The 72,089-nt window shown below is 37.7% G+C and overlaps 1 long non-coding RNA gene across 1 annotated transcript; it reads left to right on the top strand.

The window, feature by feature from the left end:
• The first annotated feature begins 37,666 nt into the window (after positions 1-37,666).
• LOC133663579 (uncharacterized) lies at positions 37,667-55,259 on the top strand. The gene is made up of 3 exons (XR_009828380.1): positions 37,667-37,856; positions 53,228-53,284; positions 54,479-55,259. It is a non-coding gene; the product is annotated as an uncharacterized LOC133663579 (long non-coding RNA).
• Positions 55,260-72,089: the final 16,830 nt, after the last annotated feature.

Here is a 72,089-nt window from a genome sequence, read left to right as displayed (position 1 = left end):
GCCATCAAAACGAATGTCTTCAACAAGAAGCGATATTTGGATTTTCAACTCATTGTCTTCAAAAAAAAATGCTATGGACGGTTGTACTTCCGGTTTGAGGGACAAAACAGGACATATATTTTCAACCAGCAGCGCCAGCAGGGAGCGAACTCGTCCAAAAGATGGCGCCATAGTACAAACAATAACACACCTTTTGTTGAATGCCGAACATTATGGCCGCTGGCGGGAAAAAAAATGAGTTAAATTAGCGGCACTGTTTTATAAGCCGCAGGTTTAAAGTGTTGGAAAAAAGCAGATAAATACATTATGCGCTCATTAAAATGATTGATAGCTGCAGCCATGGTTGCAGGACTTCTTGTATCAAGCTTATATTGGACTTTTTAGAGGCATACCTATATCATCCGATATTCGTTTTTTTATTTTTCTTCACTGATAACGCACCAATATCCGATATCAATATAGATCAGGACACCCGTAACATTTTGACAGAAACTGATTATTTAACTCTGATATGTAACTTTTTTGTCTTTCAAAAAAAACCGCTATGGACGGTTGTACTTCCAGTTTGAGGGACAAAACAGGAAATATATTTTCAACCAGCAGCGCCAGCAGGGAGCGAACTCGTCCAAAAGATAGTGCCATAGTACAAACAATAACACACCTTTTGTTGAATACAAAACATGATGGCCATTGGGGGGAAAAAAATGAGTTAAATTAGCGGCACTGTTTTATAAGCCGCAGGGTTTAAAGTGTAGGAAAAAAGCAGATAAATACAGAATGCGATCACTAAAATGATTGATAGCTGCAGCCATGGTTGCAGGACTTCTTGTATCAGAGCTTATATTGGACTTTTTAGAGGCATACCTATATCATCCGATACTCATTTTTTTACTTTTCTTTGCTAATATTCGATATCAATATAGATCAGGACACCCGGGAAATTTTGACAGAAACTGATTATTTAACTCTGATATGTAACACTTTCGTGTGATACATGTCATAGCTTGATTTGCCATCAAAACAAATGTCTTCAACAAGAAGCGATATATTTCAACTCATTGTCTTAAAAAAAAAACCGCTATGGACGGTTGTACTTGCAGTTTGCGGGATAAAACAGGAAATATATTTTCAACCAGCAGCGCCAGCAGGGAGTGAACTCGTCCAAAAGATAGTGCCAAAGTACAAACAATAACACACCTTTTGTTGAATACAAATCATGATGGCCATCGGGGGAAAAAAATGAGTTAAATTAGCGGCACTGTTTTATAAGCCGCAGGGTTTAAAGTGTAGGAAAAAAGCAGATAAATACAGACTGTGATCACTAAAATGATTGATAGCTGCAGCCATGGTTGCAGGACTTCTTGTATCAGAGCTTACATTATATTGGACTTTTTAGAGGCATACCTATATCATCCAATAATCGTTTTTGGGTTTTTTTATTCGCTGATAATGCACCAATATTCGATATCAATATAGATCAGGACACCTGTGACATTTTGACAAAAACTGATGATATGTAACACTTTTGTGTGATACCTTGCTTTGCCATCAAAACAAATGTCTTCAACAAGAAGCGATAATTAGATTTTCAACTCATTGTCTTCAAAAAAAAAAAATAAATAAATAAAAATGTCCCCACCGAGAGTCACATGGTAAATAACCCGTGTGGCAAACTACTGGGGAACAATTTATATTGTTGCAATTTGCTGGACCTGTCTGTGTTCTCAACAGTAAGAGAGAGTGGGGAGATTTATGTCCCCACAACCTGAGATATACCTGCTACACACACACAAACACACACACAAACACACACACACACACACACACTTCAAAGTCCCACTGCTTGATTGGGCCACCAGAGGTTTTGGGGTAAAGACGAGACAAAGTTGCTCCTCGGAGGGAAAGGTTCACTTGTCTGCGTCTTCACAACCATCCTGCATAACAGGGCTTTTCTGACAAATAAATCACAATTAAACTAAATAATGCATTTTGTAGTTGTCGGCGTAAATATTAACGTTATCCAAGCGCACTCGATGGGTTTTTTGGGGGGGTGGTTTCAGCAGTTTATAACAGTTTCAACATTAAAACCTTTTAATTAATGAACCTATGCGGCTAACTTGACCTTGTACAGATTGAATGTATAATTTTAATTGAAGTTTTAGCGGGGGAAAAACCGCTGTCGAAGAATCGGTATTGCAATTCATCTCTCGTAATTTGTGTTGGACCTCATTAAAACCAAAATGACTTTGGCAGAGTCGTTCTTGCCATTATCCCGACTAAATTAACATGGCTTTGAATGTGTGCACATTACGGTTGCGAGCGTATACACACACACACACAAACACACACACACACCGCTTATCTTTTCATGTTGTTCAGCTAACTTTGAAACACTCCTCTGTAACTTTGGAGGAAAATGTTTGAGCTCCGAGATAGTGTGACGCAGTCTTTCTTAACCATAGGGCCATGGGTCGCAACAGTACGCAGTTGTAATACACTGTTGCGCCACTTGTGGCAGTAATGACAATCTCAACAATGATGGGATGGTTTAAGCGCAAAAATGACGATTAAAGTGGTGAACCTCTATTTTCCTTTAATTTTCAATTCATATTGACACATCAGTTAAGAAACATATGTTATTGTTTGTTACAAATTTATTTAGAATTATTATTCATCAATTTTTAGGAGCAGTATTTATTTTTGCCTTGATAATCTTAGTGATTGACACGTGGTTTCATACCAATTGACAAGGTTTATCCTAATATATATATATATATATATATATATATATATATATATATATATATATATATATATATATATATATATATATATATATATATATATATATATATATAAAAATATATACATAAATATATATATATATATACATAAATAAATATATATATATATATATATATATATATATATATATATATATATATATATATATATACATACATAAATATATATATATATACATATACATGAATATATATATATATATATATATATATATATATATATATATATATATATATATATATATATATATATATATATATATATATATATATATATATATATATATATATATATATATATATATACAGGTAAAAGCCAGTAAATTAGAATATTTTGAAAAACTTGATTTATTTCAGTAATTGCATTCAAAAGGTGTAACTTGTACATTATATTTATTCATTGCACACAGACTGATGCATTCAAATGTTTATTTCATTTAATTTTGATGATTTGAAGTGGCAACAAATGAAAATCCAAAATTCCGTGTGTCACAAAGTTAGAATATTACTTAAGGCTAATACAAAAAAGGGATTTTTAGAAATGTTGGCCAACTGAAAAGTATGAAAATGAAAAATATGAGCATGTACAATACTCAATACTTGGTTGGAGCTCCTTTTGCCTCAATTACTGCGTTAATGCGGCGTGGCATGGAGTCGATGAGTTTCTGGCACTGCTCAGGTGTTATGAGAGCCCAGGTTGCTCTGATAGTGGCCTTCAACTCTTCTGCGTTTTTGGGTCTGGCATTCTGCATCTTCCTTTTCACAATACCCCACAAATTTTCTATGGGGCTAAGGTCAGGGGAGTTGGCCGGCCAATTTAGAACAGAAATACCATGGTCCGTAAACCAGGCACGGGTAGATTTTGCGCTGTGTGCAGGCGCCAAGTCCTGTTGGAACTTGAAATCTCCATCTCCATAGAGCAGGTCAGCAGCAGGAAGCATGAAGTGCTCTAAAACTTGCTGGTAGACGGCTGCGTTGACCCTGGATCTCAGGAAACAGAGTGGACTGACACCAGCAGATGACATGGCACCCCAAACCATCACTGATGGTGGAAACTTTACACTAGACTTCAGGCAACGTGGATCCTGTGCCTCTCCTGTCTTCCTCCAGACTCTGGGACCTCGATTTCCAAAGGAAATGCAAAATTTGCTTTCGTCAGAAAACATGACTTTGGACCACTCAGCAGCAGTCCAGCTCTTTTTTCCAGGGTCAACGCAGCCGTCTACCAGCAAGTTTTAGAGCACTTCATGCTTCCTGCTGCTGACCTGCTCTATGGAGATGGAGATTTCAAGTTCCAACAGGACTTGGCGCCTGCACACAGCGCAAAATCTACCCGTGCCTGGTTTACGGACCATGGTATTTCTGTTCTAAATTGGCCCGCCAACTCCCCTGACCTTAGCCCCATAGAAAATCTGTGGGGTATTGTGAAAAGGAAGATGCAGAATGCCAGACCCAAAAACGCAGAAGAGTTGAAGGCCACTATCAGAGCAACCTGGGCTCTCATAACACCTGAGCAGTGCCAGAAACTCATCGACTCCATGCCACGCCGCATTAACGCAGTAATTGAGGCAAAAGGAGCTCCAACCAAGTATTGAGTATTGTACATGCTCATATTTTTCATTTTCATACTTTTCAGTTGGCCAACATTTCTAAAAATCCCTTTTTTGTATTAGCCTTAAGTAATATTCTAATTTTGTGACACACGGAATTTTGGATTTTCATTTGTTGCCACTTCAAATCATCAAAATTAAATGAAATAAACATTTGGATCCATCAGTCTGTGTGCAATGAATAAATATAATGTACAAGTTACACCTTTTGAATGAAATTACTGAAATAAATCAAGTTTTTCAAAATATTCTAATTTACTGGCTTTTACCTGTATATATATATATAATCAGTGATGTGCGGTGAACTATACACCAGGTGAGGCATAGATACTTTTGGAGTATTTTTTTCTTCTTTATTTTACTTAAATTCAAATGTGCAGCTCCAATCTTTGTTGGTTTAGGTTGCACATTAGGTAACAGGAAAAAGCAGGGAGTTATTCGCTTTCATAAAAACGTTATCATAATGATATTATGATATGATAAATGGGTCTTAAAAGTATTTGATAAAGTTGTTATTAAATACCTTTTGGTCCCATTTGCTTTTAACAAAATAAATCAAGTATTGTGAGTGTATCTTATCTTTCTTTATTTGTATCTGAAGCAGCAATAGCTATCGTCCATGAAAACCTACTTTGTATTATCACATTCATTTTGTTTTAAAGTCCAGTATTTAATCTTGGAAACTGTATATAATCCTCCATATTGGCAGACACATTCATTTAATTCAATTTAACTTCAAGCAATAAAACAATATTTTTGCATCTGACAAAAAACACCCACAAACGCTGGCTTACTCTAATAAAATGCCATGATTGTTATAAATACAGTTTTAAAAAAAGAAAGGAAAAAAAAGGCTGGCTTCCACTGGAGAGACATGTGTCCGCACACGCTCAATACACTTTGTGTGTAGCCATGGAGGCACCACCTGTGTCTGCCTCACTTCTCGTCTGCCTTGTTATTTTGGTCAGGAAACATGGAATTTCTGCGATTTTGACCTTTAAAATTTTGAAAATATACAGGAACCACACACAAATCACATAGAAAGCATAGACCAAAAGAGAAATATAAAAAAATATTTTATTTTATTACTTTGTTTTTTAATTAATCTCATGGTTAAGCCTTTTACCTCCCTGGTGGCAAGGTGAGGCACTGCCTCACTTTCCTCCCCTGACAGCACGTCACTGATATCTTTATTTATATATATATATATATATATATATATATATATATATATATATATATATATATATATATATATATATATATATATATATATATATATATATATATATATATATATATATATATATATATATATATATATATATATATATATATATATATATATCAGTGTTTCCCACACATTCATTTATTTGTGGCGGCCCGCCACGAAAGAATTACGTCCCCCACAAATTAAAAAAAAAAAAATTGTTATTTTTATTTTTTTTATTTTTTTGTCCTGTCCAGCTTCTCAGGCAAATCATATAGTTGATGTAGATGCCCATATAGGCTGTTCAGATTTACTTTACAAAAGAGAAGTGTAGGATACTTCTCTTGTTGCCTTATTTGTATTTGACCACTACTGTTTTCTGTTTATTTGTTACTGACTGTGGCAGGACACCTCTGCCTCTGTTTCACTTTATGTTGCTGGTAAATAATATGGTGGTAGTAGTAGGCTAAAGTTAAATTATTTAGTATGCACTAATTAAAGGGGGAGAGCTTTAAGAGACATTTTAGCTTTTATATTTTATAAGATATATTTCTTTTAAGAACCATATTAATAAATATATTTCAGTGAATAACTTATTGTTCAAATTTGTATATAAATATGTACACAAAGTGTTGTAATTATATTGTAAAATGGATGGATGGATGGATGGACGGATGGATGTTTAAAACAAAACTGTTATTATCAAATCAAATCAAATCAAATCAACTTTACTTATAAAGCACATTTAAAATTTACCACAGGGGTAGCCAAAGTGCTGTACAATGGGCAGGTTAAAAACAATACGAGAACCGAGCAAACACAACACAACACAAACAGAACACGATAAAAAAAAAATAATAATAATAATAAAATATAAAAACATAAAAACAGGTTCACAGCAGGTGTATTATGGGGCGCCATTGCAGGATGGGTATCACTCAGTGTTAAAAGCCATGGAATAAAAGTATGTTTTTAAGAGAGATTTAAAAACAGGAAGAGAGGAGGCTTGTCTAACACTCAGAGGTAGGTCGTTCCAGAGCTTGGGAGCAGCAGCGGCGAAAGCTCTGTCACCTCTATGCTTCAGACTTGTGTCCGGGACCGTCAGTAGCAGCTGATCGGCTGATCTTAGGGATCGGGTGGGGCAGTAAGGCTGAAGGAGGTCAGAGAGATATGTTGGCGCGAGGTTGTTTATCAATTAGTAAGTATACATTTTTTGAGCCTTTTTAGTGAAAATCATATCATTGTAGTAAATTATGCAAATTACTCGATGATGTCATGGTGACCACACCCATAGCCACGTCCATAGCCACGCCCCCACCACCACAGGTATGTTGGCAGTTAGTGGGAAGCACTGTATGTATGTATATATATATATATATATATATATATATATATATATATATATATATATATATATATATATATATATATATATATATATTTATATATATATATATATATATATATATATATATATATATATATATATGTATATATATATATATATATATATATATATATATATATATATATATATATATGGTTGATCCGGTACTCTCCGTTGTCCTTCGGGTCTTCAGTGGAGTTTATCTACTTGTTATGGCTACTCTTAGAGTGTCCGCCCTGAGATCGGTAGGTTGGAGTTCAAATCCCAGCCGAGTCATACCAAAGACTATAAAAATGGGACCCAAAAAAAGATCGCAGAGTAGTCCTCTGAGGAGGAGGTCTTTGACTCACCAAATACCTTAATAAGCACTCGCGGAGATATTTCTAGATTCAAAATTATCATAATTTTATTTTCACAAACAAAAATATTCTCCACGGTTGACTTCAGTTGAATCAAAATAAGACTTATTTAGCGGGAGATAAACTGTCTCACTCCTCACTCCTTCAACATGATAGACAGACAAAAGGAGCACCCAGCTGTCATCTCTCCTTAATCATCATCACCAGGAGGAGGACCGTGAGCAGCTGAAAACAATCAGTCAATCATAATTCATATAAAACATTCAATAACTAATCAACATCATCATTGGCATTATTTGATTTACCATTGTCAAATTTTTTTATAAATAAATAATATAGGCTCCAACAACCCCTTTAATAGCTCAAACTGAAATGTTCCTGGCCGTAGTATTTAAGTAATTGCAATGAAGTAAAAATGTCACTTCCTGGTACCTTAAGAGCTGTGCTGCACAATGAGTTTACAGCCTGTACGAGGTAACGGCTATAACCATGTGTCAAATCGGCATCAAGGACGGAGATACGTTATGGAACGACATTAAAGTCACATGCTCCGTGCTTTTATTAATCCTTACACAAGTCTTGGTAATAAACTAACCTTTTGCACTTTGGCTCTGTTCTAAAAAATAAATTAAAAAAGCCTCATAGCATTCTGTATTGATTGCTTCATTCCCCAAATCTAATTGAAACAGAGAAATATGTGCGCTGTACGCAATGGAAGCCGTTGTAATGCGGTTTTATTGTACAGCTGTATCGATCGCACGGCCGTAGGTCACGGCGTCCGTGAAGGGGATTCAATGAACATTATTAAAGCAAATGGAGCAGGTTTATCTGTCGGCTCCTCCCACTTCATTTGGAATTCAATGTGTTGACATTTGGAATAAAACAGTACGCGATTATGTCAATTAAAAAAACCCTGCACACTTGCACTGGACAAGAGCAAGAAGATCAAACAGGAAATTAGTGAAAACCTACTGTACTGGAGAGGATAGTCGAACCTCGGATTCAGGAGGAACAGTGTGGTTTTCGTCCCGGTCGTGGAACTGTGGACCAGCTCTATACTCTCGGCAGGGTCTTTGAGGGTGCATGGGAGTCTACATGTGCTTTGTGGACTAGTAGAAGGCATTCGACCGTGTCCCAAGGGAAGTCAATCAATCAATCAATCAATGTTTATTTATATAGCCCTAAATCACAAAAGTCTCAAAGGGCTGCACAAGCCACAACGACATCCTCGGCACAGAGCCCACACAAGGGACGTCGATGTGAATGACTATGAGAAACCTTGGAGAGGACCGCATATGTGGGTAACCTCCCTCTAAGTACAGTCCCTAGTGGATCCACATAACAGTGAGAGTCCAGTACATAGTGGGGCCAGCAGGAGACCATCCCGAGCGGAGACAGGTCAGTAGCGCAGAGACGTCCCCAACCGATGCACAGGCGAGCGGTCCACCCCGGGTCCCAACTCTGGACAGCCAGCACCTCATCCATGGTCACCGGAACCGGAATAACCCGGCGAGGGGGCAAAGGAGAAAAGAAAACGGCAGATCAACTGGTCTAAAAAAGGGGGGTCTATTTAAAGGCTAGAGTATACAAATGAGTTTTAAGATGGGACTTAAATGCTTCTACTGAGGTAGCATCTCTAACTTGTACCGGGAGGGCATTCCATAGTACTGGAGCCCGAACAGAAAACGCTCTATAGCCCGCAGACTTTTTTTGGGCTCTGGGAATCACTAATAAGCCGGAGTTCTTTGAACACAGATTTCTTGTCGGGACATATGGTACAATACAGTCAGCAAGATAGGATGGAGCTAGACCGTGTAATATTTTATACGTAAGTAGTAAAACCTTAAAGTCGCATCTTAAGTGCACAGGAAGCCAGTGCAGGTGAGCCAGTATAGGCGTAATATGATCAAACGTTCTTGTTCTTGGAAGAGCTCAGAGAGTATGGGGTATCGGACTGTCTGATTGTGGCGGTCCGCTCCCTGTACGATCAGTGTCAGAGCTTGGTCCACATTGCCGGCAGTAAGTCGGACACGTTTCCAGTGAGGGTTGGACTCTGCCAAGGCTGCCAATTGTCACCGATTCTGTTCATAACTTTTAAGGACAGAATTTCTAGGCACAGTCAAGGCGTTGAGGGGATCCGGTTTGGTGGCTGCAGGATTAGGTCTCTGCTCCCTGTACGATCAGTGTCAGAGCTTGGTCCGCATTGCCGGCAGTAAGTCGGACACGTTTCCAGTGAGGGTTGGACTCTGCCAAGACTGCCCTTTTTCACCGATTCTGTTCATAACTTTTAAGGACAGAATTTCTAGGCGCAGTCAAGGCGTTGAGGGGATCCGGTTTGGTGGCTGCAGGATTAGGTCTCGGCTTTCTGCAGATGATGTGGTCCTGATGGCTTCATCTGGCCAGGATCTTCAGCTCTCACTGGATCGGTTCACAGCCGAGTGTGAAGCGACTGGGATGAGAATCAGCACCTCCAAGTCCGAGTCCATGGTTCTCGCCCGGAAAAGGGTGGAGTGCCTGTGACAGACTCTGGCCGTCGTCCGGGTTCGCAGGACCACCAAGGAATGACATTGCTGTGAGCAGGTTTGACTTCTTTATTATTTCAATAAGAAAGTCTCTTGCAGCAATCCGTTCCCTGCTCGCTCTTCCGCCCCGCTTTTCAGCCGTGTGCGTCGTCGTCTTCCTCGCGCTCTCTTTCACTCTCGCTCTGCATCCGTCTCTCTCCGTCTCTTTTTGCATGGGTTGCTGGCTCTCCACCTCCTTCTCCCCCGTCGTTCTCTGATGCTCCCCTTTTATTTAGTGAGAGGAGATTATTCAATTGTGCCCAGCCGGGCGATCCACACACCTGACGTTCATTACGGCGCCGGTCCCGGCGCCCCCCGCCTCGCTGCTCGCTCGCCGTCCCCGCCTTCCCACAGTGCCATCTCCGGGTTGGGGAGGAGACCCTTCCCCAAGTGGAGGAGTTCAAGTACCTCGGAGTCTTGTTCACGAGTTGGGGAAGAGTGGATCGTGAGATCGACAGGCCGGTCGGTGCGGCGTCTTCAGTAAGGCGGACGCTGTATCGATCCGTTGTGGTGAAGAAGGAGCTGAGCCGGAAGGCAAAGCTCTCAATTTACCGGTTGAGCTACGTTCCCATCCTCACCTATGGTCATGAGCTTTGGGTTATGACTGAAAGGACAAGATCACGGGTACAAGCGGCCGAAATGAGTTTCCTCCGCCGGGTGGCGGGGCTCTCCCTTAGAGATAGGGTGAGAAGCTCTGCCATCCGGGTGGAGCTCAAAGTAAAGCCGCTGCTCCTCTACATCGAGAGGAGCCAGATGAGGGGGTTCGGGCATCTGGTCAGGATGCCACCCGAACGCCTCCCTAGGGAGGAGTTTAGGGCACGTCCGACCGGTAAGAGGCCACGGGGAAGACCCAGGACACGTTGGGAAGACTATGTCTCCCGGCTGGCCTGGGAACGCCTCGGGATCCCCCGGGAGGAGCTGGACGAAGTGGCTGGGGAGAGGGAAGTCTGGGCTTCCCTGCTTATGCTGCTGCCCCCGCAACCCGACCTCGGATAAGCGGAAGAAGATGGATGGATGGATGGATGGATGGATGGATGGATGGATGGATGGATGGATGGATGGATGGATGGATGGATGGATGAAATTAGTGAAAACATGGAGGCTGTACCGTACAAAAATCTAATTGCATTGTTGATGGACCAAAACAAAGTTGGTACTCAGTATGAACCCACTGGAAAAAAAAAAACATTATTATGACTCCAACTGATAATAGTATTTTCCTTTGTTGGACATAAATCAAAGCAGCTCTCTTCAACCGCAGCCTGTCTCGTTAAGGAAGGATGACGAGGACAAAGTATTTCTTGATTACTTCTACTTGGAGTTGTGTAGGCGATGTACTCGTGTTACGTGTGCGGGTTACCCCGGGAACACTTTTTGTGATTAAATGTCCACTTTACAGCCTTGCAATGTCGCTGATCCACTTTAGCTGTAAACTACTTTACACACTTGAACCCCAGAGAATGAGCCCGCGTGACCTGTGGAATCACGAGCAACATAAGTCAGCCGCCACGTGTTCTTTTATGCTGTTATTTTCTACCGCTTATTAAAGTTGTGGTACAGTATTCTTTTTTTTTTTCTTGCTCCAAGGCCCCCTCTGCCTTTAATAATATCGATACCGCCGATACCAGATCTCTGTGCTCTAATATCGAAATATCGATACTTTTGATACTTTAGCACAGTGGCGTCCAAATCTTTTCCACCAAGTGCCACATGCTGAAAAGTCAAAGTATGCGGGGGCCATGTCAAAAATACTAATAACAGATTAGCTTTGTATTAAAGTTGACTAAGTTTATTATTATTATTAATTATAAGTTACATTTTCTTATTACATTATATAGTAATGTTTTTGCTATTTTCTTCCATTTTACTGTTGCTTTTTTCACCGTGTAAGAATACAATTTAAAACAATGTATAATAAGTAACTGCATAACCAAATGTGTCCAAAATTCTGCCTGTACGAAAATATCAATAATGAGTTACATATTCAACAGTGTTTATTATGGTTGTTGTAATTTTTTTTAAATTATTCAAAAGTGAGATTTTTTTTTTGTTCACAAACAAAACTTTCTTCATATTTTAAGTATATTTTATTTTTATTTTGAGAGCTTCTAAAATGTTCAAACTTTTTTCACCAAGGGCCACATACTGAAAAGTCAATGTTGAAAATGCAAAAAACAGATCAGCTTTGTATTACAGTTGACTAAGTATATTATTATTAATTATTAGTTAGATTTTTTTATTATATAACAATGTTTTTGCTATTTTCTTCCATTTTACTGTTGCTTTTTTCCCCATGTAAGAATAAAATTTAAAACAATGTATAATAAGTAACTGCATAACCAAATGTGTCCAAAATTCTGCCTGTACAAAAATATTAATATTGAGTTACATATTCAACAGTGTTTATTATGGTTGTTGTAATTTTTTTAAATAATTCATAAGTTTGATTTTTTTTTTCACAAACAAAACTTTGTTCAGATTTTAAGTATATTTTATTTTTATTTTGAGAGCTTCTAAAATTTTCAAACTTTTTCAACCAAGGGCCACATACTGAAAAGTCAATGTCGAAAATGCAAAAAACAGATCAGCTTTGTATTATAGTTGACTAAGTATATTATTATTAATTATTAGTTTGATTTGTTTTATTATATAGCAATGTTTTTGCTATTTTCTTCCATTTTACTGTTGCTTTTTCCCCCATGTAAGAATAAAATTTAAAACAATGTATAATAAGTAACTGCATAACCAAATGTGTCCAAAATTCTGCCTGTACAAAAATATTAATATTGAGTTACATATTCAACAGTGTTTATTATGGTTGTTGTAATTTTTTTTAAATAATTCATAAGTTTGATTTTTTTTTTCACAAACAAAACTTTGTTCAGATTTTAAGTATATTTTATTTTTATTTTGAGAGCTTCTAAAATGTTCAAACTTTTTCAACCAAGGGCCACATACTGAAACGTCAATGTCGAAAATGCAAAAAACAGATCAGCTTTGTGTTATAGTTGACTAAGTATATTATTATTAATTATTAGTTTGATTTGTTTCATTATATAGCAATGTTTTTGCTATTTTCTTCCATTTTACTGTCGCTTTTTTCCCCGTGTAAGAATACAATTTAAAACAATGTATAATAAGTAACTGCATAACCAAATGTGTCCAAAATTCTGCCTATACAAAAATATCAATAATGAGTTACATATTCAACAGTGTTTATTATGGTTGTTGTAATTTTTTTTAAATAATTCATAAGTTTGATTTTTTTTTTTCACAAACAAAACTTTGTTCAGATTTTAAGTATATTTTATTTTTATTTTGAGAGCTTCTAAAATGTTCAAACTTTTTCCACCAAGGGCCACATACTGAAAAGTCAATGTTGAACATGCAAAAAACAGATCAGCTTTGTATTATAGTTGACTAAGTATATTATTATTAATTATTAGTTAGATTTTTTTTTATTATATAACAATGTTTTTGCTATTTTCTTCCATTTTACTGTTGCTTTTTTCCCCATGTAAGAATACAATTTAAAACAATGTATAATAAGTAACTGCATAACCAAATGTGTCCAAAATTCTGCCTGTACAAAAATATCAATAATGAGTTACATATTCAACAGTGTTTATTATGGTTGTTGTAATTTTTTTTAAATAATTCATAAGTTTGATTTTTTTTTTTCACAAACAAAACTTTGTTCAGATTTTAAGTCAGGGGTCTCAAACTCAATTTACCTGGGGGCCACTGGATGCAGAAACTGGGTGAGGCTGGGCCGCAAGAAAAGATTTCTTAAAAAAAATCTAACATGCACTTTTTAATGAATTCACCTCCTTTGAATGGCTTTCCCGCCCTAGCAACCATCTCACTCACCATGTAGCTAGCTTTGACTGCTGCATCGCTCTTTTCGCTTGCTTTCTTGACGAAATCTTGTTGCCTCAGTAGACTGGTTTTAAAATTTGCAACCCGGTTCACTCCCCTAGTATTTTGCATACTCCTCAGCATGTCTAGTTGTATAATGACGTTTCAAATTGTATTCCTTGTGCAACGCAACTTTCTCTGTATCAACTACAGAAAAGAGCTATAAGGATTATTCATAAAGTAGATTACTTAAAACACACTAACATATTATTTATTAATTCGGGTTTATTGAAACTACAGGAGCTAGTAAAGTTACAGACATTATGTGTCATGTTTAAGGCTAAAAGTAAAACATTACCAGCAAATTTACAAAAAATGTTTGTCATCACTTTTGAGAATGAAGAGCATAGAAGAAAAGGTCATTTCAAACATCAGTATTCAAGGACAACTTTAAAACAAATGTGTATATCAGTGGTGGGGGTTAAACTATGGAATTCTCTTTACAAGAGATAAAAGATTGTAAAAATATATTCCAATTGAAAAAATATATAAGGACAGAACAATGAGATCATATGGACAGCCATAAGTGTTTACATTTTGCTTTATATTTATTATTTTACTTATTTTTTGCCTAGTTTTGTATTTGTTTTGTATCATCCTGTGAGGTGTATACTACTTATTTTGGTTTTTTTGTTCGTTTTGTACATCATGAAGTTTTGCACTTCTTGTGTTTTTTTGTTTGTTTTCGTTATATTTGGATGTAATTGTTTGTTTATATGATATCATTAAGTAAGACTACGTACTATGTTGAAGGGGGCAGAAAAATATAAGATTTTTCTTCATCCTGCTCCTTCTCAGGCATTGGTGTGTAAATGTATAATTTAAAAATTGAGGTATAATTGTCTATCGATCAAAGATGCACATCAATGAAGGAGATAAATAAAAATGAAATGAAATGAAATAAGACACGTCGGGGTGCCCCTGTGAAAGAAATATTGCATCAAAAATCGTCTCTGTCTGGAGCCAACGGGAGGAGGGTGGGGGGTGGAGTTTACAGTTACGGTAGCACAATTAGCCCCGAACGGGTTAACATCACCACGTCTGTATCAGCGCTGGGGTCCAGTGCACCACACTTTTGTATTGTCGCTCGCTCCTTCGGCGGAGTGCTCGTCTTCCCCGCCCGGACTGTTTACAACGGGGGCGGGAGCGAGCAGGCGGGCGAGGGAGGGAGGCAGGGAGGGAGGAAGGAAGAGCGTGCAGGGGCGGATTAAGAAATTTTGGCCCCCTGGGCCTGACATGGTCTTGGCCCCTCAACCCCCCGCGCGTGTGGGCGCACACACACGCACGCACTATGCAAGAAATACTGTATACTGTGAACAGACATGCACACTGTACTGTACAGAAGAGTGCACATACTGCACACACACTATTAGGTATACCACACAGACACTGACAAGCACAGGTTTCACACAGACACAGGGGGAGGGGATAAATGGCCTAAAAATAAACATTTTTGAAAATGATTACGCCCACTTCAGTGATGGTGCATTGGGTCATTTGAGAGATATTATGTATTGGAAGTTGGTAGCTATCATGAAATAAACCCCCCAACCCACCCAAAAAACTAAATCGGACATGATTTTTGCCCCCTTTTCCTCCCTTCTATCATTAAAAATAAAATAATATCTTAGGAAAACACATTGGCATAACGGCAGCTGTGCAGCAAATTGAGGCTCAAAGTCTGTATCTATTTGTGGTTAAGCTTGAGGAGAAGGAGAAAGGTAAAATGATAACATGCATCGGAGAGCACCACAAAGAAAGGTGTAGGCCAGTTCATGGTACAAGGGCTGCATGCAGGTCAAGATAGCCCATTTCCAAGAATGCTATAGTGGCTGGACAGGCACTGGACATGTCCTGAACTCAGTGTCAGACGTGGCTGCCGAATACTTGGATGAAGTGAAGCAGCTGACAGATCTCATGCTGCCCCATCTGAAGACTGTCCTGGCCAGGCAGAGGATGGATGAGGAGACCTTCCCAATGGACCCTGTCAGTGAACAGGCTAGTAACATTGATGGCACCCCTGTGCACAACATTGGGATGGAGAGACAATGTGGCAAGGTGGACTACAAACTGAAGAAGTTGGGCACACTGAACGCAGTCAATAGGTCAATAATTTTACAGAAGAGCCAGGAGCTTCAGAGGTTTCAAGGCAGCAGCACAAGCAAAAAGGGAGGTTGAACTCAACTGGAGTAAATTCATGAAGGCAAAATTCGAGAGTAGGGCAGATGAGAAACAAGAGATGGCTCAAAGAAAGGAGAGTAAGAGACTAGACATGCTGGACACACTGAAATCTTTTGATGGCCCCTTCACGATAGTGGGGAAGTTGAAAAGTTCCTTGTGGATGAAAGTCTGCACAAGAATGCAAAGCTGCAGAGAATGAAGCTTGAGGTTCAGTTTGCCAGAGAAAGCACCAAGCTTCTGCCTAAAGTCAATCCTATCTTCACAATCCAGGTGACACTTCCCAGAAATGGCAAAAGTGCAATTCTCCAAGTCATAATGGATACTTAGAATTTTATGGTGGTGGTAAGTATTCATGAAAACAGGTAGCCTAACATTAGTGAATGGGTGAATTCTGGAAATAACCTAAAAATCTTACACAGTGCACCTTTAAGCAAGGGGTTTCTTTCGTGCTTTCAATTTTGCAAAATCATCCACCACATCATTGAAGTCCAACTCTCTTGTCAGCTCACTCTCAATTGCCATTAGAGATAACGCATTTAATCTTTTCTGAGTCATTCTTGTGCGCAGCTCATTTTTTACTCTTGACAAAAGAGAGAATGAGCGTTCTCCCTCACAGTTACTGACCGGTAGAGTGAGAAAAATCTGTAGCGCAATGTATGTATTAGGAAACGTAGGCTGTAGTTCAAAATGTATTATTGTTTTGAGCAGTCCTGAAGGGGTCCTCTCCTCATCAGTGTTGTTGAGCTGTATAAAAGATTTGAACTGTATAAGCTCCTGTCCAAGACTTTCATTGAGGTCAGATGGGTATGATTCAGTGAGAATCTTGGCCTTGTGAAGGACTGAAGCATTGGACTCTGTATCCAAAGAGAAAAGGACACTGAACAAATTGTTCAGATGTTTGTAGGCCTCCAGACGGTGATTAAGGCTTGAACTCAGTTGATCAATAGAGGCAATAAATGTCTCTATTTGAAACAGTTGCCTTCCCTCAAGCACAACATCTGGGGATGCTGATTCATCAGCAAACTTTTTACGTTTCCTCGTCCGTTCAGCCCTGTAAGATGGGGTGCCACCCAACATGTTTAAGGCTTTCTGCTCAAAATGATCAAATAGATCTCTTTGGGAGAGAACAAAGGTGCGCAGAGATTCCAGCAATCTAACTGCTGTACCAAGGTCCATGTCTGCTTTTTGAAGTTGCAGACTTGTGGCCTGAAATCTGGACAGAACAGTGTCCCAAAAGCCTGCCATGAAGGCCATCTCAAGTGAATCCAGCTTCCGCACTAGACTGTCAGCTTCAGTTCGTGTGTCTCGTTTCTCTGTGTCATCAGTGGAAATAACCTGTAGTGCTGCTTTTATTTTACTGTAGTTCTGCCACAGTGCTTTGGTAGATTCTGCACGGCAACTCCAACGCGTGTTGGATAAAGCTTTAAGTGTGAGATCTATGTTGGAATTGCCAAATACCCTGTCCCATCGGTGTGTGGATGCAGTTGTGAAGTTGTAAATAGACTGAATCAAGTCAAAATACTTAGAGACTTCATTTCCACATCTGTCAATGCTGTTGACTCCCACCAAATTCAAAGAGTGAGCTGCACATGGAATATAGTGTATTAATGGGTTGCTTTTCTTTAAGTGAGCCTGCAACCCATTATACCTCCCTGACATGTTGCTGGCATTATCATAAGCCTGCCCCCTGCAATTTGACAGCTCTAACCCTAGATTTTCCAACACAGACATGACACAGTTAGCCAAACTTTCACCTGTATGGCTAGTAATGGGCTCAAAACCCACAAAGCGTTCAACAACACTGCCCTCTTTGCTAACAAAACGGAATATGAATGTCAATTGGTCCACATGAGATAAATCTGGGGTTGAATCCACAATGATAGAGTAGTATTTGCTTGCTTGCAGTTCATCTGCTATAGCCTGTTTGGTTTTTGCACCCATCAATTCAATGAATTCCTCACAAATGGTGGAGGACAGATATGAGGTATTACCTCGACCCATCTGCCCAAACTTTCTGATGTGATCCTTTAGAAAGGGATCAAATTCAGCCAGGACCTCCAGAATACCAAGGTAGTTCCCATTGAGAGGAGACCCTAACGATTCATTTTTACCCCTAAATGCAAGGCCCCTTTCTGCAAGGAATTTAATGACTGCAACAACTCTTTGTAACACCTGCCTCCAATAGCTGCTCTCTGCCTGAAACTGTTTGAACAGGTCTGCATCAACTGTGGCACCTTTGGCGCGGTTCAAGACTGCTTGCATGCAGGTTATGTGCTCAGCACTTCGCTCATGTTCACCAAATCTTTCTGAGTGTTTCCAATCACAATAGCCTGTCACAAAAGAATGCGTTTTTGGGGAAAACAGTTTGCATGCAAAGCAGTAAACATTACCAGTAGAGGGAGAGTACATCAGCCACTCTCTTTGTACTCGTTGTCCATTGGGCAAGTGTGAAGTAAAATGTTCATTGTTTAGGCATCGGGTTTTGCCTCCTAGCCCACTGTTCCTCACAGAAGCTGGATAATGGCTGTGACGGTTGTGAAATGATTTTGCACCTCTTTGAATAAGAACTTCCTTCATTGACTCAGTGAGGGTCTCAGCCCATTTAGCGGGATCACTAGGTAGAGTTGTCACTGTAGATGGTGTTGAAGAAAGATTCAGCTCATTTTCTATGCTGTCCAGAGGTGCAGTGACCTCACATTCATCCGAGCAACTGGCTACTGCTGAATTGGTTGAATCATAAGCATCAGAAGCATTTGGTTCAGTGTCTACACTTGTAGTGGTCTCAGGATCTTGGGAGCTACATGCTAGCTCAGGTGCATTGCTAACCTTAGCTGAATTTGCAGTAGCATTTATAGAATTGCTTTCAGCAGATGTCTTTGTACTGAAGAAGCTGGAGATATTTGGAACACTCTCAAGTAAAACTGATTCCTTTTTTTTCTTTTCTTGCTGAATTTTTTTTCTAGCTCCTCCACTTAAACGTTTATGATCCATATTTCCCTTCTTTCTTTGCACATTGGCTCTTTGCCTATCACAACAGATAAACCAACTATGTGTGTGTGTGTGTGTGTGTGTGTGTGTGTGTGTGTGTGTGTGTGAGTTTGTTTGTGTGTTTATGATCGGTGCTGCTTCCTTCAAGTGTGTGAGGTGATTTAGAAAACTAGCAACCCAGCATCAACACTCCAAAGCAGAGAATAACAGCTTACTAGCATAGACAATTGAGAGCAGAGAATCAACTGATTCGTCTGATAGACAGCAGGAGAGCAGAGTGGTCAGTGATGATCGAATCAAGAAAATGTCTAAATGGCAAGGGAACAGACTGATTTGTACTGAGGAGAAAGAGAGAGAGAGCCAATTACAGTGAAATATATTCCAAAAGAGCCAAGTGACTAGCTGAAGGCAGGGACAAATGCCTTGGAGTGACCAACAAGAGTGCAAAGTACCAAATGGCAAAATGTGGAAAGACCAACAGGCAGATCTGCTTTTACCTCTTATCTTCACAACCAAAAAGTCGCTAAATGATGTTTTTAGTCGCTAGCCAGGTATGGCCAAAAGACGCGAAATCTAGCGGCAAAGTCGGTCAATCACACAGTGAAACAAATAATTTTAAAAAGATAGTAATCGTACAATGTCTTGTACTTTTGTCTTCTTTCTTAATATTTCTCAAAGGACACCAAAATGTCGCTATCTGCAGGCAGCTTGCTAGCTATGATGGCAGCAACAATGTACCTTAGAGTGACTGACCAACAAGAGCTCAAAGTACCTAATGGCAAAATGTGGAGAGACAGACACAATAAATTGCATTAAGATGAAGAGAACTGTTGCTATTATTAATCTTAACATCAACCAGAAAGTCGCTAAATGTCACCAGCCAGGTATGGCCAAAAGTCGCTTAATTGGCCACACACAGTAACAGAGAAACTAACAAAAAAAAGATCATAAAGATAATAGTTGTACAACTGTGTGTACTTTTGTCTTCTTTCTAAATATTTTCCCAAAGGACACCAAAATGTTGCTATCTGCAGGCGGGAGCGTGCCTATGTTCCCCGGGTCCTATGTTCCCCGGGTCCTATGTTCCCCGGTTGTTCCTGGGTCTTTGTATGCGACCGGGGAACTTAGGACCCTTTTTCTAAAAAAGGGTCCTATGTTCCCTGCATTGTATCTGGCGAAATTGCGAAATTGTGCCCTGACCAAAACCATCCCTAAACCTAACCTGTCACAGGGCGTTGTGGAGCACTTTTTTTTGGCGAAATTGTGCCCTGACCAAAACTATCCCTAAACCTAACCTGTCACAGGGCGTTGTGGAGCACTTTTTTGGCGAAATTGTGCCCTGACCAAAACCATCCCTAAACCTAACCTGTCACAGGGCGTGCGGCAGCAGATAGAGCAACTCAAACGCGAACTTCCTTCCTTCGACAACTTAAACGCGTCTCTGTCATGCGTGTCTGCGTGCGTCTTACTTAGTCGCGCATTGGAAGCAGCGGGGAACATAGAACCCTTTTCTGGAAAAAGTGTTGTACGTTCCCCGCAGCGGGGAACATAGAACCCTTTTTTTTAAAAAGGGTCCTTAGTTCCCCGGTAGAGGGGAACATAGGACCCAGGTAACATAGGGACGGGGAACATAGGGATGACCCGCTGCAGGCAGCTTGCTAGCTATGATGGCAGCAACGATGTCTGCCAGACAGGAGAGAGTGGTCAGTGACGATCGAATCGAGAAAATGACAAAATGGGTCAAAGACCAAAAAGTTATTAACTGACAGCAGTGACAAATGTCAGACTGTAAACTTTCTCGAAAGAAAAGGACAAAATGGGAAGATGCTGATAATAACAGCAAAATGGAAAATATAAGAATTTCCAAGTAATGCTCAACTCAAGTGTGTGTGTGTGTGTGTGTGCGCGCGTTAAACTTCTTGTTGAATGATTTCAAATTATCTCTGAGTCTGAACTGAGGGAAAGGAAACCAAATTTTGAGCAGTCTCTCACGAGTTCAAAATACCAAATGAGGAGATTCTAAAAGAACAGACCGGTTTATGAAAGACTTGATGGGGGAGGGGCACAGCTAAGAATACTTGAGTGAGATTCTGTGATCCAAATTCGAGATAGAGCTTTTTGATAATGATAATTTGTCAGAGTAAGGTTGTGTAATCAAAATTTGAGAATGAGCTTTGTCAATCAATCAAGAATATTTGCATTAAGTTCTGTGATCAAAATTCAGAAACAACCTTTAATAATTGATAAAGAATATGTGAGTGAGGTTGTGTGATCCATCCAATTTGAGAATTAGCTTTGATAATAATGATTGAGAGCCTCTGGCCCTCTGTGGATCATGGCCGCGGGGCCAATTTTGCCTGGCCCCTTGGGGCCTCTGTGGGTCGTGGCCGCGGGGCCAAGTTGGCCTGGCCCCTTGGGGCCTCTGACCCTCTATGGATCGGGGCCAAGTTGGCCTGACCCCTCGGGGCCTCTGGCCCTCTATGGATCATGGCCGCGGGGCCAAGTTGGCCTGACCCCTTAGGACCTCAGGCCCTCTGTGGGTCGCGGCCGCGGGGCCAAGTTGACCTGGCCCCTTGGGGCCTCTTACCCTCTATGGATCGTGGCCGCGGGGCCAAGTTGACCTGGCCCCTTGGGGCCTCTGGCCTTCTGTGGCTCGCGGCCGCGGGGCCAAGTTGGCCTGGCCCTTTGGGGCCTCTGGCCTTCTGTGGGTCGTGGCCGCGGGGCCAAGTTGGCCTGGCCCCTTGGGGCCTCTGACCGTCTATGGATCGTGGCCGCGGGGCCAAGTTGACCTGGCCCCCTGGGGCCTCTGACCCTCTATGGATCGTGGCCGCGGGGCCAAGTTGGCCTGGCCCCTTGGGGCCTCTGACCGTCTATGGATCATGGCCGCGGGGCCATGTTGGCCTGGCCCCTTGGGGCCTCTGGCCCTCTGTGGGTCGCGGCCGCGGGGCCAAGTTGACCTGGCCCCTTGGGGCCTCTTACCCTCTATGGATCATGGCCGCGGGGCCAAGTTGGCCTGGCCCCTTGGGGCTTAAGATTATTATTTTTGCAAAAGTAGTTTTGCTTGGGTCGCGGCCGCGGGGCCAAGTTGGCCTGGCCCCTTGGGGCCTCTGGCCCCCTGGGCCTGGGCCCGGTAGGCCCGGTCATTAATCCACCTATGAGAGCGTGTGTCATAGAAAAGCGGCAAAATGTTTCTCTGCTTGCATTACGCAAGTGACATCAATGCATACTTGCCAACCTTGAGACCTCCGAATTCGGGAGATGGGGGGGGGGGTTGAGTTGGGCGGGGTTGGGGGTAGCGGGGGTGTTTTTGTAGCCCGGAAGAGTTAGGGCTGCAAAGGATTCTGGGTATTTGTTCTGTTGTGTTTATGTTGTGTTTAGGTGCGGATGTTCTCCCGAAATGTGTTTGTCATTCTTGTTTGGTGTGGGTTCACAGTGTGGCGCATATTTGTAACAGTGTTAAAATATAAATAAAATAAAATATGACCACCCTCAGTGTGACATGTCTGGCTGTTCCTCAAGTATGTCTTGCAATAACCTGCGTGTGTCTCTAGAAGCCTCATACAACATGTGTCTGGGCTGGCACGCTGTTAGTATGGAGAAAGAGATGACAGTGCCATCACGGCACGCCCTCGATATTGTCGAGAGCCTCATACCACAACGTGATTGGTAGATTTCTTCAGCTCCGCACACAACGCTGTCAAGCGCCATTCATTTAAAACTCGCGGGCCGCACTAACATTAAACTTTCATATTAAGGTGGGGGCCGCAAAATAACGTCTCCCGGGCCACAATTGGCCCGCGGGCCGCGTGTTTGAGACCCCTGTTTTAAGTATATTTTATTTTTATTTTGAGAGCTTCTAAAATGTTCAAACTTTTTCCACCAAGGGCCACATACTGAAAAGTCAATGTCGAAAATGCAAAAAACAGATCAGCTTTGTATTATAGTTGACTAAGTATATTATTATTAATTATTAGTTAGATTTATTATATTTTATAACAATATTTTTGCTATTTTCTTCCATTTTACTGTTGCTTTTTTCCCCATGTAAGAATACAATTTAAAACAATGTATAATAAGTAACTGCATAACCAAATGTGTCCAAAATTCTGCCTGTACAAAAATATCAATAATGAGTTACATATTCAACAGTGTTTATTATGGTTGTTGTAATTTTTTTTTAAATTATTCAAAAGTGAGATTTTTTTTTTGTTCACAAACAAAACTTTCTTCATATTTTAAGTATATTTTATTTTTATTTTGAGAGCTTCTAAAATGTTCAAACTTTTTTCACCAAGGGCCACATACTGAAAAGTCAATGTTGAAAATGCAAAAAACAGATCAGCTTTGTATTACAGTTGACTAAGTATATTATTATTAATCATTAGTTAGATTTTTTTTATTATATAACAATGTTTTTGCTATTTTCTTCCATTTTACTGTTGCTTTTTTCCCCGTGTAAGAATAAAATTTCAAACAATGTATAATAAGTAACTGCATAACCAAATGTGTCCAAAATTCTGCCTGTACAAAAATATCAATAATGAGTTACATATTCAACAGTGTTTATTATGGTTGTTGTCAATTTTTTTAAATAATTCATAAGTTTGATTTTTTTTTTTCACAAACAAAACTTTGTTCAGATTTTAAGTATATTTTATTTTTATTTTGAGAGCTTCTAAAATTTTCAAACTTTTTCCACCAAGGGCCACATACTGAAAAGTCAATGTCGAAAATGCAAAAAACAGATCAGCTTTGTATTATAGTTGACTAAGTATATTATTATTACTTATTAGTTAGATTTATTCTATTTTATAACAATATTTTTGCTATTTTCTTCCATTTTACTGTTGCTTTTTTCCCCATGTAAGAATACAATTTAAAACAATGTATAATAAGTAACTGCATAACCAAATGTGTCCAAAATTCTGCCTGTACAAAAATATCAATATTGAGTTACATATTCAACAGTGTTTATTATGGTTGTTTTAATTTTTTTTTGATAATTCATAAGTTTGATTTTTTTTTTCACAAACAAAACTTTGTTCATATTTTATGTATATTTTATTTTTATTTTGAGAGCTTCTCAAATTTTCAACGTTTTTCCACCAAGGGCCACATACTGAAAAGTCAATGTCGAAAATGCAAATAACAGATCAGCTTTGTATTATAGTTGACTAAGTATATTATTATTAATTATTAGTTAGATTTGTTTTATTATATAACAATGTTTTTGCTATTTTCTTCCATTTTACTGTTGCTTTTTTCCCCGTGTAAGAATAAAATTTAAAACAATGTATAATAAGTAACTGCATAACCAAATGTGTCCAAAATTCTGCCTGTACAAAAATATCAATAATGAGTTACATATTCAACAGTGTTTATTATGGTTGTTGTAACTTTTTTAAATAATTGATGAGTTAGATTTTTTTTGTTCACAAACAAAACTTTGTTCATATTTTAAGTATATTTTATTTTTTATTTTGAGAGCTTCTCCTATTTTCAAACTTTTTCCACCAAGGGCAGCATACTGAAAAGACAAAGTATGCAGGGGCCATATTGATATTTTTATTATCTTACAATAAATGCTCAACACAGATGTGTGTCAGCTTTGTGTTATAGGTGACTAAGTATGTTAATATTATTAATTATTAGTTAAAACATTTCTGTGACGACCGGGTGCGGGTGTTCGTTCTCTCAGGGATGCAGATCGGGCTTCGGACACAGAATGCAGGTAAGCAAAAATGTATTAAAGCATAAATCAGACAGGAACAAATAAACACGTGCTCATAGCACTTAAAGTACAAAACTAAAGGAGCTAGCGTGGGAGCTAGAGAAAAACACTAAACACTAAACAGAGCCTTTAGCGTGGAAGCTACAAGGTTACAGAGCAGGAACAAAAGTCGTCAACTGTTGTGCGAACACAAACTACGATGCAACACAGACTGAATGAAAAGGCAGGCTTATATAATGAAGACAATAATGAAAAACAGGTGCGTGTCGGGAACACCCGCGGCAGGTGAAAGTAATCAGTTGCTATGGTAACAAACTCAGGTGCATAAACAGATACTAAAAAGGAGTCCAAGACTAGCAGAAAAACACAAATGACTAGAAAACGTAAACAGAAATATGATCCGGGCAGCGGATCATAACAATTTCAGCTTTTTCTCATTACATAATTTTTTTTTTTTTTTGCTCTGGTTTCTTACATTTTACTGTTGTTTTATTCCCATGTCAAAATATTATAATAATAATAATAATAATATGATTGTGTAACTGCATAACCTAAAATTATGCGTGTACGAAAATATCAACATTTAATTATAATACGTATTAGTGTTTATTATGGTTGTTGTATTTTTTCAAAATTAATTAATTCATAAATTTGTATTTTTTTAAATTTAACGAGGTCACTAAACTTTGTTTATGTTTTAGGTATATTTGATTTTTATTTTGAGAGCTTCTAATATTTTAAATCAGGGTTGTTTACACTTTTTCCACCAGGGGCCACATTTTGAAATGCCAAGCATTTAGATATTTTTTATTTATTTAAAAAAAATTACAAAAACTGATATTATACATATTTGAAGACAAAATGTTGTGTTATAGGTGACTAAGTCAATTACCATTATTATTGATTAGTTTAAAAATATCAGTTTTTTCTCATTTTATTCCGATGTTTTGCTTTTTTCTTACATTTTTACTGTTATTGTATTGCCATTAGAGATATCGATAAATGCTTTAAAATGTAATATCGGAAATTATCGGTATCGGTTTCAAAAAGTAAAATTAATGACTTTTTAAAACGCCGCTGTACGGAGCGGTACATATCCGGTAAAACACGGACGTAGGGCATACTTGCCAACCCTCCCGATTTTCCCGGGAGACTCACAAATTTCAGTGCCCCTCCCGAAAATCTCCCGGAGCAACCATTCTCCCGAATTTCTCCCGATTTCCAACCGGACAACAATATTGGGGGCGTGCCTTAAAGGCGCTGCCTTTAGCATCCTCCCTTTTCCTCCATACAAACAGCATGCCGGCCCAGTCACATAATATATGCAACTTTAACACACATAAGTGAATGCAAGGCATATTTGAGCAAAGCCATACAGGTCACACTGAGGGTGACCGTATAAACAACTTTAACACTGTTACAAATGTTTGCCACACTGTGAACCCACACCAAACAAGAATGACAAACACATTTCGGGAGAACATCCGCACCGTAACACAACATAAACACAACAGAACAAATACCCAGAATCCCTTGCAGCACTAACTCTTCCGGGACACTACAATGTACACCCCCACTACCACCAAACCCCGCCTCCCCCAACCCCGCCCACCTGTACAACTTTATTCTCATGACATTCCAAAGTCATTCTTACTGTACAATTGGGGTGGCGTGGCTCGGTTGGTAGAGCGGCTGTGCCAGCAACTTGAGGGTTCCAGGTTCGATATCCGCATCCTAGTCACTGCGGCTGTGTCCTTGGGCAAGACACTTCACCCACCTGCAGCCAGTGCCATCCACACTGGTTTAAAATGCAACTTAGATAATGGGTTTTACTATGTAAAGCGCTTTGAGTCACTAGAGAAAAGCGCTATATAAATATAATTCACTTCACTTCGCCTTGATTCCACCGAGGGCATAGCAACAAACGCTACTCCCATCAAGAACAAAGAGAACACTTCCTGTCAGGTTCAAACACTGATGACATCTATTAAACGAGACAAGAAGCAAGGAATTAAACAGAGACAGAATTCAATTTGGCTCAGTGAGGAGAGACGCCTGGACACTGTACCCTTGCACAGTGTCTCAGCACGCTCTGACGAAAGATTGTAGGTCTCCTCTTTTCATTTGGACTTTCCCTGATTACATGGCAACAGCTGTTTCTAAGGGACGTGGGTCGTAAACAGCGTTGCCTTTGGTTACAGAACAGTTCAAAAGAAAATGTCGTAAACAGTTCACAGAAAAGATTGTAAAAACAGTTCAAAGAAGCGGTGCCTGGAGGGGAGTCTGGTCCTGCTTCCTCTTCGTGTTTGTGGTTCTTGGGTCAAGACAATATCTTTCTGTTGATTACAATACATAAAAGAAACAGAACACCTTCATGTTGCTTCCCCCCTACACAGTGGAGTTTTACAAGCCTTCTTCTTGGTAGGTTCAAAGACATGTTTTGGCTTCTCGCCGGGAACTCATTGAAACACAAAGTTTTTGTGATAACTTAGATACAATTATTCTAACATTTCCTGCGTTCGCTACCACCAATAGCACACTTAGTGAGAGCCTTTTTAGCATTATTATGCAGAACCATGAATTGATTACGTGGACCCCGACTTAAACAAGTTGAAAAACGTATTCGGGTGTTACCATTTAGTGGTCAATTTTACGGAATATGTACTGAACTGTGCAATCTACAAATACAAGTTTAAATCAATCAGCTGTTCCTAAACGTTTCAAATAAGAACATAAAACAGTGACTTACAATGTCCGCTCTCACTGGGATGCCGACGGATGGGACGGTTGTATCTTTCAGCACATACATTGTCTTTTAGCTGGAAAATACAGAAAAATACTTAACTTTCATATTTAAAAAAATGCAACCAACATTATTAGCAGCTGTTAACTAGTAGTTGGCTACTGTCTAGTGGTCAGAGGATCATTGTGAGCAAGGCGACGTGTCAAAAAGAAAAGTAGTTCCTGGGTGTAGCTCGGTTAATACGCAGGTCACGGCATGTAAATGTAGCGTTGTTAAGACCCACTTTTATTCTTTGGCTTTTAACACTACGTGAGTTGTGTGGTCCTCTGTCCTCTGTTGTCCTCCGTGTTTTTTTTTATACATTTTGATTTCTATTTACTGTTTTAATTGGTTTTTCCCTTTAAAATTGTTTTTATTCATATTTATTTTTACATTGTTTTTATATTGGTTCTATATTTATTTATTTTTTGTTTTTATTCAGTCATTGGTGGAGCAAAGGATAATATTTGATTATTGTTTTTAATATTGTTTTTAATACTGTTTTTAATATTGTTGTGCAGCACTTTGGAAACATTTTTGTTGTTAAAATGTGCTATATAAATAAAGTGGATTGGATTGGATTGGATTGGATTGTTTGCGGGTTTTGGATGTTTTTTAGAGCGCTTTATCGCCGGAGTAGGTGATTCTCACTTTTCTGCATTGTTAGCCGCCTCTTGCTTGCAGTTGCTCACTCTTTAGAACACACAGAAAAGGGAAAGAGGTGTTCTTGTCGCACGTAGGGATCGTGGATGGGCATAATTCCCCACCAAAAAAAGTGAGTCCGCTCTCAGAGACCCTGGCAGTGAGTTTAGTAGACCATAATGGTAATTAACTACGATCAATGTTCCTTAAAACATTTACAGTCCGTAGCCATCATTTCATTCAACATTTGAACCCGCAAAAACCTCTCCTGAATTTCCGCCCCATTTTAACTAACTTATACAACGGCTCACGGTGTGGACTTTGAAGCCACAAACGCGGGCGCTAATAATCTACGGATGGATAAAAAGGTGCCTGCGGTGTTTGTTTTGTCCACCTTCCTGTGCACTTGGAGTGGGTTTTAATGAACCCAATATCTCCCTGCATGTTTATTGGCTGATTATAAAAATATACAGCGACTGTAATTCTCCTAAAGCCACCTTAACAATGAGACAGTTTGGCCAAAGTCATAAACTTGCATGCAAATCACAAGTTGGACCACGCTCTACTCTAAAAGTTTAATTCACACGCATACTTTCGGCAAACTATTAAAATCCAATCTTAACACGGCCCCAACTTACTTTTATTGTGTTTCCTTGCACCTACTCTCCCCACTTATTTATTTTTTGGTTTACAGTCGCTGCTGCCTTTCTATATATATTTATATATATTTTATGTATTTTTTTTATTTCTTGCTCTTACAATCAGTCAGTTCAATTTACTCTGGGACAGACTGCAGGGTTGAAGCAGCTGAGCTGTCACAATGAATTTGTGCGCCCTAAACAAGATTAACTACTGCTATTTGTATGCCTATATCTCTGAAAGGGTAATCAACGCAGGCGGTTTGGCTAATTCTCGCCACTGTAACCACTTTTCAAAAAAAAAAAAAGCCCATCACAGCAAATAGATTGGCTTCCGATAGCATTGCTAATATGTGTGTGTTCCACAGAGGTGTTTGTCCAACAAATTGCAATTACGTTACAAATTACTCATGTTTAATTGTGTTCAATTAATTAACAAACATGGCGAACGTTGCAATAATAACTAACTGTGTTAAACATGTGATTAAAGGCCTACTGAAATGAATTTTTTTCATTTAAACGGGGATAGCAGATCCATTCTGTGTCATACTTGATCATTTCGCGATATTGCCATATTTTCGCTGAAAGGATTTAGTAGAGAACATCGACGATAAAGTTCGCAACTTTTGATCGTTGATTAAAAAAAGCCTTGCCTGTACCGGAAGTAGCGTGACGTCACAGGCTGAAGGGCTCCTCACATTTCCCCATTGTTTACACCAGCAGTGAGAGCGATTCGGACCGAGAAAGCGACGATTACCCCATTAATTTGAGCGAGGATGAAAGATTCGTGGATGAGGAACGTGAGAGTGAAGAACCAGAGTGCAGTGCAGGACGTATCTTTTTTCGCTCTGACCGTAACTTAGGTACAAGCTGGCTCATTGGATTCCACACTTTCTCCTTTTTCTATTGTGGATCACGGATTTGTATTTTAAACCACCTCGGATACTATATCCTCTTGAAAATGAGAGTCGAGAACGCGAAATGGACATTCACAGTGACTTTTATCTCCACGACAATACATCGGTGAAGCTCTTTAGCTACGGAGCTAACGTGATAGCATCGTGCTTAAATGCAGATAGAAACAAAAGAAATAAACCCCTGACTGGAAGGATAGATACGGGACCTCGACAGAGCTATGCTAAAAACATTAGCTATCCACCTACGCCAGCCAGTCCTCATCTGCTCATCAACACCCGTGCTCACCTGCGTTCCAGCGATCGACGGAGTGACGAAGGACTTCACCCGATCATAGATGCGGTCGGCGGCCCGGAGACGGAGGAAGTCAAGGTGAGGTCGGCGGCTAGCGCGTCTGCTATCCATCTCAAAGTCCTCCTGGTTGTGTTGCTGCAGTCCGCCGCTAATACACCGATCCCACCTACAGCTTTCTTCTTTGCAGTCTCCATTGTTCATTAAACAAATTGCAAAAGATTCACCAACACAGATGTCCAGAATACTGTGGAATTTTGCGATGAAATCAGAGCTTTTTGTATTGGATCCAATGGTGTCCGAATACTTCCGTTTCAACCATTGACGTCACGCGCATACGTCATCATACATAGACGTTTTCAACCGGAAGTTTCGCGGGAAATTTAAAATTGCACTTTATAAGTTAACCCGGCCGTATTGGCATGTGTTGCAATGTTAAGATTTCATCATTGATATATAAACTATCAGACTGCGTGGTCGGTAGTAGTGGCTTTCAGTAGGCCTTTAAAGCAGCTTCATAGAATTAGGAAAGTAATATATTGTTATAAATGATATAGGGTAAAGGCCATTGATAGGAATTTGGATTGAAAACAAAAATATACTTATTAATGCTTGAGTTTTACGACATTGTGTAAACATGCAGCTCTTTGGCGCCGCCCTAGTGGCTCCCTGGACCTCTTTCAGAGATGTGTGAAAATGGAAAAAGCTGAAGAAAAATATATATTTTCTGTAGGAGAACAAACATGACACAAACCTTCCTAATTATTAGAAATCACACGGTTTATGTTATACATGCCTTACTGATGAGAATATTTGGCAAGCACCGTTTTGTCCTACTAATTTCAGCGATCTTTGAACTCATCGTAGTTTGTTTACATGTACAACTTTCTCTGATGCTGCCACAGAAAGACCTGTTTTGTGCCACTCCTTCTTTGTCTCATTTTGTCCACCAAACGTTTTATGCTGTGCGTGAATGCACAAAAGTGAGCTTTGTTGATTTGCATATTTGGTCAATCCATGACTGCAAGCTAATCAATGCTAACATGCTATTTAGGCTAACTGCATGTACATATTGCATCATTATGCCTCGTTTGTAGGTATATTTGAGCTTCAAGAGGTAGTCACCTGAAATGTTTTTTACATCACAGGTGTGCTTGAAGCTCATCGAGCGAATGCCAAGAGTGTGCAGAGCAGTAATCAGAGCATACGCACACACACACAAACACACACACACACACAATCTTGTATTTGTTACCTTCTTGAGACCTCTGAAAAATGCCTACCATGCAAATATAAAAAAAAGTAAGCTTTTAGTTATTTTTATTATTATTATTATTATTTTTTGGAATTGGTTTTAAATCTTCATTATTTATTTCTAGTTGTCACAGTATGTCTCTATATACATGTGTATTTTATTGTTTTAATACATTTTGGCCAAAGGGGGCGCATTTAAATTTCTTACACACACTTGTTATTAAATATGTTGGCCAGAGGGGGAGCACTTCACATTTTTACACACATTTGTTATTTCATATGTTGACCAGAGGTGGAGCACTTTTAAAACCGACATACATACATGCAAATTAAGGTTTTATTCATGTTCCATGTGTTATTTCATTTTTTTGAAAAAAAAAAAAAAAAGTTTCTACTAATTTGTTTTATACGGAGCCCCTAAAGCAGACCTGGGCATTGTACGGCCCGCGGGCCGCATCCGGCCCTTTGCGCATCCCTGTCCGGCCCGCGTGAGGCCAATCATAAATTACAAAATACATTTTAAAAAGTATCTATGTCGAGTGTGCAATACAACGGTGCTGCTTTTGTTTTGAAAAGCGTTATTTGTATTACTTCCGTGTGGACGTATGCGCGTGTGCGATTGTGAGTGAATTGAACGGCGCAATAACAAATGACAAAATAAAATTTAAAAAACATCTATGTCGTGCGCGCAATACAACTGTGCTGCTTTTATTTTGAAATGTGTTATTTATGCCATATGTCCGGGGGGAACCTGTGAGTGAAGGTGCATAGAGACAAGTGATGAGACGCTAAAAAAAGAAAAGTTGATGACAAATGGCGTGTTTTGGACTGGCAAGTATTTCTTTACATAAATTAATGGTAAAGCCGTGTGCTTAATTTGTGGTACACAGCTTGCTGTGTTTAAAGAATATCATTTTAATCGCCACTACACGGAGAAACACTTGGGAAAATACCGGAATCTGTCTGATGAAGCGCGCGCAAGGGACGCCGATGCGTTGATGGTAAAACTGCAAACCCAACAAGGACTTTTTGCCAAATTTCACACCCCCAGAGATGCAGCCGTCAGGACAAGTTTCGTCATTTCTCACAAAAGCGCCAGAAAAAGTAAGGCGTTTTCTGACGGAGAGTTTATTAAGGAGTGCTTATTGGACTTTGTTGCGCTGTATGCCCGGAGACAGGACTGTTTTTCGCTAACTTTGGATGAGATCTGTGATGTACGTGACACCTCCAGCTGCTCTTCTTCTTACGTGGGATAACTGCAGACTTTCAAATCACGGAGTAGCTGGCAGCCATGCAGTCAATTAAAGAGACAACCACAGGTAATGACTTGTTCACATAGGTAAATGCGTGTTTGGACATGTTAGGACTGAAATGGGACAAGCTGGCAGGTGTGACAATCCAATCCACTTTATTTATATAGCACATTTAAACAACAAAATGTTTCCAAAGTGCTGCACAACAATATTAAAAACAATATTCAAATATTATCCTTAGCTCCACCAATGACTGAATAAAAAGAAAAAACAATTACATATAAAACCAATATAAAAAAACAATATAAAATAAATATGATTAAAAACTATTTTTAACAACAGATGGTTGTCCAAATCTGATGGGGAAAAATGTTGGATAATGCAGGATAAAGTGACCATCAAAAGCAATTTGCTTTTGTATAAAGTTAAGTTGGGTTGAATTAAATTATTATTATCATTATTAATTATTATTATTATTATCATCATTATTATTTATCTTACGGTATATAAAAAATAATATTGAGCAAAATTTAATTGAAATATTGTCGTGTGGCCCTCCAGCAGTGCTCGGGTTGCTTATGCGGCCCCCGGTGAAAATTAATTGCCCACCCCTGCCCTAAAGGGACATGGGGGAATTTTTTTTTTTTATTATTATTTTATTTTTTTTAGACATGTATCTCGTTGGCCCGAGAAACTTTTTATAAAGATATAAAAAATTGTTTTAAAAATGAACTTTTTTTTTTTTTTTTTTTTTTTTTTTTAGACATGTATCTCGTACGCACGAGAAACTTTCTCGTGCGCACGAGATACATGTCTAAAAAAAATAAAAACTTTTTTTTTTTTTTTTTTAGACATGTATTTCTCGTGCGCAAGAGATACATGTTTAAAAAAAAAAAAAAAAAAAAACAATTATAAAAAAAAATAATTTTTTTTTAATAACTTTATAAATAGTTTCTCGTGCGCACCAGAGAGTTTCTCGTGCGCACCAGAAAGTTTCTCGTGCGCAAGAGAAACTTTCTGGTGCGCACGATACATGTCTAAAAACAAACAAAAAATAAAATAAAATTATAAAAATACAAAATTCCCCCATGTCCCTTTAGGGGCTCCGTAGTTTTAGTAGAAGACATGCATCAAATTAAATTTGAATTTGATTTAAAAAAAATAAAAAGTATTAAAACCCTAACCCTTTCACATTAGTAAAAATAAAAATGTAATAAGGGAGGGGCCTCCAAAAATCTGCCCAAAACTCTTGACTCTTCATTGTCAATCAAGAGCAGGCGAGGAAGCCAGCGCTGCAACGAGAGGTCAAGACAGGAAGTAGAACAAAGTAAGAGCGCATGACAGGAAAATAACCCAGAAACAAGCTTTAAGTCCAAAACGATGATGATCCGTTGTGACATACTACCTGATTGTCGTATTTTCTACTTCAAAACATACATTTTACCATATTCCCTTTCTGCATGTTTCTGATTTGATAATCATACACATCCGCTGTGAACACGCAACATGCAGTACACACTGTTATTTATTCCGTACTAACCACTAGCGCATGTGTAAACACATTTCACATCCCATTACCCTCCTGCAGGTCTTTACAGCAGCAGGTAGGGGCCCATGAATACGTTTTACATGAATCAAGCTGACATGACGGCTGGTAAATAAGCCCTCAGACACAACCAAAGACGATTACTTCAAGGTGTTTGTCTCCCATCAGCTGTTATTTATGCGTTATTATCATTTGCGTCGCAATGTTCCAGTTGAGGAGGACAAGTCAAATGGCGCAGACGCTGCATTCTAAATACGTCCTTAGGATATGCTTTGTTTTGATTTAAGGTGTGTGGGTCGGCTGGTAAAAATACCGATAACGTTCTGTATATTGACGACTGACATTTTAACATTATCAACACGACATTTAAACTAGTTCCCTGTTTTCTTTTATTGCTTACAATTGTTTGAGTAAAACAAAGCCAATAGTACACAATAACAAAACAAAAAAATACTACGACTATAAAGCGTACCTGTAAATAGGCCACACCCACTAAATTTGAGGGAAAAAATACAATAAAATCCATATATTAGCCGCAGTTATAAACGTTGTGAAATGAGTTATTTACAGCGAAATATGTTGTAAATGTTTATTTACCTTACCTTAATTGTTTCCAAACGGTGTCCGTAACACAGCAGTAAAACGGCTGATTGAACAAAACAGAAGTCATCGGATGCTAGCTCTCCAATCATCTAAACCAGGGGTGTCCAAACTTTTTCCACTGAGGGCCGCACACTGAAAAATCAAAGCAAGCGGGGGCCATTTTTATATTTTTTATTTAAAAAACCAATACAATATATGTATAAAAAATATACATTCAGGCCGCCACTCAGGCTTGATCCCGGGAACCCCAAAGGGTTTTGGTAAAAAAAAATCATAAAAATGTGTCATTATTCAGTAGTATTATTTGTATTATTATTCAAGGTTTAAATCTTTAAATCAACATTAGGTCTATCTGTCAATATAAATGTTTTAAAGATTTAAGTTGTATGCTCTTTTTGTCAAAGAAAACCCATTTTTTTATGAAAAAATACACAAAATATGCAATATTTTCACCCAATAAAATTTTTAAGTGGAATATTTGAGATTATATAATAATTGGAGCCTTAAAAAGGACAATTTCTAACAACATTGATTTTAATTCATTATTATTTTATGAGCAATGACACTTCAAAAAAAAATCACATCAAAATGATTGGGGATCCAAAAGTGTCCTACTCATTCAAGTGTTAAAAAATACATTATAAATGTGTTGTACTGTTTACTTTTAACACAATAATCTCGAGATCATTTTAAGATCTATCCGTCAATTATAAGTTTTATTGTTGTTTATGTTTTTTGTTTGTTCGTTTTAGGCCCTTCTTTAAAAAAAACAGCTTAGTTTTTTTATATGGCAAACACAAAATGTGCAACATTTTTCCCAAAGAATATCTCAAAGTGGAATATTTAATGTGACATAATTGGAGCCTTTGACATTGATTTTAAATCATTATTATTTTTTAAAGAAAGAAACAGCCTGCATGGCAGCTTTGTGTTATTAGAGTAAACATTGTAACATTTTCTTGTTACATTTCACCTGTTTGCTCTTTTATACCACTTTTTATGTTTAAAAATGTTTTTAATCGTATTTTTAGAATGTGCCGTGGGGCCGTTAAAAAATGACCTGCAGGCCGCAAATGGCCCCCGGGCCACACTTTGGACACCCTTGATCTAAACAGACTCAGTAACTCCACACTGCCGTTTAGGTGAATTTACAAAACTGAAACAATACGAAAAGAATGGTGTTGTAAGTTAATAAAACTAACACAGACACTCGTAGACGTGTTAGCATATTAGCAAATGTGAACGATTACATTACGACAGCACGTACAATCACACATGGGACGGTGTGTAGTAAGTATGACTCGCTTTAGGTATATTGTAAAACTTACAAACGTTGCTTGGAATGAAAAATCCATAGGAGTAGAAAGTGGAAGACGATGCGGCAGGTGTACTTCCGGTTCAAAGCTCCACACAGAAGGGTGCTGCAACACTTGTACTGAGCAAACTTGTCCAAAAGATGGCGCCGTAGCACAAACAATAACACATCTTTTCAGTGTCTTTGCTTGTTTGTTTTTTAAGCTACTTCAAATATGGCCATTAGCGAAAGAAAAATCCATGAATTAGCCGCACCGTTTAATAAGCCCTGGGTTTCAAAGCGTAGGAATAAAGTAACGACTTAAAGTCCGGAATTTAGGGTATATATTACTAATTCATATTATTTGTTTTTTGCCTTCAAAGTCATCCTGAGTCTAGGAGGAATCAGCAAACATTATCAAACTATGAAAAAAAACTGCGACTTATAGTCCGAAAAATACGGTAATCGGAATTTGACTTCGGTGAATAGTGAAATTATACGAATACTCAGGCATTACAGACTAAAAGTGAAAGGTTTGTTCATAAAGGTGAAAGGAAGACAAGATAGAATGAATTACATCATTTATGTACAAAAAAAATGATTCAAAGGATTTTGTGAGTTAAGTATCACTCATTCCGTCTTTATAAAAGGTTCCTTCTTTAAAAGCAGAGTCGACGTGTCAACGCTAAAAGATGTCTGTCTCGTTTGCTTCGGCTGTGATCTTTTCTTTTTCATTTATTTTTAGCAGGAGGCTGGATCGGTTACTATGGAAACTAAATAAAAGCTAGAAAGAAGCTCTAGCTGAAGTAAAAGACAGATGCAGGGGCAGCCATTTTTTTTGGTTTCACCATCTTCAGTTCCTCCATGATTTGGCGTAGTTGCGATCCCCCCAAATGATGTCTCGCAACTTTGTGATATGCCCACAACCTCCCCGCACATTTTTGTCACTAATTTGTCTCTGAGCGGCCCTCAAACGTCTAATCAAAACTAGGGATGTCCGATAATGGCTTTTTGCCGATATCCGATATTCCGATATTGTCCAACTCTTTAATTACCGATACCGATATCAACCGATACCGATATATACAGTCGTGGAATTAACACATTATTATGCCTAATTTGGACAACCAGGTATGGTGAAGATAAGGTACTTTTAAAAAATATATATAAATAAAATAAGATAAATAAATTAAAATCACTTTATTGAATAAAAAAGAAAGTAAAACAATATAAAAACAGTTACATAGAAACTAGTAATTAATGAAAATGAGTAAAATTAACTGTTAAAGGTTAGTACTATTAGTGGACCAGCAGCACGCACAATCATGTGTGCTTACGGACTGTATCCCTTGCAGACTGTATTGATATATATTGATATATAATGTAGGAACCAGAAATATTAATAACAGAAAGAAACAACCCTTTTGTGTGAATGAGTGTAAATGGGGGAGGGAGTTTTTTTGGGTTGGTGCACTAATTGTAAGTGTATCTTGTGTTTTTTATGTTGATTTAATTAAAAAAAACAAAAGAAAAAAAAAACAAGAAAAAAAAAACGATACCGATAATTTCCGATATTACATTTTAACGCATTTATCGGACATCTCTAATAAAAACTTTGATTTTTTTCTTGTGTAGATGAAGCAAAAACAACAATGTGTCACATTGTCATCCTCCCCCATCTACTTCCGGTTCCTGCCTCACAGCGCTAAGCATTCTGGGTAATGCAGTATAGAAACATTTGCTTCCTAGTTTACATAGCATTTACATATTTGATTTTACTTTATCTATTCAGAGGAAGACAATTAAGAACATGTTTTCATTTGCAATTCCCACCGAGCAAAGAAGCAGCATTTACATGTTCGAGACGTTGAACATGATGGAAATGGCAGGTGAGGAGAAGCTTCGCGTCCGTGTTTGGATTCCAGTTAAGTGCATTAAAAAACATACAATGTAGATTGTTACTCGAACTGCTTTAGTAGGATGGAATACAAGCTCAGCAGAAACAAAGACGGCAGAGAGGAAGTCCAAAGTCACTTTTAGCGGAGATTTTCGTCATAATATGTCAAGTCTTTTCTCTTACCAATCACACGTCCGGTTGGCGGCTTCACAATAATAGCGCTATGCTTTTACATCCGGTCTAACCAACAAAACAAAACAAAAATCGTCTTAAATTACGATTCTGCTGTGAAAGTTCTACATAAATGTTTTCTGGCAGATGGAAATTAAGTGTATTGTAATGACAGCGGCGATATGAAGGAATAAGTCTATTTGAACAAACTTGTCTTCTTTACCATGAATTGATTAACATGGACCCTGACTTAAACAAGTTGAAAAACTTACTCGGGTGTTACCATTTAGTGGGCAAGTGTATGGAATATGTACTGTACTGTGCAATATACTAATAAAAGTTTCAATCAATCAATCAATTCGCTACCACTGAGACTAGGTTTAATACTGCAGGTGTGCCTGCCACTGCCCTCTATAGGCTACATCTTGTAATTACAGTTCTCCACACAATATTACCATCCATCCATTTTCTAACGCTTATTCCCTTTGGGGTCACGGGGGGAGCTGGAGCGAATCTCAGCTACTATCGGGCGGAAGGCGGGGTACACCCTGGACAAGTCGCCACCTCATCGCAGGGCCAACACAGATAGACAGACAACATTCACACAGTAGGGCCAATTTAGTGTTGCCAATCAACCTATCCCCAGGTGCATGTCTTTGGGAGTGGGAGGAAGCCATCACTGTGGTATTTTCCTATATAACTTGTTCTGATTGATAGTCCGCAATTGCAGAATGTTTAACATGCTGAATATTACGTTTTAATAATAAGTAGATACATATGGTTAAAACATCGTCATGCATAAATAAGAATTCAATTAACTTGCACTACTGTGCAAAAGTTTGGGCTGATAATTCCATAAACACATTATATCTAGAATCCACTCATCACCCTGCAGAAAAAAAGCAATAAGGATCATTCATTATGCAGGATATAGGATCACACAAATACATTGTTCCTATATTCAAAACTATTTGAAATTGAAAGATCTTGTGGAACTACAGACAGTACGAAATCCATATAAAGGAAAAAAAAAGGGTAAAGTGGGTAGTAAAAGATTATTGATAATATATTCTACTAAGACCTGTAAAGTTTTTATTGTATATAATAATAATGATGGTAATAAAGCTTGTTATTTGATTTATATAATAAGGGGTGGGAGTAAACAAGTTTTACCTCTTCCGACTCCTTTTTTATGTGTTTTCATTGTGAATATTTGTTTCTATTTCTGTACCTTAATGTAATGTTATTCAAAAATATTTTCTTTATTCAGATATATGTATATATATCAGTGTTTCCGACACATTCATTTATTTGTGGCGGCCCGCCACGAAAGAATTACGTCCGCCACAAATATTTTTATTTTTATTTTTTTATTTATTTTTTTGTCCTGTTCAGCTTCTCAAGCAAATCATATAGTTGATGTAGATGCCCATATAGGCTGTTCATATTTACTTTACAAAAGAGAAGTGTAGGATACTTTTCTTGTTGCCTTATTTGTATTTGACCACTACTGTTTTCTGTTTATTTGTTACTGACTGTGGCAGGACACCTCTGCCTCTGTTTCACTTTATGTTGCTGGTAAATAATATGGTTGTAGTAGTAGGCTAAAGTTAAATTATTTAGTATGCACTAATTAAAGGGGCAGAGCTTTAAGAGACATTTTAGCTTTTATATTTCATAAGATATATTTTTTGTAAGAACCACAATTAATAAATATATTTCAGTGAATAACTTATTGTTCAAATCTGTATATAAATATGTACATAAAGTGTTGTAATTATATTTTAAAATGGATGGATGGATGGATGGATGGATGGATGGATGGACGTTTAAAACAAAACTGTTATTATTAATTAGTAAGTATACATTTTTTGAGCCTTTTTAGAGAAAATCATATCATTGTAGTGAATTATGCAAATTACTTGATGATGTCATGGTGACCACGCCCATAGCCACGCCCCCACCGCCACAGGTATCTTGGCAGTTTATGGGAAACACTGTATATATATATATATATATATCCATCCATCCATCTTCTTCCACTTATCTGAGGTCGGGTCGCGGGGGCAGCAGCCTAAGCAGGGAAGCCCAGACTTCCCTCTCCCCAGCCACTTTGTCCAGCTCTTCCCGGGGGATCCCGAGGCGTTCCCAGGCCAGCCGGGAGACATAGTCTTCCCAACGTGTCCTGAGTCTTCTCCGTGGCCTCCTACCGGTCGGATGTGCCCTAAACACCTCCCTAGGGAGGCGTTCGGGTGGCATCCTGACCAGATGCCCGAACCACCTCATCTGACTCCTCTCGATGTGGAGGAGCAGCGCCTTTACTTTGAGCTCCCCCCAGATGGCAGAGCTTCTCACCCTATCTCTATATAGAGAGAGATAAATAATGTGGCATTTGCAATATTAACTATGAATGATAAAACACTGAATATTAAGAACATATGAACGTCTCTCCTCTTTACTTCCCAGACGACCGTCTCGACATCGATCGTTTACAACAGGGGTCCCCAAACTTTTTGACTCGGGGGCCGCATTGGGTTAAAAAAATTTGGCCCGGGGCCGGGCTGTATATATATATATATATATATATATATATATATATATATATATATATATATATATATATATATATATATATATATATATATATATATATATATATATATATATATATATATATATATATATATATATATATATATATATATATATATATTTGTATATATATATATATATATATATATATATATATATATATATATATATATATATATATATATATATATATATATATATATATACATTGTCTTTATATTCCAGCAAGTTAATCCGTTTTGTCATTAAACATCAATTAACATTGATGTTCATCAACATTTAACATTGTCACGTTATCGATGGGAAAATTCATTTTTAGACAATATGATTTGCCTGAGCGGCTAGGAGACACCGAGAGTAACAAGCGGTATGAAATGGATTAGAAAGGAAAGATAAAATAAAATTAAAAAAATTAAAACACTTTTTTTTTTAACTTGGGACTTCCCGTGGGCCGGATTTTGGATGCTGGGGGGCCGGATCCGGCCCGCGGGCCGTTGTTTGGGGACCCCTGGTTTACAATGAACACATATGCAACAAACACGGCGAAACATTAACACAAAGGACAAAAAAACACCCACAGATCCATATAATAATAACCCATACAATATCGCTTTTATGCGGAACAGAACTTTGTCGTAGAAATGTGCTTCCATGTCCCACTCTGCTTGTTACCGTAAAAAAACTTTAACCACTAGGACTGTTTTAGTTTAAGACTTCCGGTAATTTGAAAAATGCACTGCACATTGTATTGGCGACTCCAGTTTTGTATAGGTTTCAAAAATTAATTTGAAAAGCTTGGTCGGATCTGGGGTCTACTTATTTGTGGTATAAAACGAGTAAAACATCAATACAGTATTTGTTTTTCAATTCTTGTTTTAATCTTGTGATTTTTTTTTTTAGATTAAGGTTGCACTTCAGAAACACATAAAACATTGATGACAAATGAATATATTCACAGGTTGATTCAATGTTGTTGAAAAAGAATAAACCACAAAACTTTCTCTAAAAGGCATTCAGCCATTTCAGGCAGAGGGACTTCTTCTTTTTGGGTTTTAAGATTCCACTCCTATGATAAGATATGAATGTGCTACCCCCGATGGCGCAGCATTTTCCGAGGCTTGATACAGGAATCCATCCGTTGTAAGGCTGCAGCTAACGATTATTTTTCTATTGATTAATCTATGGATTCTTTTTTTTGATTAATCGGTTAATCTATAGATTATTTTTTCGATTAATCTATAGATTATTTTTCCTTTTACCGATAATTTTTTAATTTAAAATGAAGATGAAAAAATAAATGTAGGCCAGTTTTTTCAAAAGGCATGGCTTTTATTTACAAAAAAAAAAAAGTATGGCCACTCAGTCAACATTGACAACAACATGACAAAATATTCTGTAACAATGTAAACATTAAAAACTTTTAACATTTAACAAAATTAAAAGTAGCTTATTTGCTTTTTAATGTGCAAATATAAAAGTAAACATCCAGTGCAAATCTTAATATTCTGCAATAGTATAAGCATTTCAAAAGTAAAAGTATTGCTTATTTTGCTTTAAAATGTGCAAAAATAAAGATAAACATCCAATACAAAAAAGTGCAAAACGAAATATTCTGTAACAACAGTGTAAACATTTCAACAAAAGTAAAAGTATTGCTTATTTGCTAAAATGTGCAAAAATAAAGATAAACATCCAATACAAAAAAGTGCAAAACGAAATATTCTGTAACAACAGTGTAAACATTTCAACAAAAGTGAAAGTATTGCTTATTTGCTAAAATGTGCAAAAATAAAGATAAACATCCAATACAAAAAAGTGCCAATCTAAATATTCTGGAGCACTGTAAACATTAAGTATTGCTTTTAAAATGTGCAAAATAAACATCCAGTCCAACACAGTACACAATAACCAATTCTACTCATTCCAGTGAGTGACTAACAGTTGCAATGAAGAAAGGTTAGCATGTTTACATGCTCTGGGGTGAGGCTGGTTCTTTTCTTGTTTACAATATTCCCAGCAGCTGAAAATAGGCGCTCGGAAGGGGTCGATGCGGCTGGAACTGAGAGGTAATTAGCCTTCATAGCCATTGTGCTGCTATGATAGGCCATTTCCTCTCGACACAGTGTGCATACAACAACATTATTAGGCCGTGTATTGAAATACTCCCACACTTTTGACGACTTTTGGCATGCTTTTTCCCCCTTGCTGGCACCGCTCGCATCGTCTGCTTTGCGCTCCGCCATGACGGTAGTGTGATGTAATTATGCGACGCGTCGACGCACATAAACGGTGTCGACGTATTTACGTAACCGATGACGTCGACTACGTCGACGCGTCGTTTCAGCCGTAATCCGTAGACACGCAGCAGATTTTGTCGGGGACTGTAGCTTGATTACCTGTTGGGAGTCGGAGAAGAAGGAAAGTGCGATCCAAATAAGCAGAGTGAAAAAGTCAGTCAGTTAGTCCACTGGCAGAAGTGGAGAGACTTTCATGCTGCTTGCTCGGAATGAAACAGCAGATCTCTCCAGTGGTAAAAAATAACCTGGGAAGGTGTGACTTGAGCTCATTATAAGGGAGCAAAAACACCGGCCTGCTGCTCAGAAGAAAGCCATGCAGAGTGTCGCTTTGCCGCTAAAATGTCATTTATTAGAGCAATTATCTTACTATGTACTGTTATTTAAAATGCTAAAAGGCACCAGGAACGCAAGCTGTGATCTGCTAACAGGTAGAAAATGGAGCCATGGATAGTGGACTGGTTCCCGGGACTAAGACTACGTTCACGCTGCAGGGTAGGATCTTTTGTCAAATCCGATTATTTTACGTAGTTGTTCACGTCACAAAAAAAAAGTTGCGATATCTAATGTAACCGCAGTCTGACCGCCACGCAGACATGACGTCGTGCGCGCTGCAGTGTTTATTTAGCAATTTTTTAAGGATTTTGTGCAATCGAAGTCAACATTTTCCAAACCGAATGAGTGCGCGAAGAACAGAGGTATTGAACTCGTTTTCACATTGCCGTGGGGGCCGCTTGTAACTGTGAATAATATCAACGTGTAGGGCATAGGTGTCAAACTCAAGGCCCGGGGGCCAGATCTGGCCCGCCACATTGTATGTGGACTGCGAAAGCCTGGGAAAAATGTATGTTAATAAAATACTTCATTTTTTTACTAAATGGAAATAAATATTTCGATTTTGACAGGAAAAAATGTGTATCTTCTAAACGTTATTATCTAATCATGCCAAATATTACATTATTGTATAGTATTACAAAAACTTTTTAGTAAAGATTAGGGCTGCAACAACTAATCGATTAAAATCGATTATAAGAAATAGTTGGCGATTAATTTAGTCATCGATTAGTTGGATCTATGCCAGGGGTGTCCAAACTTTTTCCACTGAGGGCCGCACACTGAAAAATCAAAGCAAGCGGGGGCCATTTTGATATTTTTTATTTTAAAAACCAATACAATATATGTATAAAAAAGATACATTTAGGCCTCCACTCAGACTTGATCCCGGGGACCCCAAAAGGTTTTGGTCCAAAAAAATATTACTAATGTGTCATTATTTAGTATTATTATTATTATTATTATTATTATTATTATTATTATTATTATTATTATTATTATTCAAGGTTTAAATCTCTAGATCAACATTAGGTCTATCTGTCAATATAACGCTTTTAAAGATTTAAGTTGTATGCCATTTTTGTCAAGGAAAACCGTGTTTTTTTATGGAAAAAAACAGAAAATATGCAATATTTTCCCCCAATAAAATTTTAAAGTGGAATATTTGAGATTATATAATAATTGGAGTCTTAAAAAGGTCAATAACTCATAACAACATTGATTTTAATTCACTATTTTTTTGAGCAATGACACTTGAAAAAAAAAAAGTCCCACTAAAATTATTGGGGATCCAAAAGGGTACTGCTCAGTAAAGTTTAAAAAAATAAATCCAACATTTTTTTAAACTTTTACCACAATAGTCTCAAGATCAACTTCAGATCTATCCGTCAATTATACGTTTTATTGATGTTTATGTTTTTTGTTTGTTCTTTTTAGGCCCTTCTTTAAAAAACATTGTTTTTTTAAATGGCAACCAAAAAATATGCAACATTTTCCCCCCAAAATATCTCAAAGTGGAATATTTAATGTGAAGTAAATGGAGCCTTGAATAGGTCAATAATTCATAATGAAATTGATTTTGATTCATTATTATTTTTTAAAGAAAGAAACAGCCTGCATGGCAGCTTTGTGTTATTAGAGTAAATAATGCAACATTTTCTTGTTACATTTCACCTGTTTGCTCTTTTATACCACTTTTTATGTTTTTTATTTATTTTTTCATCATATTTTTAGAATGTGCCGTGGGGCCGTTAAAAAATTACCTGCGGGCCGCAAATGGCCCCCGGGCCGCACTTTGGACACCCCTGATCTATGCTATGCGCATGCGCAGAGGCTACTTTTTTTTTTTTTTCTTTTTTTTATAAACCTTTATCTTTAAACTGCAACATTTACAAACAGCTGAGAAACAATAATCAAAATAAGTATGGTGCCAGTATGCTGTTTTTTTTCCCCAATAAAATACTGGAAAGGATAGAAATGTAGCTGGTCTCTTTTATCCGATTATTAATCGATTAATCGAAGTAATAATCGGCAGATTAATCGATTATCAAATTAGTTGTTAGTTGCAGCCCTAGTAAAGATAACATTAGTTTGTACATGAATATATCTAATATTCAAGTGCATAGGCAATGGTGTAATAATATGAGGTGATTACTGGTACACATTTATATCAATGCTGCCAAATGATATACAGTCGCGATCAAAAGTTTACATACACTTGCAAAGAACATAATGTCATGGCTGTCTTGAGTTTCCAATCATTTCTACAACTCTTATTCTTTTGTGATAGAGTGATTGGAGCACATACTTGTTGGTCAGCAATGTTAATATTTTTTGCAAGTTTCACTGCAAAAAGGCGCTTTTGGCAGCCATCCACAAGCTTCTGGTTGCATTTGTGACCACTCCTCTTGACAAAATTGGTGCAGTTCAGCTAAATGTGTTGGTTTTCTGACATGGACTTGTTTCTTCAGCATTGTCAACACGTTTAAGTCAGGACTTAGGGAAGGTCTTTCTAAAACCTTAATTCTAGCCGGATTTAGTCATTCCTTTACCACTTTTGACATGTGTTTGGGGTCATTGTCCTGTTGGAACACCCAACTGCGCCCAAGACCCAACCTCCGGGCTGATGATTTTAGGTTGTCTTGAGGAATTTGGAGGTAATCCTCCTTTTTCATTGTCCAATTTTACTCTCTGTAAAGCACCAGTTCCATTGGCAGCAAAACAGGCCCAGAGCATAATACTACCACCACCATGCTTGACGGTAGGAATAGTGTTCCTGGGATTAAAGGCCTCACATTTTCTCCTCCAAACATATTGCTGGTTATTGTGGCCAAACAGCTCAATTTTTGTTTCATCTGACCCCAGAACTTTCCTCCAGAAGGTCATATCTTTGTCCATGTGATGTCAGATGCAACAAAAAGCCCAGATTTCCCAGTCTCCTAGCCAGCTCTTCCAGTGCCACTGGAGGGAAACAGGTGTTTCCAGCCTAGCTGCAATCAATAATCCCCCGAGCGTGTCCTTGGTAACACCTCACCAGGGAGGCATCCAAACTAGATGCCCGAGCCATCTCGACTGGCGCCTCTCGATGTGAAGGAGCAGAGTATCTACTGCGAGTTTCTCCCGGATGACAGAGCTTCTCACCCTGTCTTTCACACCATGTGTTGAACACCTTGAAGGGGAACTGCACTGTTTGGGAATTTCGTTTACAATCATTATGAAATACATGATGACAGGTGGATTTTTTTAATGCACTCTAAATATTAAATACATTCGATCAAAAGTCCGCTTACAATGGAGCCAAAAAACACCCAAACACCTCCATTAGGGTTTTATAATCATGATGTAAGTATATATGCTATGTTGTAACGAGTACATTTAGAATAACATTTAATATTCACATATTTGGATCATTTTTAAGAATATGCGGCGCATTCATTTAAAAAACGCATCACAAGGTTCACTTTTTTTTTTCTTAATCACTGATTTCTGCTCACTGCAGACTTTATGACTACGTTTACACTGCAGGCCAAAGTGGCCCAGATCAGATTTGTTTTAGATCAGATTTTTCCAGCTGACTGTTTAAAGTAAAATTTAATTTTTATCAGACTCTAATGTAAACATGCACAGGCCCCAATGTAGCCCCAACGTGGCCTCGACGTCACTTGCACGCGCACTTCGATAAATTGAAAACAAAGGAAATTGACCGGGAGGAAGTCGCTACTACTACACAATAAAATAAGAAGTCGCAACACCTTAAAAACTAGTGTTTTTTTACGTCAAAATAAATGAAAGTAATATAATGTATGAATGGGTGTATATAGTGAAATATATTTGGTAGGGTTGTAATCTTGTTATGGCTGTCAAGTAGAGGAGTGTGGATCTACGGGAGCTTTATTTTTCACCTCACATACAAGCAAATGCGCCACATCGTCAATTCCAATCGCTATTTAATATATAATAATTCTGGTTGTGCTTACTGACCTCGAAGCGATTTTATTTGGTACATGGTGTAATGATAAGTGTGACCAGTAGATGGCAGTCGTACATAAGAGATACGTGTAGACTGCAAGATGACGCCGGTAAACAACACCAGAACTTTAAAATGTTCCATTGAGAATACAGAACATTACACACGGCGTCTAAAAATCTAAAGACAGCATAAATCCATTCTAGGCGGTTAATAAAAAATAGGTCAATATTTTCCATACCTACCATTGTTCCCTGTCTGAGTATTTTCCCTTGATCAAATATTTTCTACCTTACCATCGGCTCAATATTAATATTGGGCAATATTCAATGCTTTAATACCTGTATTGCACTTACAGATATACACATTTTTTATGGTATGTAAGTTACTTTTAACAACGTTTTTATTGTCGATTTTTAAAAGCGTGAAAGCACCATGAAGTAAAAAGACACTCAACAATAATGAGTGCAATTAAATAAGTTGGAAAAAAAAGCCATGAAATATGTAAATTGATTATAGAATAAATATATTGCTTTATAGGTTAACTCAGGCCTGGGCAATTATTTTGACTCGGGGGGCCAAATATAGAGAAAAAATTGTGTCTGGGGGCCGGTATATCTATGTGTAGGAACACTAATACAAAACCTCACAATAATGTCTGATTGAATGCTAAAAACGTTATGACAGACCGCCTTAAAAAACGGAATGGAATTACAATTTTTTTTACTGAATGAGACACCAGAATGTACATGAAAATAAAGAATGTGGGATTTACAATATTAACTATGAACGACAAAACACTGAATATTGACAACATATGTGCGTCACCCCCCCTATCGATCGACATATTTTACAATCAAGCGAAACGCAACAAAACTGCAACAAACAGCGAAATATGAACGCGAAGGGTAAAAAAAAAACCCACCTACAATCTGATATATCTGATACATCACTTAGCTTTAGAACTTTGTTGTAAAAATCTCATTCCGCGTCTGTCCCTGACACCCGCATTTCAGGGGATTTATTTATTTATTTATTTTATTTTATTTTTTCATAAAGAAATACAATCATGTGTGCTTACGGACTGTATCCCTGCAGACTGTATAGATCTATATTGATATATAATGTATATATTGTGTTTTTTATGTTGATTTAATAATAATATATATTTTTTATTTTTTATTTTATTTTTTTATTTCTTGTGCTGTACGTGGGCCGCGGCCCGGTGGTTGGGGACCACTGCTTTACACCACTGCATCCGACGCTTTGCATTGGACTTGGTGATGTATGGCTTAGATGCAGCTGCTCGGCCACGGAAACCCATTCCATGAAGCTCTCTGCATACTGTACGTGGGCTAATTGGAAGGTCACATGAAGTTTGGAGCCCTGTAGCAACTGACTGTGCAGAAAGTCTTTACACTATGCGCTTCAGCGTCCGCTCACCCCTCTCTGTCAGTTTACGTGGCCTACCACTTGGTGGCTGACTTGCTGTTGTTCCCAAACTTTTCACTTTTCTTATAATAAAGTTGATTTTGGAATATTTAGGAGCGAAGACATTTCACGACTGGATTTGTTGCACAGGTGGCATCATATCACAGTTCCACGCTGGAAATCACTGAGAGCGGCCCATTCTTTCACAAATGTTTGTAGAAACAGTCTTCATGCCTAAGTGCTTGATTGTATACACCGGGCCAAGTGATTAAGACACCTGATTCTCATCATTTGGATGGGTGGCCAAATACTTTTGGCAATATATTAGGGCTGCAACTAACGATTAATTTGATAATCGATTAATCTGTCGATTATTACTTCGATTAATCGATTAATAATCGGATAAGAGAGACAAACTACATTTCTATCCTTTCCAGTATTTTATTGAAAAAAACAGCATACTGGCACCATACTTATTTTGATTATTGTTTCTCAGCTGTTTGTACATGTTGCAGTTTATAAATAAAGGTTTATTTTACAAAATAAAAAAAAGCCTCTGCGCATGCGCATAGCATAGATCCAACGAATCGATGACTAAGTTAATCGGCAACTATTTTTATAATCTATTTTAATCGATTTAATCGATTAGTTGTTGCAGCCCTACAATATATAGTGTATAGGTATTTAATCATGTTTTTCCAATTACATTTGTGTATCATTCTTATTTAAATTATTTCATGTATTTTTTTTAGATTATTTTGCATATAAATTAATGTGGGTTTTTTTTAACTACCTTTTTATTTGCCTTCATCTTTATTTCATTTTGATGTGCCTAAAAATAGCACTTTCTGCTGCATTTAATTGGATGTGCTTCAAAAATCTTGCTTCCAAAACATAATCCGACCTCTTCACTCTGAATGGAAGAAGTGAATAAAAAATGTAATTGGGAACGTTAAAATAAAAAAGGCTCGGTTCATTATGAGTCTTATCGACAGACTGTTTCAACACGTTAACAGTTAGAGTACAATAAAAGATTATGTTGTGGAATGATTCCCTTTTCCACGAGCAGTTAGGACGGAGGAAAAAAAGTGGCTTAGGGATGTTTGAGAGGCACCGAGTGAAAGACACAAGAACAGAGGGCAAACAGACTAAGCCATTTTTGGCCTAAAGGGAAAAGGAAAGATGCAGCCCGACAAAGAGGAGCTGAGAAAAGAAGACAAATCTCTGGTAGGAGGCTGGCAAATGAAAGCTTTCAAGGGATTATGAGGTTTGATCAATTGCATTTTGGAACCTAAAATTCTGGCTTTACCCTCATTTTCTCCTCGTCTCGCAGCTAATTGAAAACGAGCCTCCTCGCCACAAGTTGGCGTAGTGAACGTCACAGTGAACCCCGTAAAGATCCCACCAAAAAACATCATGTCGCGCTCACTAGCGTGAGCTCATAGCTCGCGAGGGTCATAACTTTGTCTTTCCATAATGGGAGGGAAGAAAGTGAGAGTGAATGACAGTGCTGAGAAGCAGGAGTGGACGACCTTCATTGAATTAAAGAAAGAAATCAACAGAAACACGGCAGACTTGGTGAAGCAGCTGGAGTGTAGCGCTGCTAGTCTGCAGCGTTCTCAAGCAGAATGGGTCGATAGGGCCAGCCAAGGATGTTAAAATGATAAATAATCTAAATGGCGGGGATTTATCCATGAAAATATTGAGAAGCTGCTGGAAGGCGATACAATAAAAATGAGCTCTCCAAGGTAAGTGCCTACAAGACCCCTAAACTGATAGAAAATGCAGTCCTTTGGCTTTAATGTGTTACACTGCTATTTTATTTATTTATTTTTCCATATGAGTTGGGAAATTGTGTTAGATGTAAATATAAACGGAATACAATGATTTGCAAATCCTTTTCAACCCATTTTCATTTGAATGCACTACAAAGACAATATATTTGATGTACAAACTCATAAACTTTATTTTTTTTTGCAAATAATAATTACCTTAGAATTTCATGGCTGCAACACATGCCAAAGTAGTTGGGAAAGGGCGTGTTCACCACTGTGTTACATGGTCTTTCCTTTTAACAACACTTAGTAAACGTTTGGGAACTGAGGAGACACATTTTTTAAGCTTCTCAGGTGGAATTATTTCCCATTCTTGCTTGATGTACAGCTTAAGTTGTTCAACAGTCCGGGGGTCTCCATTGTGGTATTTTAGGCTTCATAATGCGCCACACATTTTCAATGGGAGACAGGTCTGGACTACAGACAGGCCAGTCTAGTACCCGCACTCTTTTACTATGAAGCCACATTGATGTAACACGTGGCTTGGCATTGTCTTGCTGAAATAAGCAGGGGCGTCCATGGTAACGTTGCTTGGATGGCAACATATGTTGCTCCAAAACCTGTATGTACCTTTCAGCATTAATGGCACCTTCACAGATGTGTAAGTTACCCATGTCTTGGGCACTAATACACCCCCATAACATCACAGATGCTGGCTTTTCAACTTTGCGCCTATAACAATCCGGATGGTTCTTTTCCTCTTTGGTCCGAACGACACGACGTCCACAGTTTCCAAAAACAATTTGAAATGTGGACTCGCCAGACCACAGAACACTTTTCCACTTTGTATCAGTCCATCTTAGATGAGCTCAGGCCCAGCGAAGCCGACGGCGTTTCTGGGTGTTGTTGATAAACGGTTTTCGCCTTGCATAGGAGAGTTTTAACTTGCACTTACAGATGTAGCGACCAACTGTAGTTACTGACAGTGGGTTTCTGAAGTGTTCCTGAGCCCATGTGGTGATATCCTTTACACACTGATGTCGCTTGTTGATGCAGTACCGCCTGAGGGATCGAAGGTCACAGGCTTAGCTGCTTACGTGCAGTGATTTCTCCAGATTCCCTGAAACCTTTGATGATATTACGGAGCGTAGATGGTGAAATCCCAAAATTCCTTGCAATAGCTGGTTGAGAAAAGTTTTTCTTAAACTGTTCAACCATTTGCTCACGCATTTGTTGACAACGTGGTGACCCTCGCCCCATCCTTGTTTGTGAATGACTGAGCATTTCATGGAATCTACTTTTATACCCAATCATGGCACCCACCTGTTCCCAATTTGCCTGTTCACCTGTGTGATGTTCCAAGTAAGTGTTTGATGAGCATTCCTCAACTTTATCAGTATTTATTGCCACCTTTCCCAACTTCTTTGTCGCGTGTTGCTGCCATCAAATTCTAAAGTTAATGATTATTTACAAAACAAAAATGTTTTATCAGTTTGAACATCAAATATGTTGTCTTTGTAGCATATTCAACTGAATATGGGTTGAAAATGATTTGCAAATCATTGTATTCCGTTTATATTTACATCTAACACAATTTCCCAACTCATATGGAAACGGGGTCTGTACAACACGAATACAACGTTGAAACAACGTGCTTTTTGACAACGTTTAATCAATGTTGGGTTCTGACGTTGATTTGACCGTTGAATTTTGGTCATTTCCTAACCAATATTCTACAACACAAATACAACGTTGAAAAAATATGCTTTTTGACAACGTATAATCAATGTTGGGTTCTGACGTTGATTTGACCGTTGAATTTTAGTCATTTCCCAACTAATATTCTACAACACGAATACAACATTGGAACAACATGCTTTTTGACGACGTTTGTTTAATGTCAGGTTGTGACGTTGATTTGACCTTTGGAATTTGGTCTTTTTTCCCAACCAACAACGTGGATTCAACGTTAAACATCAACGTTGTCTCAATTTACAAATACAACTATTTTGCAACTTTGTTTCAAAGTCAGTTTTAAAGGACATGAGTGTATAATCGACGTTGTATCAATTGTTCACACAAACCTCTCATCCCTAATGCATGCGTACATGAAGTCATGGAAACTAATGTCTTGTAACTTGAGACGCCCTTACGTCTTCCAGATACATAAATAGCCGTTTGATATCAATCACTATACCGTGGCAAAGCAATGGAGGAATGAGTTGGAGACTTTGAGGCATCACTTAAAAGGCTGTACTGCAATGCTGATCACCAAAACGTGTTTACTTCACTCATCAAAGTCGATCAATAAACATTATCTGATGAACTGCTTTCACTCTCTTCAGCTCCCTCTGCGTTGTGCATGAATGTCTGCCGCCAAGCAGCTAATTTAATAAAAAGTGGTATCGTTGCCCATGTTCAGACGTTATCGCCCTGCGGTACGTTCAGTAAACCATTGTCCCCTAGGGGGCATCTAAAAATGATCTGTTTCTTAGCTGTGGTACTCAGTTGTAATACATTTTTCCACCACATGTGGCGGTAATGACAATCTCAAACAAAAGAAGTCTGGAGCTAAAGTCATGGAGAAGCGCAGAAATTATGACTAAAGTAGTAAAGCTGTATTTTCATTTGCACTTTAATATCATTGAGTAAGTTTTTTAGTTTTGGAATATGCTTGCAGGGCATTTTTCCCCCCCATTTTCTATGTTTTATTCATCAATAAATACACTCAGAAAAATTACTTTATAGTTACAATGCATGCAGAGATGACATTTGTGCCATTTTGTGTTTTACACTACAGCATCTTTTCAGAGAGCAGCACCTTTGGTGGTGACAGACAGACAACTCGTAGATCCAGGTGAGTGTTTATTTGGAACAGACTGTAGTAACAATATATTGTTTTTCAATTAAAAAAAGTATGCAACACATATGTTTAATGGTAATACATCTAAATCAATATCAGACTAATTTTTGCCACTATCATTTTTAAATACTCTCAAGAAATCCTGGCCTATTCATCTTACTTTGGCTGCATTTAAATGAGGGCTTAAATGTGTTTTATCACTAATAACACTATGATGCAAGGGAAAATAATGAATATTAATCATGAATATTAGCTTGCAGGCTCATTAGCTAGCTTTCAGTGCTGTGATATGGACTCTTTAGCAATAGATAAGTATAGTTACTATAACTCTATTAGTGGAATAGGAAGTTACAGTTTATCATAATATGTTATACAAATCCCGTTTCCATATGAGTTGGGAAATTGTGTTAGATGTTCACTACCGTTCAAAAGTTTGGGGTCACATACAGGTTTTGGAGCAACATATGTTGCCATCCAAGCAACGTTACCATGGACGCCCCTGCTTATTTCAGCAAGACAATGCCAAGCCACGTGTTACATCAACGTGGCTTCATAGTAAAAGAGTGCGGTTACTAGACTGGCCTGCCTGTAGTCCAGACCTGTCTCCCATTGAAAATGTGTGGCGCATTATGAAGCCTAAAATACCACAACGGAGACCCCCGGACTGTTGAACAACTTAAGCTGTACATCAAGCAAGAATGGGAAAGAATTCCACCTGAGAAGCTTAAAAAATGTGTTTCCTCAGTTCCCAAACGTTTACTGAGTGTTGTTAAAAGGTAAGGCCATGTAACACAGTGGTGAACATGCCCTTTCCCAACTACTTTGGCACGTGTTACAGCCATGAAATTCTAAGTTAATTATTATTTGCAAAAAATAAAAATAAAGTTTATGAGTTTGAACATCAAATATCTTGTCTTTGTAGTGCATTCAATTGAATATGGGTTGAAAATAATTTGCAAATCATTGTATTCCGTTTATATTTACATCTAACACAATTTCCCAACTCATATGGAAACGGAGTTTGTATATATGCCCTGTTATATTAACAGGGCATAGTGAACACTCAAAACAGAGTCAAAATTGAAAATGTCTGTCTTGTAATTGAACTAAAATCATCATCATTAATACATCGACATACCGGTATATATTTCAAAGTTCTTCTGTTTGTGTGTGTAACTTTTTTTACAGAATAATGAAGCAGTGCCAGCAGACTCAATGTTACAATCCAACAATCTGAGGACACATCTTCAGCTCCAACAGATGCCTGTAAATCTATCAAAGCTGCCCCCATTGATCCTGCTGACTGGCCACACCATTTGACTGACACAGTAAGAACTGGATCGTATGAGGTAAACTCAGACTTCACATTCCCGAAAAGCTTGAAAAATGTTCCATCCGCACCTCTTAAACATACATTTAGTGAAAAGAGAGAAAATTAAGAGAACGTGGCTCATGTATTCCCCCAAGTTCCCCCCTATGCTATTTGCACTACATTTGCACGTGCTAAGTTATTATTTTATTCTCAGGGAAATTGTTTAAATGGTTTATATTTTTCTTCAGATTGCATTTTTTGTCTTAACATGACAAATAAATAGTTGCTAACTGTGTAATGCTGACGCCCCAATTCATACTGACAGGAAATACTCACTTATGCCCGAAATGAGAAAAAAATACGCAGCACTGCCTTGTCTGGTTTCTACGATTATGCATTCAATGCACTCAGAACAAACTTGTAAGTTTGCATACGCACCAAGCAGATAGCAGAAGCCTCATATCAGCGTCCTGCGCTGTATATGATAATATATGGAAATTTTTACTGAAGAAAATGTTAAACCGTACCATACCAACTGTTTTTATAAAGCCCGTTAAAAACAACCACAGCTGAAAAACAAAGGGCTGTACACCACAAACAAGTAAACGTGCAAAAAGCAGAGAAATACAGGCAAAGGACAGACTAAAATATATAATATAACACAGAGGTAAAATAAATATATATGCACATAAAAAGAGCAGATACAAATTATCTTAAGAGCAATTTGTTAGATAAAAGGCAGTTAAAAACAGTTTTAAACAGTTCAAAGTCTCATGCTGGGTTAAAAGCCAGTGAGTAAAAATGGGTTTTAAGAAGGGTCTTGAAAGTAGCCAAAGGAGAGACCTGTCTCACATGGAGAACATTATTGTAATCATAAGGAAAATACATTTATAACACAGTTTAATAAACATATAATATTTTTTTCATAAAATATTATTCAGGTTTTGTTTGCCTCACCTGTATAGACAAACTTTATTGATCCACAAGGGAATTGTATACCCTGACACGTCCCTGTTATGATGCAAGAACTGAACCAGACAATTAAAGGTACCGCTTTGAAACTTGACGTCTGACTAATTCATTCCAAGTGGGCGCTACAAATGGTTCCATGAACATCTTCAGGTTTTGTCGGTGTCCGCTAGAATACATGAACATCAGTACCAAACTCAACTTTCTTTACTCTCTGAATTCTGATGATCCGAGGACATCCTGGACTTGAGAAGCGAGCGGTAAATAAAGCCTGGGTCCACGTCATTAGTCCGCCTTGCCAAAAAGAGTTTAACGTTGGGGGGAAAAAGCGGCTCTTCCTCCCTTTTCTTTTCTGGCTCGTTCAATCCTGCCCTCCATCTCTTTCTCCCCGTCTTCCCCAAACAACTCGGCTGTCCTCTGGCTGAACCACGGCTGTTTAATACGAGCGCACATGTGTGTGAGTTGGTGCATCTCTGCGTGCGAGCGCACTTTGTGCAGCTATCGCGTGCGCGTGCGCGCGTGTGTGTGTTCATGCTAAGCCATCAATCAATTCTCAAAGTGTAGCTTAGGCTTCTGCTTTAACTCTGCAGCCTCGGAAAGTTGATTTACTTCAAACCTCAGCCTGAATGTGACTGGATAATAGCAGGCTCGGCAGAAAATGTCTTCTTCAAAAAGTACTTTTGACAAAGTTAAGGTGTACCTGCGTTATATGGACTGTTACGGTAGAGTTGTTTTTAATTGCGTGAAATATTGTGGATTAAACATCAAACGTGATGTGAAGGTTATTGGTAAATGTCTTAATAAATGAAGACAATGCCAATGGAAAAAGCCAATCGGGAATCACATTCAATCTCCACAATACCAAAGAAATCAATCAAAGTTTATTTACCGCATTTTTCGGAGTATAAGTCGCTCCAGAGTATAAGTCGCACCGGCCGAAAATGCATAAGAAAGAAGAAAAAAACATATATAAGCCGCACTGGAGTATAAGTTGCATTTTTTTGTGGAAATTTATTTGATAAAACCCAACACCAAGAATAGACATTTGAAAGGCAATTTAAAATAAATAAAGAATAGTGAACAACAGGCTGAATAAGTGTACGTTATATGAGGCATAAATAACCAACTGAGAACGTGCCTGGTATGTTAACGTAACATATTATGGTAAGAGTCATTCAAATAACTATAACATATAGAACATGCTATACGTTTACCAAACAATCTGTCACTCCTAATCACTAAATCCCATGAAATCTTATACGTCTAGTCTCTTACGTGAATGAGCTAAATAATATTATTTGATATTTTACGGTAATGTGTTAATAATTTCACACAAAAGTCGCTCCTGAGTATAAGTTGCACCCAAACTATGAAAAAAACTGCGACTTATAGTCCAAAAAATACGGTATATAGCCCTAAATCACAAGTGTCTCAAAGGGCTGCACAAGTCATCCTCGGCTCAGAAATCACATCAGGACAAAAAAAAACTCAACCCAATGGGATACAATAAGAAGCCTTGGAGGGGACCGCAGATGTGGGGACCTCCCCCCTGGGCGACCTGTGCAATGGACGTCGAGTGGATCTAGTTAATAGTGTGAGAGTCCAGTCCATAGTGGGGCCAGCAGGGGGTCATTTTGAGTGGAGGCAAGTCAGCAGCGCAGAGACGTCCCCAACTGATGCACAGATGAGTGGTCCACCCCGGGTATCGACTTTGAACAGCTAGGACATCATCTGTGGTCACCTAATAACTTCTTCACGCAGGAGAGGGGGGCAGAGCAGAAAAGAGACGGCAGATCAACTGGTCTAAAAGGGGACTCTATTTAAAGGCTAGCGTATACAAATGAGTTTTAAGATGAAACTTAAATGCTTCTACTGAGGTAGCATCTCTAACTGTTACTGGGAGGGCATTTCAGAGTACCGGAGCCCGAATAGAAAACACTCTATAGCAGTGGTTTTTAACCTGGGTTCGATCGAACCCTAGGGGTTCGGTGAGTCGGGCTCAGGGGTTCGGTGGAGGTCAAAACACACCCGACTCATCGTGTAAATAAAAACTTCTCCCTATCGGCGTATTACGGATACGGCAACAGCAGAAGTCAGACAGATTTGCAGGTGTGTAATTTGTTGTGAGTTTATGCACTGTGTTGGTTTTGTTCTTTGAACAAGGTGATGTTCATGCACGGTTCATTTTGTGCACCAGTAAAAAAAACATGGTAACACTTTAGTATGGGGAACATATTCACCATTAATTAGTTGCTTATTAACATGCAAATTAGTAACATATTGGCTCTTAAGTAGTAATTATTAAGTACTTATTAATGCCTTATTCTGCATGGCCTTATTATAACCCTAACCCTCTAACCCTGGCCCTAACCCTCTAACCCTAACCCTAACCAAATAATTCTAAATTAAGTCTTTGTTACTTAGAATATGTTCCTGTAGTGTCCAAAAAACTCTAAATTAAGTCTTTGTTACTTAGAATATGTTCCCCATACTAAAGTGCTACCAAAAACATATAACTTTGTCTTGAATTTGAAAAAAAACAACATTTTATTTTTCACTAAAGAAGGGTTCGGTGAATGCGCATATGAAACTGGTGGGGTTCGGTACCTCCAACAAGGTTAAGAACCACTACTCTATAGCCCTCAGACTCTTTTTGGGCTCTGGGAATCACTAATAAGCCGGAGTTCTTTAAACGCAGATTTCTTGCCGGGACATATGGTACAATACAATCAGCAAGATAGGATGGAGCTAGACCGTGTAGTATTTTATACGTAAGTAGTAAAACATCTTAAGTGCACAGGAAGCCAGTGCAGGTGAGCCAGAATAGGCTTAATATGATCAAACTTTCTTGTTCTTGTCAAAAGTCTAGCAGCCGCATTGTGTACCAACTGTAATCTTTTCATGCTAGACATAGGGTGGCCCAAAAATAACACGTTACAGTAATCGAGACGAAACGTAACGAATGCATGAATAATGAAAACCCACAATAATTTAATTTTACCTCTACAAAAAAGGAGCTGGTCATCGCTTTTAAGAAGAAAATTACCCCTGTGGAGCCCATCAACATCCAGGGCCGGGAGGTGGCAGTAGTGGGGCAGTACAAGTACCTGGGAGTCCACTTGAGCAGCAGACTGGACTGGAAGGACAACAGCAAAGCTGTATACAAGAAGGGCATGAGAAGACTCTTTTTCCTGAGGAAGCTTAGGTCCTTTAATGTGTGCAGCAAGCTGTTGGAGATCTTGTTTCAGTCTGTTGTGGCCAGTGCCCTGTACTTTGCAGTGGTTTGTTGGGGGAGCAGCACCAGCAAAACTGACAAACTGATCTGGAAAGCCGGCCAAACTATTGGCACGCAGTTGGAGGCGTTTGTGTCAGTGAGGGACAGGAGGACACTGGACAAATTCCTCGCCATCATGGACAATCCTGCCCACCCAGTCCACCAAACAATTGAGGTACAGCGGAGCTCATACTTCAACAGGCTCCTTCAGCTTCGTTCCCACAGTGTTTGATTCAAGAACTTCATTCCGCACTCCATCCAGCTGTATAATCACTCGCCATACAGCAATAGATGATATCTGTCTATTACCTGACCGCTTCTATGTTAGCCAACTCTCTTTGTTTATAATGTATATTTTCTGCTGGATCTACTCTCTATTTTATGCTGCAGCTTTTACATATACTGTAATATTGTACATGGTAATTGGGATTTGATATATATTGCATATATCATAAAAATATAATATAATATATCAGTATATATTATATACTGTATATACTACTCAGTGGCCTAGTGGTTAGAGCAGGGGTCACCAACGCGGTGCCCGCGGGCACCAGGTAGCCCGTAAGGACCAGATGAGTAGCACGCCGGCCTGTTCTAAAAATAGCTCAAATAGCTTAAATTGTATTTATTTACTAGCAATCTGGTCTCGCTTTGCCCGACATTTTTAATTCTAAGAGAGACAAAACTCAAATAGAATTTGAAAATCCAAGAAAATATTTTAAAGACTCGGTCTTCACTTGTTTAAATACATTCATTATTTTTTTTACTTAGCTTCTTATAACTTTCAGAAAGACAAATTTAGAGAAAAAATACAACCTTAAAAATGATTTAAGGATTTTTAAACACATATACCTTTTTACCTTTTAAATTCCTTCCTCTTCTTTCCTGACAATTTAAATGAATGTTCAAGTAAATGTATTTTTTTTTATTGTAAAGAATAATAAATAAATTGTAATTTAATTCTTCATTTTAGCTTCTGTTTTTTCGACGAAGAATATTTGAGAAATATTTCTTCAAACTTACGATTAAAATTCAAGAAAATTATTCTGGCAAATCTAGAAAATCTGTAGAATCAAATTTAAATCTTATTTCAAAGTCTTTTGAATTTATTTTAAAATTTTTGTTCTGGAAAATCTAGAAGAAATAATGATTTGTCTTTGTTAGAAATATAGCTTGGTCCAATTTGTTATATATTCTAGCAAAGTGTAGATTGGATTTTAACCTATTTAAAACATGTCATCAAAATTCTAAAATTAATCTTAATCAGGAAAAATTACTAATGATGTTCCATAAATTATTTTTTTAAGTTTTTGTCTTCTTTTTTGCGGTTGAATTTAGAATTTTAAAGATTCGAAATTGAAGATAAACTTCAAAATTTAATTGTCATTTTTTTCGTGTTTTCTCCTCTTTTAAACCGTTCAATTAAGTGTTAATATCATTAATTATTAATAATAACATAGAGTTAAAGGTAAATTGAGCAAATTGGCTATTTCTGGCAATTTATTTAAGTGTGTATCAAAATGGTAGCCCTTCGCATTAATCAGTACCCAAGAAGTAGCTCTTGGTTTCAAAAAGGTTGGTGACCCCTGGGTTAGAGTGTCCGCCCTGAGATCGGTAGGTTGTGAATTCAAACCCCGGCCGGGTCATACCAAAGACTATAAAAATGGGACCCAGTACCTCTCTGCTTGGCACTCAGCATCAAGGGTTGGAATTGGGGGTTAAATCACCAAAAATGATTCCCTGGCGCGGCTACCGCTGCTGCCCACTGCTCCACTCACCAAGGGTGATGGGTCAAATGCAGAGAATAAATTTAGACTTAGACTTAGACTTCCTTTTTATTGTCATTCAAATTTGAACTTTACAGCACAGATAAGAACAAAATTTCGTTACATAAGCTCATGGTAGTGCAGGATAAAAAAGCAATAAGGTGCATATATAAATAAATAAATATATATAAATAATATACAAATATATATTCATAAAATAAATAAATATATATAAATAAATAAATAGATTACTGTACAGATAAATATATTGCACTTTTTCACATGCGTCCACGTTTGTGGATGTATGTTATATTGTCTTTTTTATTCCAGCGAGTTAATCCATTTTGGGGGGAGTTGAGGGGATAATTTAATTATGATGCGTTCAAGAGTCTTACGGCCTGAGGGAAGAAGCTGTTACAGAACCTGGAGGTTCTGCTTTGGAGGCTGCGGAACCTCTTATTTGCCACACCTATTGTGTGTGTGACAATCATTGGTACTTTAACTTTAATTTTAAATATTACATATATGTTGCTACTATGGTACATTTTTAGTCTACTTTATACCTGCATGATCCTTTCCATCCTTACCCTTTCCATCCTTTGTAACTGAGCTACTGTGGGTAACAATTTCCCTTGTGGATCAATAAAGTTTGTCTAAGTCTAAGTCTAAATACATAAACCCTTGGCAAAGGGCAACACATCTACAGTGCCGTTTTGTCCGCGTTCCGAGTAGGTGTGTCACTCTGTCCATTAATACCAAGAATTGAATAGGAACTTCTCCCCAAATACAGGACTATTAACTAAGACTCCTAATAACTCCTCAGTGAGTTGTGTAATTAACGTTTATCCATGCCGGTTTCAATCTCTGTTCAACAAAAACTAATTTTGGGAGACAAATAGATTTACAAATTGAACTTTAATGACTGAAATAATGTTTACTGGGAGAGCTGGTTGAGGAATCATTTAATTTTAACCCTCTCTGTTGCACAGTCCGGCTCAGAGTACGAAAATTAATTGCAAGCCTTAATCAATATTTGATATATTGATTTAAGCCAGGGAAGCATATCTCCCTCCAAGTCATTCTGGTTTTAATCTTCCTTTCTGTATTATTGCACTGGCAGTCCAGTTTCCACCCACAGTCCTGAAACATAAACAGTATGTTTGGTTAATTGGAGACTAAAATGTCTATTTTTTAAATTCAGCTGGGATAGGTTCCTGCTCAAATGTGACTATACAGCACTGTTACCCATTCAAAGTTGGTACCGTCTTGTTTAAATAGTAAACAAGTTAACAGAAGTTTCCGGCACAATTTTTTTATGAGTACACCCACTGTTTTTATCTTTGCAAATACACACACATAGTATCTTATTTGGTTTCGATGGTGAGAAGAGGTGTCAGGAACGAGAAAAAACAAGAGTGGACGAATGTGTATGTGTGTCCAAAATACATGCTTAGGTAAACTTTCAGTTTCATTGGACTTTCTAGGGCGATGTCTACTGTTTGTACTTGCTCCATTTGTAGTATAAATGTCTATATATCATATATATATCGAATAATGGTCTTCTTTTTTTTTTTTGTCATAAAAAAATACAATCATGTGTGCTTACGGACTATATCCCTGCAGACTGTATTGCTATATATTCATATATAATGTAGGAACCAGAAATATTAATAACAGCAAGAAACAACCCTTTTGTGTGAATGAGTGTAAATGGGGGAGGGAGGTTTTTTGGGTCAGTGCACTAAATGTAAGTGTATCTTGTGTTTTTTATGTTGATTTATTTTATTTATTTATTTATTTTATTTTATTTTATTTATTTTATTTTATTTTTTATTTTTTATTTCTTGTGCGGCCCGGCACCAATCGATCCACGGACCGATACCGGGCCGGTGGTTGGGGACCACTGACCTAGCATGCTAATGTTAGAATGCTCATCTTAGGCACACAAGCTAGTGAAACAATAACAACAATGTAAATATGAATAATGGCTTCCAGCATGGACTAAAGTCCATATTTTAGTGAATGTGTGTACACACATTATAAAGTGACTTTATATCAAGGACATGATGAATCAGCTTTCTATTTAATAGCAAACTGAACTGTCCCACACACACAGAAGTCCCTTTGGTGCCCTCACAAACAATCAGAAACCACAAAGATCCTTATCTTTAAAGGGGAACTGCATTTTTGGGGGATTTTTACCTTTTGTTCATAGGTTTTATGAAAGACATGACGATGGATGTATTTTAAAAAAAAGCTTTGTAAATATTAAATAAATGTGATCAAAAGGCCGCTTACAATGGAGCCTATAGCAGTCGCTCTCGAGTCAGGACCAAACATGGTGACCCTGATTTTCAGTTTTATGCTCCTAAAATCTGAAATAGTCTTCCTGAAGATGTGAGACGGGCCTTCAAATCTTCAAATCCAACGATTTTGCTGCTGGCCGCTAAAAATTAGCCACGGGCCACAAATAGGCCCCCAGGCCGCTTTTTGGACACCCCTGATTCAGCCAATCGTGGTGCTTCAAAAAGAGGGCTAGCGCCACCGTCTGTTGGTATCATGCCTCTCTTTGTCGCGAACAAGTTTCGGCGAGCTGTCAAAGAATGTTTTTTTTTCCTTCTCTAATGGGTTCTGAAAAATGTTAATTAGAGGGAACGAAGCCTCGTCGCGCTAAAATAGATTTAGACAACATGAAATATTAATAGCGCCAATTAAATGAGATCAAGAAACAAATGAACAAAACATTGCCTTAAAGACATTGAAAGGCGATCAAGGAAAGTCAGCTGGCGTTCCTTCAGCAGCACTCTCTTATGATTTTAATGGCCGACATAAAGTTTATTTCCCTGCGTCCTTCACTCCATGAGGAACCGCTACGTTCATGCTGAGTTGAAGAGCTGTCAGGGTGAGCTGACCAGCAGATGTGTGGAAACCTTTAACCTCGTATTGAGTTCATCATATTTCACTAGGGCGGGGGTCAGTAACCCGTGGCTTTAGAGCAGGGGTCACCAACCTTTTTGAAAGCAAGAGCTACTTCTTGGGTACTGATTAATGCGAAGGGCTACCCGTTTGATACACACTTGGATAAATTGCCAGAAATAGCCAATTTGCTCAATTTACCTTTAACTCTATGTTATTATTAATAATTAATTATATTTACACTTAATTGAACGGTTTAAAAGAGGAGAAAACACGAAAAAAATGACAATTAAATTTTGAAACATAGTTTATCTTCAATTTCGACTCTTTAAAATTCAAAATTCAACCGAAAAAAAGAAGAGAAAAACTAGCTAATTCGAATCTTTTGGAAAAAATGTATAAAAGAATTTATGGAACATCATTAGTAATTTTTCCTGATTAAGATTAATTTTAGAATTTTGATGACATGTTTTAAATAGGTTTAAATCCAATCTGCACTTTGTTAGAATATATAACAAATTGGACCAAGCTATATTTCTAACAAAGACAAATCATTATTTCTTCTAGATTTTCCAGAACAAAAATTTAAAATGAATTCCAAAGACTTTGAAATAAGATTTAAATTTGATTCTACAGATTTTCTAGATTTGCCAGAATATTTTTTTTGAATTTTAATAATAATAAATTTGAAGAAATATTTCACAAATATTCTTTGTCGAAAAAACAGAAGCTAAAATGAAGAATTAAATTAAAATGTATTTATTATTTTTTACAATAGAAAAAATTAATTTACTTGAACATTGATTTAAATCGTCAGGAAAGAAGAGGAAGGAATTTAAAAGGTAAAAAGGTATATGTGTTTAAAAATCCTAAAATCATTTTTAAGGTTGTATTTTTTCTCTAAAATTGTCTTTCTGAAAGTTATAAGAAGCAAAGTAAAAAAATTAATGAATTTATTTAAACAAGCGAAGACCAAGTCTTTAAATTATTTCCTTGGATTTTCAAATTCTATTTGAGTTTTGTCTCTCTTAGAATTAAAAATGTCGGCAAAGCGAGACCAGATAGCTAGTAAATAAATAAAATTTAAAAAATAGAGGCAGCTCACTGGTAAGTGCTGCTATTTGAGCTATTTTTAGAACAGGCCAGCGGGCTACTCATCTGGTCCTTACGGGCTACCTGGTGCCCGCGGGCACCACGTTGGTGACCCCTGCTTTAGAGCCACATGCGGCTCTTGAGCGGCGCCCTGGTGGCTCCATGGAGCTTTCTCAAAAATGTATGGAAATGGAAAAAAAAATGGGTAGAAAAATCTATTTTTTGTTGTAATATGGTTTCTGTAGGAGGACAAACCTTCCTAATTGTTAGAAAGCCCACTGTTTGATATGTTTGAGCTTCACCGATGAGAGTATTTGGCGAGCGCCGTTTTGTCTTACTAATTTCAGCGGTCCTTGAACTCACCGTTGTGTGGACTTTGACTCAACAGTTTGATTACATATGTAACTTTATTGTGTTTTATGCCACTCCTTCTTTGTCTAAATTTGTCCACCAAAAGTTTTATACTGTGCGTGAACGCACAAAGGTAAATTTTGTTGATATTATTGACTTGTTATGGAGTGCTAATCAAGCATATTTGGTCACTGCATGACTGCAAGCTAATCGATGCTAACATGCTATTTAGGCTACATATTGCATCATTATGTGTATTTAGTTTATGTTTCCATGTTTCATGACACATTATCTGTATGTAATATTGGCTGCATTTCTGATAGTTGTTAGTGTGCCATGTTGTTCCAGACCACAGCAAACGATACCCAGCTTGCAAAGATTGTAATAAATCCATTAGTGGAAGACAGCCTGCCGTGTCCTTTAACCTGGACACACACATCGATACCTTTGGTAATTCTACGACAGTCATTTCCAAAAGTTATCTCACCCTCTTAGAAGTTTTACTAATGTTCTCCAATGTTGTAAAAATGTGTAGAATGCATATTACATTTCAACATTTCTGTCAACGTAGATTTGCGTCAGCCTGCGACACATAGTCATTTTGATAGAAGGCTATTATAGCTAATATAGACACTTACATCATGTGTTGTCTTCATTATAACACTTATATAAGGCTTTTAAAGTCATTTTGATAGTAGGCTAATATAGCTAATATAGACACTTGCATCATGTGTTGTCTTCATTATAACACTTATATAAGGCTTTTAAAGTCATTTTGATAGTAGGCTAATATAGCTAATATAGACACTTACATCATGTGTTGTCTTCATTATAACACTTATATAAGACTTTTAAAGTCGTTTTGATAGTAGACTAATATAGTTAATATGGACACTTACATCATCATAACACTTATATAAGACTTTTAAAGTAAATTTGATAGTAGGCTAATATAGCTAATATAGACACTTACATCATGTGTTGTCTTCATTATAAAACTTATATAAGACTTTTAAAGTCATTTTGATAGTAGGCTATTATAGCTAATATAGACACTTCATGTATTGCCTTCATTATAACACTTATGTAAGACTTTTAAAGTCATTTTGATAGTAGGCTAATATAGTTAATATAGACACTTACATCATCATTATAACACTTATATAAGACTTTTAAAGTAAATTTGATAGTAGGCTATTATAGCTAATATAGACACTTACATCATGTGTTGCCTTCATTATAACACTTATATAAGACTTTTAAAGTAATTTTGATAGTAGGCTAATATAGCTAATATAGACACTTACATCATGTGTTGTCTTCATTATAACACTTATATAAGACTTTTAAAGTCAATTTTTATAGTAGGCTATTATAGCTAATATAGACACTTACATCATGTGTTGCCTTCATTATAACACTTATATAAGACTTTTAAAGTAATTTTGATAGTAGGCTAATATAGCTAATATAGACACTTACATCATGTGTTGTCTTCATTATAACACTTATATAAGACTTTTAAAGTCATTTTGATAGTAGGCTTATATAGTTTATATAGACACTTACATCATCATTATAACACTTATATAAGACTTTTAAAGTCAATTTGATAGTAGGCTATTATAGCTAATATAGACACTTACATTATGTCTTGTCTTCATTTAACACTTATATAAGACTTTTAAAGTCATTTTGATAGTAGGCTAATATAGCTAAATAGACACTTACATCATGTGTTGCCATCATTATAACACTTACATAAGACTTTTCATTTTTTTTAGGCTCCAGACAGTTTACTTTTTTCTATTTTTGGTCCAATATGGCTCTTTCAACATTTTTGGTTGCTGACCCCCCCACTAGGGGCAGAAAATTGATCGCTTGATAATTAGGAATTTGCCATGGACAACATGTATGACAATGAACCCCCCCCCCCCCCCCACCCCAAAAAAAAGCCGCCTTATAAAGCGATGACGCTTTCGCTCCGAGGAGGAAATTGCGAGTCTAGCAGAGAATAGAACAGAGAGAAATGCTTCTTTTCAGCACACAACAATCAATATATTTTCAAGCTTAGAGGCGAAGACTGTGGACAAACACTCGCTCAGAAAGAGATCCAAGGAAGCGCACAAGATAAATCATGTGCCGAAATAGAAACACCCACATCAGACGCACAGACCTCCGCCACGGACGTCCCCTGAGTTTAATTTTGGAGCGAGGTTGTGCAGAATTATCGTGCGGGGTTATGTAGGTGGCACTGAGGCGGGAGATGAGACGCGCAGAGAAAAGTTGAAAAAAAACAACAGTTTTTCAGTGTTTCTTAACCATTGCTGGGCCGTGAGCGCCCCCTAGAGAGCCGCCAAACATATCTGTTTCTTAGTTGTGGTCCATATGCGTTACTCAGTTGTAATACACTTTCCCACCATGTGTGGCAGTAATGACATTATCAGACAAACAGAAGAAGTCATAGAGAAGTTTCTTAAGCGCAAAAGTTATGACCAAAATGGTAAAGCTTCATTTGCACTTTAATTGTATCGACAGTTTTGTTTAGAAACATGTATAATATTATTACTGAGTGTTACTTTAGTTAGAATCAGTGTTGGGACTAACTGTAACACCGTTATTTTCGGCGGTAACTAATAGTCCAACGCGTTATTTTTTATATTAAGTAACTCAGTTACCGTTACTACATGATGCGTTACTGCGTTATTTCACGTTATTTTTTTATGTAGTATCGGCTGGAAACAGAAGATCTGAGTGTGTTTTATTGGAGAGCTGCAGCGTCGTCCTTCTGAATCTTCCTGTGTCACAACGGGGAGAAGAGAAGAGGCGCGCTGTGTGTGTGTGTGTGTGTGTGGGGTGGGGGGGCCGTGTCTGTGTTTACTAACAACAAGACATCATGGCGGAGTCCCAGTCGAGTTTCTTAACATGGAGATATTCTCACTACTTTTTTTTTGTCGAACACAAAGAATAGAACATTTTAGGTAAATGTAAGTTGTGTCTTGGATCAAAAATCCTATCTAATACCCAAAACAGCAATACAAATCTGCTGAAACAGCTACAAAAGCAACATGCTTCGACGAAGCTAGTAAAAGAGACACAGACTCCGATGCCACTTCAATATTTTCCATACCTGCCATTGTTCCCTGTCTGAGTAATTTCCCTTGATCAAATATTTTCTACCAAACCATCGGCTCAATATCAATAATATACAACGCTCCAATACCTGTATTGCACTTACAGATGTACACATTTTTATGGTATGTAAGTTACCTTTCAAAATGCTTTTAATGATGTTTTTATTGTCGCTTTTTTAAAAGCGTGAAAGCACCATCAAATAAAAAGACACTCAACAATAATGAGTGCAATTAAATAAGTAAGAAAGCCATGAAATATGTAAATTGACTAAAGCTTTAATAATCTTTGTGATTAACACATATGACGAGGTTGTAAACTATAAGTAGGTTAGATATAATTATTGAATATGATTAAAATCAGGAGTAAAATTACTAATTCAGTGTTGATATTTGACGGGGCCCCTGGGCCCTCCTGTGGTGGAAGAGTTGGGCCCCCGGGGTCACAAAGGAACGCCCCCAACTGTGTTCAAACAATCAACATTCGACAGCACAGCCCGCCCTCGAAAAGGTTTCGGGAACCTCCAAAAGTCCCACCGAGCTGGCAGGAACTCTAAAAGGTTCCTGAAGAACTAAACTTACCTGGGTAGTTTTCGGTGGAAATACAGGGGGAACTGTATTTAATTTACTGGGGTAAATGGGGAAGTTCCTGTAAAAAATTGGAAAAGGGCCTAATATTTGAGCATTTAAGCTAGTGAGCTAGTGCCAATACGTCCGTGAGTTTATCAAATCACGGGTTTTCAATCATTTACATTCAAAACGGACCCATGAGAATGTTTGTGTTTGAACTCTAAACGTTTCACTCTAATTGTCCATTCTTGTCCCTCAAATACATCATAACTTCGCCTTGCAGAGCGGACGGCTTCTCCAATGCTCGCAACTTGAAGCATCACAATACGCCAAAATATCTCAAAGCTTTCCTAGGTGGATGTACAAGTACTACCTCAAGAAATTCGTTGTTTATCTAAAAGACTTTTCGAGATAATATTTGATGTCATCCCAGTGTTTGCTGATCAAACAATGGCCATTTTCTTGACATATGGTCGTACTTATGAAAAAAAAAGTGTCTGCAGCCGCACAAATAGTGCCGTTGTAAAAAAAAATAAGCATCAAAATATGCGGCTTGTAATATTTTGAATTTTAACAAGACATTTTTACTGTGACAATATGAAGAAAAAAAAAAGAATTCAACGGAGCAAACTGGCATGAATGCTTTGAGTGCCCCCTAAAATGAGCATTATTACAGCCGTTAAAGCCAGCACTGCCTCAGTCGCCCACGGTTTCACTTCACCACTCTATTAGCATCGCACCAGCGCCACCTTCTGCTTGGCCAAACTGCCTCATAGTATAGGGCGCTATTAAAAAAAAAATAATAATTCTGACATTTGATTCTCTCCTCCTGTTACCACCCACTGAGCACAAAGTCTCGGAAGACGGAGACATAATGAGTTTGAAGAAGTGATCAGCAGAAAATATGTTCTTTGTTCAATTATCTTTCCGCCACCATTTAATTTATACATTTTAGGCTCTCAAGAAGACAACCTCCTGCAGATGCATTTTCATAATTCATCGGCATAATATGACTAATTGAAGGAAAGTCTGCATACTACCATGGGGGGCAAATGATTTGCTGTAACGAGTAAGAATGATCAGGCTCTTAAAAGAGAGTGAATTACGTTTTAAAAAATGATGATAGGAATAAACCTAAAGTATACATGTTTTTATATCTGATATGACTCCAACATTTTAAAGTCAGCCCGTTGCCGACTACAAACTGTGTCAGTGATGGTCAGGGCACCGTCACAAGTACCGGTACCGGTACCAAAATGTATTTCGATACTTTTCGGTACTTTTCTATACTTTTCTAAATAAAGGGGACCACAAGAATTTGCATTATTGGCTTTTTTTTTAACAACAAATTGTACGGTACTTTAAACATATGTTTCTTATTGCAAGTTTGTCCTTAAATAAAATAGTGAACATACAAGACAACTTGTCTTTTAACAGTAACATATTGTTTCATTTATCATTCTATTATTTTATCAAAATTATTAAGGACAAGTGGTAGAAAATGAATTATTAATCTACTTGTTCATTTACTGTTAATATCTGCTTACTTTCTCTTGTAACATGTTCCATCGACACTTCTGTTAAAATGTAATAATCACTTATTATTCTGTTGTTTGATACTTTACATTAGTTTTGGATGATACCACAAATTTGGGTATCAATCCGATACCAAGTCGTTACAGGATCATACATTGGTCATATTCTAAGTCCTCATGTGTCCAGGGACATATTTCCTGAGTTTATAAACATTATATACATTAAAAAAAAACGAATAAAGATTTTGTGATGCTAAAACTATCTAGATACGCTCCTGTACTTGGTATCATTACAGTGGACGTCAGGTGTAGATCCACCCATGGCGTTTGTTTACATTGTGAGCTACGGTGGGTAGTGAAGCATGTTTAGCTATTCCTCGTCCTGCAGGGATGGTACTTGTAAGAAACTTTATTTGTCGCCATTGCGGTGAGGATTAGGGATTTTGAAGTAGCTGAAACACTGCAGACTGCGGATGGACTTTACTGAGGAATTTTGTGAAACTGAAACAATACCAAAAATGCCATTGTAAGTTAATAATAGAAACACAGACACTCGTAAACGTGTTAGCATATTAGCTAATGCTAACGACGCTAGCTTTGTTACATTAAGATAGCACGTACAGATATACAAGTAAGATTTGTTTTAGTTGTATTGTAAAACTTACAAACGTTGCTTGAAGTAATGAATGAAGAATCCATATGAGAAGAAACGCTACAGACCAGTGGTCCCCAAAATCCGGCCCAGTTTGATTTGTAATTTTTTTCATTATTATTATTTTTAAAAATCTGTCCTTTCTAATCCATTTTCTACCGCTTGTTACTCTCGGTGTCTCCTAGCCGCTCAGGCAAATTATATTCTAAAAATATAGTCTAAAAATGCATTTTCCCATCGATAACATGACGTCATCGCGCTCGCGTCACAGCAAGTGTGTGCTCTTTCAGTCAATTAGTGCATATATATATATATATATATATATATATATATATATATATATATATATATATATATATATATATATATATATATATATGTATATATATATATATATATATATATATATATATATATATATATATATATACAGTGGGGCAAAAAAGTATTTAGTCAGCCACCCATTGATTGTCAATAGGTGGCTGACTAAATACTTTTTTGCCCCACTGTATATATATATATATATAAATATATATATACTGTATATATATATATATAAATATATATATATACAGCCCGGCCCCCAGCCAAATTTTTTCAACCCAATGCGGTCCACTACACTGCAAAAAGTCAGTGTTCAAAAACAAGAAAAAAAATACAAAAATGAGGGGTATTTTATTTGAACTAAGCAAAATTATCTGCCAATAGAAAAAAAAAATTGGCTTGTCAAGACTTTTCAAAACAAGTAAAATTAGCTAACCTCAATGAACCCAAAAATACCTTAAAATAAGTATATTCTCACTAATAACAAGTGCACTTTTCTTGGTAGAAAAAAAAGAGACCTTTTTGCTCAATATGTTGAAAAATATTCTTAAATGAAGTAAATGCTAGTGCCATTATCTTGACATAATGATATGCGCTCGGCATTACATTTCTTCAAACCAGCAAATTTATACCAAAAACTAATATATTGTTCTTAATGGAAAGGCAACAAGGCAAGCGCTTGTTACATTCGGGGTCTCCTAGCCGTTAAGGCAAATCATATGGCCTAAAAATGCATTTTTCCATGGATAACATGACATCATCACGCCAAGTGCGTGCTCTTTCAGTCAATTAGTGCGCATATATACAGCCCGGCCCCCCGGCCAAATTTTTTTCTATTGTAATTTTGAAGAATTTATCTGAATGTGCATGAACTATTTCTGTTCAAAATTGTTTGAAATGTCAC

The sequence above is a fragment of the Entelurus aequoreus genome, linkage group LG13, assembly GCF_033978785.1.
Source record: "Entelurus aequoreus isolate RoL-2023_Sb linkage group LG13, RoL_Eaeq_v1.1, whole genome shotgun sequence".
Classification (NCBI taxonomy): Eukaryota; Metazoa; Chordata; class Actinopteri; order Syngnathiformes; family Syngnathidae; genus Entelurus; species Entelurus aequoreus.
Note: the sequence above shows the minus strand (reverse complement) of the source record. Positions and strands in the feature narration are given on the sequence as shown.